A 72,089-nucleotide genomic window follows, 5' to 3' on the forward strand; every position below is an offset into this window, starting at 1 on the left:
CATTATTGTTAATTCTAAATTAGTTGAAGTTAACATTAGAGTTAATTGAAGTTAACATTATTGTTAGTTCTGAATTTGAAATATGAGATCAAGTAGATTACCAGTTGTGACCGTTACCTATTGATTTTTCTGTGAATTGTTCTGTTTATACTTATAGGTATTGTCTTCTTGTTCAATTAAGATTAATTCAAATCTCCTAATGGGTTTTCAAAGAGTTTCCCAGGCTTTCGATGTACAAAATACGGTCAACATGTTTCGAGTAACATGGATCAAAATATTATTATGAATATACATATTATTTAATGAGTAAACGAAGGCCTGAGGGATTTCTCTACTTTTCGGTTTCTTCATTTAATTAACAGCGTATAACGTATACATCGGCACCACTGAATATCACAATAAGGCTCTAGGAACAAGGTGTGGCAAGAAAAAAATACAACCAGGTTATAATTTGAAGAGTTTATTTTTATTTTTTATTAATTTCATAGACGATTGATGAGACTTTTTTTTGATTTTCATCAAAGTGAGAAAACACATCACATTGAAGTTTATTAATTTTTTTTAAACTATTTATACACTAAAAATCACAACATTGAACCGTTATTGAACGTGGAAAGACGAGGTTCATCATTGTGGTATCAATATATTAATCTGATAGTATTATTATGCCATCGTCTGGACGGTTTAGGCCCTCTGATTGGTCGAATTCAAATGGTATGTTACGGGTAAATCCCGATTGGGGGTCTGCAGGCAAAATTCGACCACTCTGCCCCTCTAGCGGTATAAGAACGAACCAAATGACTTGCGTGAATATTTAAATATGCAGCTAACAATACGCAAAATTACTTGACCATTAACAAGCGTTTAATAAGAAGATTTCTTCTGGAAGCTTATCACATTATGATGACATTATTTATTTTATTAAAACATGAATAACTTTGTTTACGTCACTTAATCACATACAACCTCTACATGTTACATGAACGAAGTTCACCTCATCAGGAGTAAGTATACATTGAAATCAAAAATTAAATATAGATTACAGTTGGAAAGAAGAAGGGAAAGTAGGGGGGAGGGGTAAGAGTGGGTGGAGTTTATCAGAATTAGGAATTACAATATCGTTAGACGGGAAAGACCAGTTGAGTGGGAAAATGTCCGATTTTTTAAAATACGTGACATATATACCTCATGAGATAATTTATACAGCAAAAGCCGAGAGCGATTCTGGCGGGTGGTAGCAAGACTTGCTCAAATCTGTTGAAAATGGTATAATATAATGGTGTTCCCGTCTCCAATGCCTTCGTAGAAAGAGTTTTTAGTGTAAAGAATAATGTATGGACTGACGAAAGAAATCGACTAGGTGTGAATACCGTAAAAGTGAATTATGTGATTTCTTCAATTTAAATGTCAATTGCACTCAATTAAAGATAGAATTTCAGGCAATAAACGATTATTTAAAGCAGTAGCATCTAGTGCCAAATATGAAAAATATGCAACTTATGTACAATAAATATAAGTTTAAATGTTTAGTAAGTGTTTCATCGTGTTTACCCTCACAAATTTTCGGTAATTTTCTCTGTTTGTTTTGGCCAAAATCAAAGGGGGTTATGATTATCAAAGGACCCTTTGATTTTCGACACACTGTACCAAAAAAAGTCTTTGATAAAAAATGATCGATTTTTTATCTAGACCATCTGGCAATCCTACTCCCACTGTGGTGCAAGGTAATGGGTCCAGTCCAGATAGTGGAGTCAAAAAGGGTCTCCTTCATGTGGTCTCTTCATATTGATTTGATTGAAAAACATTTAAATGATTTTTGTTGCCACCCAGTTGCAGTGAAATACGTACGTGTTGTGCCTTGCTCGTGAAAGCCTTTGTATCGGGTGTTTGTCCGTATTCATTACGCGGATGTATCCCGGGAAGTGGTGCCTTAATATGTTCTCAATTTCCCGGAGAAATTAATTTCAGGCCTCCAACAACAGGCAGTGAAGGTACAACTACAGTCTACGCAGAACAGGTTATACTGTACTGTATCTACTTTACGGTACAGTCAGCCGTCAGGACCGGTTGCCATGACTCTTGATGGGAGCCCTAATGAACGCACCCCCCCTACGTACAGGTTTATATATTATAATATATGTATTATGTTTAGAATTTAGAGTCTACCCTAAGGAACTGCTATGTACTTTTACCAGTGGCGTGCAATCCATAGTAACGGATTGTTATTGACTGTAAATACAAATTTATACGTACGTCAAAGCGTAATATATCCGTGGATTCAAACTACAAGTTTCAAGGTCGCAGCAGATAACATATAATTTATCTATGTTACTATTTCTTGTTTAAATAGTAATAATAATGTATGATAAATCCGTTGGCGATTTCTTCACTTTATTTTGGAATGATGGTTCATATATTTTTTAAACTTTAACACGTAAATCTTTTAATAACGGGGGGTCGCTCCAGCCTCACATTTTAATTAATCCCGAAAAATATATTTTAGAGCGATCCCTACGGATGTAAGGTATTTATATTAAAGGTTAATAAAAACATTACCTTACCTTTCAAATATTTAATGTAAAATTAGCTGTAAGAACAATATTTTATTTTTTAGACGATGAATTAGTGACTTCTTGAAGTATTTCTCTAGAAACATCTGAGATTTTAGTGAAACGTTCATCAGAAATAATTCAAATAAACCCCACAGAAAGGTCAATTTTCTAGACCTGTTAAGGAAAATTCGACCGTAGGTCCGTCCATTAGGCCGGGGCGCGCGCCTAATATTGTTTTACACGACTTCCATATATTTTATCACTTGTGTCGTTAAGATTCCCACTTTATTTTAAAGATTTCATAAATCAAATTCAATCGCAGGTATTTTAGGGTATTGTCTCGTCTTAGGTTGGAAAAAAAATGATCGTTTGAAAATGTATACGTAATATGGATAACTATGTCATAGCTCCGGGTTAAAAAAAAATTGTTCACGTATTCATTTGCACTATTCCTCACCTTAAGTAATGATACTTGAAACAATAACAACGCATTATTTTGGCGCTTACTGATTTTTAAATAGACTTTTTTCGTTTGGGAATCATCAATCCTTCTTTTATTTAAAATAAAGTATACCTTTTACCGCTTAAAATTTAAAAGTGTCCAGGAATTTTTATAAAATAAAATAATAAAAGCAAGCTAATATTTTTTTAAAGACAGACAAACATTCCTTACGAATAACATGGCTATATTTGAAAATATCATATTGTCACCACGGTGACGGGAGATGTGGCTTTTGTTGTGATGGAGGATTTAGCCAGTCGAGGAATTGAACACAACATGGTTGGGTGGGACTCAAACGCGATGCCATCTCAGCCACTGACCTATATGTTTCAAATATTTTCTTATTTCTTATCAAAACCAGGTGAACCATTTCTTATTAAAACAAAATGAAGTATCATAATATTGACTATTCCAATTTGATTGATTCATGCTCATGGGAACTCGTTCAAGATAAAAAGGTAATGTTTAACACGGCTACCATCTTGAACCGGAAATCGGAAAAATAATGTACAAACAAATTTACAGACAGATGAAATGACAAATGGTGCAGTTAAAAGAAAATTTCGCAACGCTCAGTCAATTTGTTTGAAGATAAAATTAACATGTTACTTTTCTTGTAACATAACCAATAATTAATATCACGACACGCCACTGTGGGCGTATTGTATTGGCCTACAATCTAGAGGTAGATCGCAGGTATCATAGTTACTTATTAATTAGTAATATTATAATTTTGAATATGTCTTCAAGTCACGCATATGAAATCAAACGCCAAATAGCTTAATATTCAAAATTCATCAAACATTTCCGAGAATCAGGAAACGAAGGAGAAGTGGGAAAAATGGTTAAAATATAAGAATTTTTACTATAAATTCAATATATTTGATTTGATGATGGTTTATTTAAAAAAAACCGGACCATAAGATAATTTTGATCTGAATAAAAACGAGATATCTTAAAATATAAAAAGCACGTGTAACTGTGTTCGTACACGTTAATCTCAGAAACCGCCAAATGAAATTTTGTGAATGTGTACGAGATACACGCTCGAATTAAAGCAAAACCTCCTAGATCACAAGGCCGGGACACTGAATCAAATCAGCCTCCAAAATATATATTTTGGAGGTTCCCATACAAGATAGGAGGCTGATTTGATTCAGAATTAACTAATCTTCTTCTTTCGTATGGTGGGGGGGTCAGAGGGGGACATCTAGGTCTGCGAGCTGTTCTAGGGCCTCAGGCGTCGCCATGTGAACCTCATCAATCCCGCCGGGGAATGAATGGAGCGGACATTCGTTGACCACATGTAAATTAACTAAAACATTTAAAGATGTTTTAATAAGTAAGAATAAATTGAAAAAAAAATTAAATCGATTTTTTTTTTGTAAAATTTCATACAAGTTAGGAGGCTGGTTTGAATGAGTGTCCCGGCCTTGTGATCTAGGAGGTTTTTATTACAGCCGATATAATGTAGATTTTCTAATGTAACATTGTGGTATTTAATAGTGAATGTTAGAAAGTCAGGGATGCCCGAGGAAGATTTAACTCTTATTTCTGCACTGAAATCAGATATAGAGTGGAATAATGGTCGATATAATGTAGATTTTCTAATGTAACATTGTGGTATTCAGTAGTGAATGTTAGAAAGTCAGGGATGCCTGAGGAAGATTTAACTCTTATTTCTGCACTGAAATCAGATATAGAGTGGAATAATGGTCGATATAATGTAGATTTTCTAATGTAACATTGTGGTATTCAGTAGTGAATGTTAGAAAGTCAGGGATGCCTGAGGAAGATTTAACTCTTATTTCTGCACTGAAATCAGATATAGAGTGGAATAATGGTCGATATAATGTAGATTTTCTAATGTAACATTGTGGTATTCAGTAGTGAATGTTAGAAAGTCAGGGATGCCCGAGGAAGATTTAACTCTTATTTCTGCACTGAAATCAGATATAGAGTGGAATAATGGTCGATATAATGTAGATTTTTTAATGTCATATTGTTTTTTTTTTTATATTTTTTTTATAGTGAATACCTCACAAGAGTCCCAACTGCTCCCGTCTGGAGCCAGTGAGACTATGGCATCCCCAATTGGGGGATGTTGTGAGGCTGAATGTAAGTGGGGAAGGGAAAGAGGAAGGTGGGGAAGTACCTGGCTATTCAGATCTAGTCACTAAACACGGCTAAAGCCATTTGGAGCAACGTTTCAATTCTGAATGGTGGTCTTACACCAGGGCGATACTGGTAGTATCTTACACTCTGGAACGTGCCGCAAATATACTATATATTATTTTAATTAATTAATTGTGAAATAACACAAATTAATCAAATAAAATTTATTTGCGCACGCCGGGTTCGAACCCGCGACCTTCGGAATGGCAGTCCAATGCGTTACCACTGGAATATGCCGGCCGAAAAATTTAGTAGTGAATGTTAGAAAGTCAGGGATGCCCGAGGAAGATTTAACTCTTATTTCTGCACTGAAATCAGATATAGAGTGGAATAATGGTCGATATAATGTAGATTTTCTAATGTAACATTGTGGTATTCAGTAGTGAATGTTAGAAAGTCAGGGATGCCTGAGGAAGATTTAACTCTTATTTCTGCACTGGAATCAGATATGGAGTCGAATAATAGTCGATGTAATGTAGTTTTTAATAGCAAAAACGCGGATTTCATGATATTGTGAAAGGCAGAAAAGACACGAATCAAATAATTATTTGTTGTAAAATGAGGCGTACGTGATGAACGAAGAAAGAGATGTGATGACAATGTTGGAAGTGAATAGTTGAAAAAGTTGAGGACGCCCGAAGAAGACATGGCACGATCAAGTGAAACAAATACTTATTATACTACAATAATTGTATTTCCACTTGTAAAATGCACCCAGTTGACAGGTACACTAGAATTCACAACCTCAAAACTTTACCCCAAACTATTCCTAAAGTCCACAAACAACGCCGGGTATAAGTCAGCTAATCTAATAAAGTGTTTTAAACAAACCAATTGGATTTACAAAAAGAGGAATACAAATCGTCAAGTGTAATCATAGATTTAGTTTTGCGAGTCACCCTCATATTTCAAATAGAACTTGAGAACAGCTGACCGATCGCGGATAAATAATAATTATAAATTTATTTTTATATGGACGCTTCGTAAATCGCACATAAATGTATATATATATATATATAAATCCGCCAAAGTTTGAGCTAAGAACACGGTGTATAAAATGAAGAACGACTGGGCGGCACTTTTCATACAAATCTTAAATTTTGATTTGAGGCCAAAATACCGAACCAAAATGAAAAAATATTTTTTCAATAAAAATGAGTAGTAAATATTTAGTACGGATATCATATAATTATAGGCCATTAAATAATTGAGTTTTTCCTGATTTTAGAGGCAATTTTGGCAATTATTCAAAAAACAATATTGCTTTATTAACAGTACAAATGTGATGAAATATAAAATAAAAATTACTTAAGCGTTTTAGTGAGTGTAAATTAAAATGACAAATGCCCGATTTATGTTGGAACACAAATTTGTTGTATGCAATTTAAAATTTATCCCCAAAAAGCACATTTTTTACGAATTTTAATTAATACAGTAGGTATAATCATATTATTTTTTTAATGATGACTAAATGCCTGTAAAATAATAAAAAGTTGAATTATTTATATTTATAATAATTTAAAACACAAATTAACAAATTAGCACATACCCAAACTATAATTATATTAAAAAATAAAAACTGAATAATATATATTAAAAATTATATATTATTCAGTTTGGTTGGGTATTTTGTCCTCAAATCCAAATTCAAGTTTTTTATGAAAAAGACCGCGCAGCCATTCTGCTTGAACGATTTAAATTAGCTAGAACCAAAAAGTACCAAGTCATGGCTACAAAAGTTTCCATTCTATACGGAAGGCATTTCTAGAACTAAATTATGTAAATAAGATGCCCTAGAATTCTGTGAGAAAACCAGCCTTAGAAGGTTATTTTGGGTTTAATTAAATCACTTCATCTTTCAAATCTAAAGACACTATAGAAGTAAAATAGACAAGGCAGTCCATTTGTCCAGTCGGTAACATTGTTACCAAAATCAATAGCAGCCGGTTTCCTCTCGCAGCCAGATTTAGTTATACAATTTGAATTTTCCGATTTCTCCGCATATTGTTTTAATAGGCTTTGTTTCTTATCGTCCTGGCAGGAGTCGTTAGCAGTTAGCAGACGGGGAGGCTTTAGGCTTTGTGCGCCGAGACAATGATGAGTCTCTCAGGACCTACGCATAATAAACATCCCTTATTACAACATACCTACACCTACACCTTCTGCGGGGAGAATTACCTACTTTATATTTACCCTAAATAGACTTGAATGAAACGTTTTGTAATATGGAACCAATTTAGAATATTAAAAGTAGGTTAACAAACTAATTAAAGAAATTGCTAAAGTTAAATTAAGTTTAGTATGTCTATAGAGATGTCGCAGATGCAGTTGCTTTGAAAATTAGGGTGGCTGAATTTGGATAATGGGGTATCTGTACAAAATAATAATCTGTAAAGAATTTCAATATACTAAATTGTTTGATCAATTCCATCAAAAGCAAGACAAAAAATACCTTAATCTGACATCAACATCACACTTTTTTCAGTTATCTCTTCAATGCGTGGAGGTTTAATGTGAGTAAAAGTTTGGCCATTTCCTTTGTTAAAACCTGTAGTCGCCTACGTAGGTCACTGTAATAAATAATTGTATTTTTGTGTAGAGCAGTTTTTATGAAAAAATAATTGCAAGGACGATGTGTTTGGACTGTTATTATTAAATATTATCAGCGCCTTGGCAATTCGGCGCCCGGAGCGGACTTCTCCAATTGTGTCCACAATGGGCCGGCACTGCATTCGAATACCGATAGCACCAAAATATTTGAAAAAAAAATATCCATACCTAAAAACTTGTTTTCAGAATCCAGTAACCCCAGCCATACTGTGAAAAAAAGCTCTGTACGAGTAGAGGTTGGGCGTTCAGAATCTAGTAATCCCAGCCATACTGTGAAAAACAGCCCCGTAGGCTGTACGAGTAGAAGTTGAGCGTGCAATAGACGGAGGCCGCTGAAGTAGCACAGGATAGGGACGCCAGGAGGCGATGCCAATGATTAGAAAAAAGGCAAAAAAATATTGAATTGTGAAGACGTATCAATGAAAACAATTATGATCCAAAAAACCAAAAACATTTCATAAAATTCAGTTATGGCGGTTTCAAAACCCATCCTCCTATGGAAACCCATATCAGGATCCACATGAAAACAAATGCTTATCATTATTTTCATACTTATAATATTTTGGTACTAAATTATTAAAAAATGACAACACCTCGAACATAACCATAGATCACACGAAAGCATCTGTTATTTGCCTTTGCTGTTGTAGCCAAGAAATCATCAAAATTGTACGCGAATTTCACAAAACCGAACAGAACATGTTTACTTTTCGTTTACGTTAATCTGTTGCCTGTAACATCAATATTGATGATGCCAAAAGCGATTCACTCGAAGTCAAACTTCACCAGGACTTAATATTTACAATAAACAATTTTGGGCTCGAAATTAATTTAAAAAAAAACATACGTTTGTTGAAACCGAAGTATGTACCTAATTATATTTTATTTCGTTACTAAAAAGGTGTTGCTTTTGCTGTGCATTTTCGTACAAGATTTAAGTAGGTATTTCATATTTTTATTTCGCAAAGAGTCGATAATATCAAATTTCAGTGCAACCCTTTGTGCCTTTGTTTGACTCTTTATTTGGTGCTTTAGCAAATCATGGACTCCTTCCCCGCAGCGTAAAAGAAAAGACTGTACTCAGATTATTTAAAAAATATAAAAGGTCGGCAATTAAAAAGTTGACGTGCGTTTTATTGTGGTCAAACGAAATCAACTCCTAAACTGGGGACAGCATTGATTTAGAAAGAAAAAAATTGACAAAACCGTTGAATTTCATTGTGTGAATTAATTATTTATTATTCTTGTGTGTAAAGTTGTATGAGGACTTGTTCAGTAAAACAAAAGAAGCTCGACAGGACGTCAGTTTATTGTATTGTTAAACAAATGAGGGTGAAATTCCATTGGAATTCAAATCAAAATGATTATTTCAGAGGGATATGCAGAGAGAATTCGCTGATTACTCAACCAGGAGCACATGAAAGTTAGGAGTCAAAAGATGTGTATATTTAGAACGTCTTTGTGGGATTAGGTTTAGCTAATGGAAAGCGATGTAGTTGACATTTGGCATTTCGAATAGATTGGCATTTGGGGTAGTTTGGAATAATTGTGATTCGCATTTCTGTCAGACATACCTTTCATCTTAGGTATATTTAGATGACGCCTTTCCAGTTCTTTGGATTAATTAATCGATGTGATATATTTCATTGAAAATCCACCATGAAAATACAGGATTCCTCGGTTTTTACTGTTTTATGTGTTGCCTCAAAAATGGCCATTAAATTATTAAATTAGAACGAAAGAGAACAGAGGTGGTCTAAAGATGAAATGTGAGTATTTCAATGACGAAAGAATATGCAACTTTGTTTATTTTGAATTATCAAACGGTTTGTTAAAGATTTAAACTCGGCTTTATCTAAAAATCACAGAAAATAAACAAACGTTCAGATGCTTGCAACAATTTAGAAGCAGTATTTTACGGCAAAGCAAAAGGCTCTCAGCGAGAAAGCTTCAGGAAATTTGTTGACTTTCAAACGCTCTCAAATATACCACAAAGCCAAAAAGAAAAAGTCGTATGTTTTCAAGTTGCTGAAAAATTGAAAGATTTTTTTTATTATAGCGACTATTTAAACATTGTACACACAAAATATCATATTAAATATACTCGTATGTATAGTAAATTGTATTTCTTAGTCCTCCTCACTAGGGTGACCTGTGCTTAGGCGAACTAAAGTTATTCATTTCTGTTTTATTAGTTTTCTCATTAATCTCTTTCAGCAAGATTTTTATTCCTGTTTTGTAATCATTCAAATTTTCTATTTGCTTTATATCAGGGGAAGGATGTTGTGGAGTTTAGTGGCAAAATAAATATAATTTTTTTGTCTGAATGTAGTATTATGATCTGTCATATTTTTTATGTCATTGTGAATTTATTGTTTGATGAATACGCGGTATTGTAGAGAATTCAGAATTGTTTAATAGTTTCAATAATATATTTTTAGCATATATTTATTGTATATTTGGTACATCAAAACTATTGAAAATTTCAATCGAAGGAATTCTTATAGGTACTTTCAGTACGTTCTTTATGATTCATTTTTGAATTGTGTTCAGGTTATGTATATACTTAGATACAGCAGATCCCCATCCTATAATTCCATATTCAATACGAGAATGACATAAAGCGTAATAGATATTTTTCATGTCCTTTTTATTTAACAAATTTCTTAGATTTTTAAATAAATATATAGGTTTTGTAAGTTTTTCCGTGATACCTTTGATATGTAAGTCCCTTCTAAGATTTTCACCAACCCCAAGATATTTCATGTTTTAAAGTAAAAAGAGAATATTTATTATACTTGAAAAATGTACAAATACCTATCTGTTCTCATTTTAACAAAATTGTTATTAATTTGTTTTAATTAGTAATTTCTCATAGTGTATTTATGTAGCGGCGAAAATGTAATATAACAGTAACAACATTGTAAAAATGCCATTAAGAGTAAAGGCGTTGTGAAATTTCCAAAATTACCCGAAAATACTCCACACTCTGAAAACATTACAATCTTAATTCATGTTACCAAATACAAACTACAAACCAAATACAAACAATTAATTTCTACAACTAATTGTAACTCCTTCTGGTTTTGGTAGTTATTTAGGTAAACTTGTCGAATTCCACTGCATGCAAAGGATATTTAAATAAACAACTTATTACAACTTATATATCTAATAGATACAACTATTTAAATCGGGGGTTTAAGTAAATATGCAGAAAACAGGTTTTTAGGGTGTTAGTTTGGGTTATTTTAATAATTTATGCATATTTCATAACCATCAAGCTTTTATTGAGAAAAAAATGAATTTTACTGCTGTACGGGACCAAGTTAGTGAAGCCCGCACAAATACTGCAAATTCAATAGGGCACCGGCACACATTGACACCTTGATCTGAGAGTTTTTGCAGGGGCAGTAGGAAAACATTAAATTAAACAAGTATTACTTTCCCGAGTACTCTCGGATGAGAAGTGACTGTTTGTACCAGTTACTTCTCTATTTATTGGACAAAATTATACATTAAATTTCACACATGTTCAATGAGAGTAATTAGCGATCACCCTTATCTCTTCACTGTGTTGAACAAAACAAAAACATTAGTTTTTAAATGTATGGTGGCGCCGAAAATCCATTAATATTAACTATAGCAGTCGCACATTAAGGATGTGGAATAATATTATAGTATCATATTTATTTTGAGGCAGATATCTAAATGGTTTTATCAAAAATATTAAGGACATCATAAAAACTTGAGATCTTGTTATCTCATAATGACTTTGGCTCTGCACGTCCGATATAACTGCATCTTTTATCATCTCCCACGACATAAATAGTTATTTCTTGTATTAATTGAGTTGAAACCATGTGCTATTTATATATTTTTTTGCGTATTAGGCGTTGAGCGGGATTCGACAAGCTTTCGTTATTTTTATTGATTTAATCATAGATTTATCCTTTGAACCTTTTCTTTTACTGATGTTCATAATGTTATAAGCAAGTTGGAATTATTACAATTATTGAATTATTATCACTGCGCTTGGTGCTATAACCCTTATAGAATACGCCTCCCGCTGCCCTGCCGGTCTAAATAATAGTCGGTTCCAACCATAGAATAAAGAATATAACACCATGAGTGCCTTCCATATAAATTTGAGTGGAAACAAATGTTTAATTTATCCCAATTACCCTTCTTCGCCCATCCGCCTGAAATCATAGATCTAGATTTGGATTGCCAAAATACAGTTTTATAAAGAAATACTGGCCAAATATTTGGACCACGAAACTCGCCCACAAGTCGCTTCTTGTGTTATTGTTTATTCTATGGTTCCAACCATATAATAAAGAAAAACTCAAGAAATTCCATGATGGCATGTCTCGTAATTCAAAAACCTAGATTATCTTACCTGAAATTTCAAATGCAGAATTGTGTTTCATCAACATTATGAAATTCAAATGGGGTGGCAAGTACAGGGTTTTCCAATAAGAGGTGTTATTTTGATATTCAATCGTAAAAGATCAATGATTTCGTTGCTTGTGTGGCACGTAGCGACGTTTTGTTGAAAGTAAACGTTGTCCAGATCAATACCATCCAATTCCGGCTATACAAAATCATTAATCATCTCTCGATAGCGATCCATTCATCGTAACTGTTGCTCCAGCCTCATTTTCGAAAAAGTAAAGTCCAATGACTCCGCCGGACCATAAACCGCACCAAACAGTCACACGTTGAGGATAGAGAGGCTTTTCAACAATAACTCTTGGGTTTTCCGAGCCTCAGATGCGACAATTTGCTTGTTGACGAAGCCACTGAAGTGGAAATGGGCCTCATCACTCAAGATGATTTGCATTTGATTCACTCAAGTGAATTTTAATAATTTCAATGCGTTGTTGAAGCGTATATCGTTCCATTTTTATTAATGACGTAGTTTTTACTTGTCAAATGTCAAAAAATGACAGCTTCAACAGTAACATCTACTGAAATAGCGGGCTATTCAAAATAACACCTCTTATTAGAAAACCCTGTAGTTGAGAGACAGAGCGAGTGCTAAATGGGCTAGAAAAGAAGTATTCGACATTGGTTTCCATTCAAATCTATTACATATAAGGCGATCATTACCAGTGTGTGTAATATATTCTATGGTTTCAACTAACACACAAACGATATTTTAAAACTCCCGTCTAGAATCAGATTACGTCGAACGTTTACATTTTTATCTACTTTTCCTTCACTTCGTAAGTGATATTATTGTCTTACAATATTTCTTAGTTAAATAATAATAATTGATAGTAAATACGAGCAGTTCCATAAATAATAGCAGAAGTAGCGTGCTCACTCTCGACAGTCTGACTGCATAATTTATCAACAAAGCGGTTTATACCCACTCAGGAGGAACATATTCCTGAATGAATCACGTTTTATGTGATGATGATGGAGATACCAGAAAAGGAAGGCGAAGGACAACACGCAACGCGATAATTCGAGACCTGTTCTAGCTGGTTAAAATATTAAATTTTTAATACAATGCATTATATAATGCGATATCCATATCGATACACATCTCAAAACAAGTCGATAGATTCTCTTCTCAACTTTCTTAAAAACAATTTTTTTTTGATTAACTACTAGTTAGTTATTAGTTATGTAGCTTTTAATTGAGCCCTTGCTTTCATAAAATATTAAAAAAATAGCACACTATTTCCATATCATCTTAGTTTTGAAACTATTAACATCTCTCAACCCAAGTGAACAATCAACCTTTCTGAAAACTAGAAGATAGAAAATTGAAGAAATTTACTTGAGTTAGGTACGGGCGTAGATATTTTTTTTATTATTTATTGAGTTAGTTTATGCAATTTTTGAATTTAAAAATATAAACAAGATAATATTTCATTTTGTAACTTAAAATATTTTTAAAATAAACATAAAATTTCTTTTAAAATACTTTCAGTTTTCAGACTTTCAGGCATTTCATCATACATCTTTAGTCCTTTGTACAATAGGCAGTTCTGTGATTTTGATTTCAATTTTGATTCTGTGCAATCTAATTCTATTTACATTTCTGATTTGGAAATTATGAATATCTCTATTAAAAACAATTTCATCCAAATATTTTGGCATTCGGTTGTTCATGACTTTTTGCACAAAAATTAACACATTAAATAACAGTCTCCTTTTTATTGGAATCCAATTTAGCTGCTCTCTCATTTGATTAATGCTTGCGTATTTGCCTTTTCCCAGTAAACATCTCATAGCTCTATTCTGTATAAGATCTAGTTGGTTCAAATTTCCTTCATTGGTCAAATATAACATAGTAGAGAAATAATCTGAATATGGAGCAACTATATTTTTATGGTTAGCTATTAAAAATTTTAACAATGAAACTTATTTTAATGAGTTTTCCTTGATGTTAAGAAAAATAAGTTTTTTATTTATGTTGTCCTGCATTAATACTGGAAAAAGGTTTAAGATAACGCTCTAAAAATAAATTGTTCTGTGGCATAATGAATAGTCCATCTCCACCCACAAGTTTATGAAAAAATGCTGTTCTTTGAATCTTAAATATTTAGCAGCTGAAGACGATATATACTTGTCAATATAATGTGACTCTTCTTAAAACGAAGCCTTGTTAAGTTTGAAGACTTTGAGAGGTCATGCATGTGATAGACATTTGCCTTAAAAGCGAGAATATCAAAGAAAACAAATACACATATTTTAGTCTGTTACGGCAGTTAGAAAGCCTCTCTACATAACATCCTGCGAAGTTTCTAATATCCTGAGAGGCAGGGACTTGAGAGTAAATTTATCAGCGAATTGGATTCTTTTGTGGTTTCACATAGATTGTGTGGTGAAGTCCTTTGTTCCCATACTATGTTCTCTTCCCGCCCTCTACCGACTCTCTCCACACTCCCGGCACTGAGATCCCACAAGCTCCCTCCTAAATTGGATTCTCTCAAAGCCAAGACTGATTAAAAGCAAATATCTATGCCTTCGATGTACGGCCATTGTAGTGCGGATAATAAATACAACTCACACAACCTCGCTGTGTACAACTTTAAACTACGGTTAGTTTAAAAGGTTGGATTTCACCTGCCAGCTTTGTGTAACCCAAAATTCAAAGACCACCCAATGCGTAATTTGATGAAAACCCTCAATCTAATTTGGGAGGCGGATGTGGGTATCGACGTCCCGGGAACCATTTATTGAATAACCAATTTCTCTGCCATAGGTCACCCCAAGTGGTTCGCTTGGTTTGGGGACTTAGCAGGGGTAGCTGGGTTCATCGGGTGAGGTGCGTCCAGGTCTTTACGCCTGCTCACCTGCACAGTGGCGGACCGTTTTGGGGAGACCCTTTGACCTCTCCAGCTGATTTCTATCGACCCATCGTTTTGCACCGCAGAGGGAAGGATGGATTCATACGACAGTCACTCCTGGACACACAGACCTCTAGATTTTAACCCAACCCTCATACCTTTTCCTTCCCAAAACATCACCTCCTTCAATTCCTTAAAAATACCCTCCACACAGCATCTCCAAAGATAGAAAATTATTTTCTTCAGGGCCTTCTGTGTGGGGTTAATTTAAAAAAAATATATCTATAATGACGACAGAAAATATTTTTATTTTTAACAGATTTTTTTTAACAAATATTCTCCGAATTCCTTCAATTTCCACCAATGCAAGCGAAATCATTTACGGGTCAGAAGGGATGTACACATTGTTACATATTTCTTCAAACTGATTTGTATATGGTCTGAAAACTTGCCTATAATGGAGAGCATTCACATTCCCGATAGTTATCTCCACCATCGACACCATTGACTGTTATATTATCTTATAGCCTGCAGGACTACTTGCCAATGGTTATGCCGGTGGGGAGAGCAATCTTACCGTTGAACATTGTCAATTCGGATATCGACATTTTAGCATCAGCGAATGAAGCTGGTTTTGAAAGACTAGCTATGTAACTAGTTGATAACACACTGTATTTAAAAAGATTTAATTTATGTATAAATGAACAATTTTCTTATGTTTTTAAAATAATGAATTGAATTAAAGCGAATTTAAAATTGAATTGAATTATTTCTGAGTCTTCTGGAGAGGAAAGAAAGGGATGATTTTTAGTAAAGCTGGTGAATCAATAACACAATAATAATTATTTTTATAAGCAATAATTGTTCGCCTGAAACACTCATCCACATTGAAAAAATCTCCTGATAAAAAATACATGACGCCAACGGGACTCGAACCCGTGTCCATTCGATTTCCGGTCGAAAATTTTTTTTGAAAATTTCAGGCGAACAATTATTGCTTATAAAAATAATTGTTATCCTTTGTGCTATGCATAAATAAAATCTTGTCTTTAAAACATTAATTTATCAAAAAAATAATAATTAACACAATAATAGTTTTTTGGTTTCTTTGCATTGTATTTTTTTAAGGTTAAAATTTTCACCTCACTAGGACGAGCCAATGTTGATGTTAATAATTTTACAAAATAATAAATATAACACAAAGATTATATGTTAAGAGAACAATATTGTTACATTAACGTTTCTACGAATTGGGTACCTTCATGGTACCAATTAATCTAATTCCAGTAAATTCATTACAGTATAAAGTAGTGATCATGATATACATTTATATATATAATTACAAAAGAACTATAATAAACTATTATTTTAAAAATGAGAGAAGAAAGAAATAAAAAATTACACTATAAAAGGAAAAGGATGAAAAAATATGCATGTACGAGATATCGTACAACATATTATGACATAATTTAAAAGGACAAAGATACTTTTGAAGAAACAACAAATTTGTTACAATGGTCGTCTAAAGGAGAATGGTTGAGGATTAACTCATTTTCATTATTACGAGAGTTATTAAAAATAATTTTACAATTTTCTTGAATAATGCCAATTTTGTTATTTTTTTAATTTATGGGAAGGCTATTAAAATATTTTATCCCTTTGTAGAAAATAGAGGAATTCGGATGTTATATTTATGTCTTAATGGTGAATAAGGTTTTAATTGATTCAATATTTTATCTTTCTAGAATGTAGGTTGTTTTTTTTTCATAAATGATATAAGAGACAATTACTTATATCATAATAGAGACAATTACTCACATAATAATATAGACAATTACTTATATCATAATACGAGTAATTGTCTCGAACCATCCCCAATAAAATTGATTCAATAAAACAAATATGGAAAGGATAAATATAAAGTAAGATTTTAGTATCACCAGTTTAATAGTGGAGTTTTTTCGTTTATTATAAACATTTTTAACCTGTTTTCGCTCTAAGAGCGTTTTTAATTTTCCACACAACGCAAAATGTGTTTCTTTCACATTCTGTGAGATTTATGTTCCTGGCATCAAACGTTCAGACAAAGAAAACTAAATACATGTAGGCTCCTGTATTATGTACGCTAAGTGTCAATATTATAAATACATCCATAATACATTTTGTTTGGAAGTGAAAGCCGAGACGATTAAATGGCAACCTTCCGTTTTAATAATATATTATCCAGAATCCAGGCTTCCATCAGTTTTCTTTGTTTGGGTTGTTTTGCTCAGAATCCCGGTTAATCCAAATGTTAATATTCTAACCGAATGTTTAGCCCCTAATCCCACCCGTATTTAGCTAACCAGAACACAAAATAACTCCTGTGTCATATGAGAAAACTCAGAATGTTGACAAATATTGGAGGAAAACTGTATAAGATGAAAAATTAGCACCAAGATATAATTTATTTATTAACGGACTCACGTCCAATTTACAAAACAACCTACCTACCTACTCTGGTACCAACTGGTACTTACCCTGATGTATGGAAGTGAGTCATGAAACTGGAAGAGAAAGGATTAAAGCAAAGAATGCATTGACATGAGATCCCTGAGGCGTATGTGTGGTAAAACCATGTGAGAAATGTGATCGTGTGATAAATGTATATATCCGCAAACAGTGCAAGGCTGATGAAAGCGCAATGAGTAAGATTACGAAAGTGACTCTAAGATAGTTTGGGCGTGTAGAGCGAATGGGTGAAGAAAGGAATGTAAGGAGAGTAGAGGTAGCAGAAAATGGCATCGTTGACGCCATGGCACAGAAGAAGAATATGGCACGATCGAGTGATTCAGACACTTAAGTCGGGCCATGTCAAGAGTCAGAATAGTAGAAGAGTATGCATAAGACGATGTATGAATGTGAATAAGGCAAGAAGTGTGCGCCAAGAACAAGTTGTTTGGCGGTCCGTCCTGTTTGTCTAATCCTGCGGGGAAACGGCGTGATTGTTAGTTAGTTCGTTAATAAACAATAACACGAAATTTTATAAAAGAAAGTAAATCAAAGAATAGAAAAAAGCAAAGACACAAGACAGGCATAAGAAAATTTGAAGTGACAAGTCATGTTAAGACTTTGCTGGAAATCAAAAAAAATATATATTTAATATTTCTTCACTTGTTAGTTAGTTGTTGTTAGTGACCGATAAAAATCTTTTAGAATTTTAAGGAAAAAATCAAGAGTTGACAAGTCTTAAGGACAGGTTGTTTGGGAGAATTTGAATTTTCATGTTCCGTGAAAGTTTTTTTTGAGTTCTGTTTTATTTCAGTTTTGTCAAGTAACTGTCCTATAGTGATATAATAACAGAACTTGAATAAGACCTTCACAGAACCCGAAAATGGACGTTGAAATTTGATGAATTGTTCAAATTCTCAGAAACAACCCGTCCTAAGCATTCTGGTCAATGATGAATTATAACCATAATTAGTTAAATGGTGATTGAGGACGAGCAGTTAATTATTTCTACTTTATTAGTCTATTAGAGGGGATATTGAAAGGGATGAGTTAATGTAATAATAGTATTATTTAAGAATATATAGAACTTTGTTTGTTTGGCTTTTGGACATCCATCATACCCCATAGAGACCGGCAAGAAACTGCACCAAAGAAAATGATTTGTTTTATTAAATCCAACACGTAGACAATACCATACTTGATTTACTTATTTTCGTCTTTAACTAACCCGGTAGAAGAAATATCCGAAGGCGACGTGAATGTATAAGGACGTCACTGCAACTTCAGTGTTTTGTACCGTGCTTGGGCACGATTCTTCAACACTGCAAATGCAGGGCTCCTGCCCCTAAAGTTAAAGGATAACGTCTTTTTCTCCTTCCCGAATTTTCGCTAAGGACAGCATCATTTTTAACAGTTAAATTAGAAAACAATATTGTTACAATCTTTGCTAACTACACTAATTAAATCTTTAAAATACGAACTTAAATAAAATAAAATTTACTATTTACTTAAATAGTAAAATAACACGTAGTAAAATTTCCACTTTTCGTTATGCAATAGATACTTATTTGTTTAAATATGTAAAATATATTTAAAAAGAAGTCCAAATTGTTCATATCTATGGTGATGTCGATATATTTAATATTAACTTTGCGAATTTTGTGGATTACGTAAAATACTTATTTCAACACTATTCTTAATTGTAAACCAGTCAAGTTGCTGTATTTTTTAATTTATGTTCTTGTTATTTTTAATTTTGTTTCTTGCATATATTATTTTTTAATGTAATTTTATTTTTATTATTACTTTCTCATGTTTCAAAACTGTCATTAAAATTGTACCAGCTACATGTAAAAGCCCTCTGGGCGTTAAATAAATAAATATATAAATAAAATAAATAAATATCTTAGTGATTTTAAATTTTACCATGCCAATTTTGTACTAACAAACATGACTTATATTAAGGATAACACAAAATAAATTGTCTTTTAAAATCTGCTTTAGATCTTTCATAAGTGTCTAAAAAGTGTTTTTGATCTTTTATAAGTGTACTAATTATTTTTTGATTTCATAGGTGTCCTAAAAAGTGCTTTTGATCATTCATAAGTGTCCTAAAAAGTGCATTCGATCTTTCATCAGCGTTCTAAACGTGCTTTTGATCTTTCTAAAGTTGTATTTTTAAGGAAATTATTATATAATGATCCATGATCTCAATATCACACAAATGTTTATACCATTTCCTGTAGTACGATGATGCAAATTAATTCACTGATGTCCTGGCTGAATGTTGACAAAATGTGACAAAGTTACATTATAATATCCTCTCAAGCTTTTGTCAGAAATGCTTAGGCATGAAGGAAACCCAACTTCTAGGACACTTATTATTTTCACGCATAAAGGTGGTACATAATAACGTTATGAATTAATGCGTAAAATGAGCGCTAATTCTGCATGTTTCCGTCCATATTATTAATGACATACCGTTGTTAAATTGTACAAGATGGGTGACACCTTATGACTAGCTTTACAACATATTTATCATCAGATGACACGGGTATTTACTTATGGGAAGCATCTTTATGTCGTATATGTACGTATTGACTGTAAAACTGTAAGTGTAGAGCGTAAACCCACAACAATAACAACTTGTATTTACAGCTGAAGACTCATCCAACTTTACTATATTATCACCATTGCAAGTAAAATATTTGTCATCTAAACAAACATTTTAAAGAGGTTCATAAAGTTTCTTATTATTATATTTCTACAATATGTATCCCTGGAATTCTTCAGAGTTGCTAAACAAGATTCCATTCAATGTACCTGCGCGTTCAACACGCTCTTGTGTCCTGTTCAGGGTTGATCAAAGCAAAACGAACTCCAAGCAGAATTCTTGCCTGAACAGACTATCCAAAATTACAATAGCGTATTATCCAAGGTTCATATTTTCAGTTGCGAACTTACCAAATACAAGAGGTCCATAATAGAATATTTCTCTGATGGTTTGTGAATAATGTTTATGTCTCTATTGTTTATATCTCTATTATGATTCAATTTATATCAACAACCTCTCTCAATGGCTATAAATGAAATTTTTTTGTAAATTTTTCGTTTTATATAATCTTTTGTTTTGTATAACTATTTATTTATCTATCTATTTATCATATTCATTTCTCTCAAATTTAATTTACTTATTCCATATTATGCTGTCTCAGTAGAGGTAAAGTGAGGAAATCCAAATTGGTTTTATTTTACTATATAATACTTATGTACAAACTCATTAAATGTAAACTGTCGGTTTCCCGAAAATGAATAAATAAATAAATGACAAGTGACATCGATTCACCTTAATTTAAAAAAAATATATTTTACATATACTTACCTCTTACTAATAACAATTTTTGAAATATTACGAAACTGTTAAGCAAGCATTAATGTGTCGTAAATGACTGTATATCAGTTGAATAAATTTTAAACAAGGCACTTTATGTGATTGTAATACTGGTCGCGTAATATATGCTCACATAAAATGACATATTTTATAAAATGTATCCTTTTTGGCGCCCATTCCCCATATCCCATGGCGGGATATGGGGAAAGTTGTTGTTTTCATTGAATAATATACTCCATAATATATAGGTATCTATAAACACCAGGTACACCATTTTCAACATATTGGATATTCAAAAATACTGAAGTAATGCGTACGGCCACAAATTAATCTATTAATAAAAAATTCATCGAGAGAATCTCCAATCCTTATCCTATATTCACTTTAGCTTTTATCAGCTTAAGGCAAGATAAAACTCGTACTCCAAATTAACATAATAATCTTTTTTTATATAACCTGATTAACCTCCCGTTTTTATAAAGGTATTATAATAGTCGTATTTGTCTTATAATAGAGAAATAAATGAACTTCAAAATAATCATATGATGAAAGAGAAGTCCATGGCTCATTTTTAATTACTTTTTACTTATTTTATAAGCAATAATTATTAGCCTGAAACACTCATCCACATTGAAAAATCTCCTGATAAAAGATACATGACGCCAACGGGACTTGAACTTTCGATTTCCGGTCGACAGCTCTGACCACTGAGCTTTGGCGGCTTATCTCTTATCCGCGAAATAATTCAATATATACTGGTGTTTCATTCAACAATTACTGCTTGTTACATTTTTTCACCTGAAACAACCAACTTTATTTTATATGAGAAAGGCATTGTAAGTGCTAACTCTCTCACTAGATGGCGTCAAGACAAATTGTCTACATTTTCTGGTGAAAATACTAGAACTTGACAAATATTAATTATTATTTTTTTGGTCAACTAATACTTTTTACTTGTTATTATTGACAAAAAATAACTGCTCAGCTGTACATTCCGTTCCCGAAAGCAGCTAGTTTTCAGCAATGCCTCTAATAAATAATATTATGCACTATAAAATAAACATTTAACTAAAATTCAAATTAAACTAAAAAAAAAATAACTATAATTATCATGAAATGACTAGAAAATAGGTATCCCTTGCGAATTCTCGTTTGCAAAAGTGAGGTTATTTCAGAAATATTATTGTTTAATTGACTGTTACCGCGTGAATTTAATGAGAATTCTTAAAAAGTTATATTTTTAATCATATAAATGATTAAAGTACGAGTAGAAAAATAAAAATCATACAAATCAACGTTTATATTGCGCTAATAATGAATTCAAATCTCATTTTTTGTCGTTGTTATTCTCTGGGAATTATTAAAATATATTTATTTATTGTATAAACGAGTTGAAAAATGAGGTGATCTATGGCGGTTTCTATATTAGTAATGTTTTCACATACATGTTATCAGTTATTAATTTCACCACGTTTTTTAGTGAGGCTCTCAGTCGATACACAGAGTTTTAGGAATTCAAAAGTGAAATAGTGTTGGGAAGTGTGTGCACTTATCACACAGGTAGAGTAGGAGCAAACCGTTTGCATACACTTGGCTTACATGTATTGCATATTTTATTAAATCCATTGGACGCATGAGGGGAGGGTGACAAAATCAATTCTGTCGTTGTGAAATCTTCTTAACTTAACACAGGGTGTGTGAGAAGTAGAGACGCAACCCCCCACACATGCAGGGTGGTGGAAATCAGGCCTCTGTAACCTGTGCGCTGTGAGATATCCCACTAGGTTTTCTACAGTGAACTGCTTCAGAGATGAAAAAATATCTGTGTGAATGTCGAGTTTTTTTACCTTGACACTCTTGTCACGACGAAAACCTCCTATGACGTAACCATTTCTCTATATTTTAAGTTTTATGTTTAACGAATCAATAAGTATGTATTATTAGTTAAGAACAAAATCGATTTATTTAAACTGAAAATGTAGACTAATTAAATTTGATAACATAAAAAAAATCTTAATAATAATTAATTACTGTATCTCTGTAACAAACTATTTTTTATAAAAAATTTATAAACATTTATAAAATTATTTCGGTTACGAAATACACCTAGAAAAAATACTTTTTGGCCTACTTGGTATTTAATAACTTTTTTTGAAAATATTTTGTTACCGTTGTACAATTTCTATATTATCAAGCTGTCGGGCATTTGAAATAAATACTACTTCCGTGTTTATTTATATCGCTGAAAGTTGCGTTATAACTGCTTCTTCTCTTATATGTAGTAAATATTCCGTTATAATAACAAGCTTTTGGGCATTTTAAATAAATACTACTTCCATGGTTGGTTATGTCGCTAAATAATGCGTTATACCTGCTACTTCTCTTAAATGTAGGAAACCTACTGTTATAATATCAAGCTTTCTAGCATTTGAAACAAATACAACTTCCGTGTTTGGTCATATCGCTGAAAGTTGCGTTATAACTGCTTCTTCTCTTATATGTAGTAAATATTTTGATATAATATCAAGCTTTCCGGCATTAGAAACAAATACTACTTACGTGTTTGGTTATGTCACTGAAATTTGCGTTATAACTGCTTCTTCTCTTATATGTAGTAAATCTTCTGTTATAATATCAAGCTTTCTTAATAATTATGTGCCGAATATTCAAAGTTTATTTTTCCGATTATGATCATAGTACTCAAAAAAATTTTATTTAATTTTTTTCATACATATTTATTGATTTTATAAACGATATTATGAAACGTTTTCAACAGGCTGCAACGTCATTATGACGTAGAAAAAGCTACTGGTCGGCAAGACGGCTGACACCGATGTTGACCGATGTGACGTCAACAACGCGGTATTCATAAAAAACACTAACACGACGTCTAGGCAGCAAATTAAAAATGGTAAATTTTCAATCTTTATAGTAATATTCGATAAAATATTTCAATATTCGAAATCACAAAAATTTATTTATGTATGTACAAATGTATCTTCGTTTGTGCCCTATAGACTCAAAACCACTAAACCGATTTTGCTGAAAACTTTAAAGTTTGTTGTTATTAGTGTCAGGAGTGTTTAAAGAGTGGTTTGAATAGTAGAAAAAGTCGGGGACGACCAAAAAAGACTGGAATGGGATACGAAGTCAAATTAAAGTCGGTAAAATGTAATTTTCCAACAGTAACAATGTGGATTACACAATACTATATGAAGTATTGATATAAACTATAAAAAAATACATTATAAAAAAAGTAAAGGACGCACGACGAAGACTTGGCATGACGAAATTAATCAAATACTTATGTGAAGAAAGGGGTATAAAGATAATGTGTGACGTGAATGGTAAAAAAGGGGAGGACGCCCGTAAACTTTTGAAGTGAAACTTCTTTACGCGCGTCATGCATTTTCGAGGACCGGAGTAAAACCGACTCATGACCGTCACGAAAAACCGTGATCATTTCGCTATAGGAGCTAATATTATATTAGATTTTTTTAATACGAGTAAAAGTGATAAAATGATCTCATAGTGCTGCGACTTTTAGATATTTTGACTATATGATATTTTGGTCGAAATATAGCTTACAAATCGAGCCGGTAGAGTCGCTCGGTATTTTGATTGATTATTTTTATTTTGAATCATTAAAATTACTAATCAAGGCCGATAACGCGACTAATTACCCTCGCAAACGTGCGTGGCAAGTTTTTTTAGTAAAAACACAGCCGTAAGTGAGTTTTTCAAAATTTAGAAATGTTTTTCAAATTCAGACTCCATACGGGTATGAGACTGTTAAAACACGATAGATCTTTTCCAAAACGGACAAATATACGGAAATATTTTGAAAAACGACAGATATGACTTCACACTGCCGATATATCTTCGATTCGACCCTATATAAAGCGTTAACGAGACGTTATGTGATATTATTCATTTGCCGTGTTTGAAAACGAAAATTGAGGAGTACACGTTGTATACGCGGTTCTCGTCGCGCGAGATACCTCTCCTCACGGTCTAGAGGCAGAGCGTTCGACACTCGTTATGCAGGACCCGGGTTCGAATCCCATATTTTTATAACTTTTAATTTTTTTTTATCACATGCTACTTATAAATATGTCAATATTAGGAATCTAGTTAAACGTTCATTTGTTAACAACACGCCTATAAATAAATTTATGCTTTTTAAAACTATAATGTACAGCATTCTGAATAATAATAATATGAAATGAAAAGAGAGAGAGAAGAATATTAAAAGTTTCACTTTCGTCGTGCGTAGGCTTGCCACACACTGTATTTTTTTTAAAATTCTTTACAATAATACCATTTCCACCTTAAAAAAGCCCTCAGTTTTTCGGTTCACTAGAATGCACTACCTCAAAACCTTGCTTCAAACCAGCAGGGTACAAGACAGCTAGTAAAACATAAAAATGCTTTTACTATCGAAGTTTTATTTCTAGAATAAAAAAAACTTTTGAAAATACTCTATTCCATAAAAAACTTTAGTTTGGCGTGTGTGAGAAATGGTTGCCGAACCCCGGTGTAAATAATCTAAGCATCCCGAGGAATACGTTCCTACTTCAGGTAATAAAAGATTCATAGTTTGCACAAAACAAAAACACGCGGTTCAAGTCCTTACGACCTTTTTGCTTATCCTTTTTGTGGGGGACCCCGCCAAACAAACAAAGGAAGAAAGTGCTATATTCGGGGCTTTCAGGCATATTACGAGATGGTCTTATATTGCTAAACTTTGCCCTTTCATGTGTGTTTAAGTAGGATTTAACCGTTTCCAGGACATTTGAAAGCCTACATCGTGAGCCTTCAAGCCTAGATCATAATTGGAATGAAAGTATCATTATAGATGCTACTTGAAAAATTATGGATTTGTGACTAAAATACTTAGTTCAAATACATATTTAATTTAGTAGTTTAGTACTTGTAGATAAACTTGCAGGTACTTCGTTCATTTTAATAGTTTCTACCAATGACCTTAAGAGGTTCCTACCTACAGCTACAGAGAAAAAACAATATTTGAGACTGTCCGTAAATGAGTTTAAAAATAAATTGCATTAAGTAAATACGAAATCATTTGCGTTCAAAGTTTAATTTAATATTTTAACTTTGACCAAACTGATGCAAGTTTATTTTGTGAGTTTTACCTTTTCATAGTGGCTGTCGCTAAATCATTTCCTATCGCGTTTTAGGTGAAATTTCACACAAAATATGTGCGATCATTGTATAGCTAAATATTTTTTATTATATTCATATTGTGATTATATAAATAAACGTTAATTATATGAAATTCTCTCGATAGAAAAAAATCGCAAAGTAAGCTACGAAAATTATTAAAAAACACTATTTTGTTCTGTTATTTAATATTTTATAGTCATGAAAATCACAGTGTATCTTTAAATGCAACAAAATCATTTGTCGAGAAATTTTTGTTCTATTTCAAACGAGTCGTGTTTTATTAATTTTTTTCTCAATTTTCGCTTAATTATTGTCGTTTTTTAATATTAGCGCGCTCTCTCTAACATTCGTATTTACATAACTCCCTTTCAAACCAGCTTTGAACGCTTAATACAGGGCCTTAATTAGCGAACACATGTTATGCATGAGTTTACCATACTTACGATTTAGGATCCACTCATTTCTACGTAAGTAACTAACTAACGATAACGATCAATAAGATTTACGACATTTTCTGTGGCTTTCGAATTGAAGGCAAAAACTTTAACCGATGTCTTTTTTTGAAAAGTCTACTAAGATTTCTCAAGCCGAGGCAAATTAATTTTGCAAGCTTGGTTATTTCTCAGTAGCTGTTGCTAATTCATCGCTATATTCATTAATATCTCGTATGTAGCTTATGTTGCACGTTAAGTTCTTGTTAACTTGGATATTTCAATACGTTCTCCCTTCCTTTGACGCCCCCCTCCCTCCACAGCATATTGGTTTCCAATAACCTGAACACATCAACGTCGACAAAGAACCTCTCCTAAATTACGTATTAAATATACGTCAATAATAAAGCAATCTTGAGGTAGCGAGTAGCGAGTCGGATATACGGTGAACGCAGAGCGCGGTGGAAGATGAGATGTTTGGGTGCTTTGCCGCGGCAAAGTGCCTTACAAGGCAAGCTTTGTAAGAGGGAATTGCCAAATACCGGGCTTAAAAGGATCTAATCAATATCTATAGAGGAATGGGCGGATCCTGCCGCAGGATGGAGGCTGTTGAAAACTCTCAAATAACTTGTAAAAGGTCACCGAATTTGTTCCCAGATGTACTTGTACAAATGTATGTTTTTCTGAACCACCAAAGAAACTAGCTTCCTATATTTTTCATTTTGCTGAAAATATGTTGTCTCTATTTGAAAAGTTTACAGGATGAAACGGGGAATGAAAAGGAGGTCGTAGAACTTGAAAAACTTGAAAGTTACTATTTAAATCTGTTCACTTAACAGAAAATTCTTTTAAAGGTAATAAATTTTTCATTCCTTTTACCAAAGCCTCTGATTTGATGATTATTTTAAAGACATCTATAACCAGGGTAAAATGCCAAGAGTATCTTCCACTCAACACCATTAACCAAACTATCCATTCCGTCTTGGAGGTGATAAGACATTTTAAAATACAATTTCTAATATCTATCATAGTGTATGGTGGACGGTGCGCTGTTACAAAATATGAATATTTTGGCCCTGGAGTTAGAGAGGTACTCTACAAAACAGAATATTGTTCGTATGAAATATTTCAAACAAATTATCTGCCCATAGGTGCGTACTGAATTCCGCTTCTACTAGTACAGACTTATGAGTAAAGAATTTAAAATGCTACTTGTGAGCTGGTTGAGATACGATTTCTATGTTTTTGAGAAAACTGGTACCTATCTATGTGGTTCATGTTGTCAAAACGTCGTCAAACAGCAAGTAAAGCATATATTCACAAAAGTATACAGGTGGAATATTCGCCAAAATCTAAATCAATACAATACGGCTGAGAGAATTCATCATCAAACGATTAGATTATGGTTTGTCTTGTATTAAAACCGGTATATTTTTAACATGGTTTCTTCTTCCAGAACAGATACCTGAAAATCTGATACTTGAAGTTCAATTTTAGATTTTAAAATAGGTTCAGCGTATTTTCATATTATTTCTTTGACGACACTGGTTACGGAAGTGGTGAAGCGAAGGTGGATGGTATTACCTTCGAGTGACGACCCCAGCGCGAAAGCCTTCAAAGTGAGTGTGGCCTCCCTTGCGCGCTGTGTTCTGCACCCCCTGTGCTCTCTCACCCTCGGGGGTGATAAATATTTATTGAACACGCATCGTCTTGGACGCCATCTCTTAAACCGGTTGCCAATGGATATGAGGTACGAAAGGGTGGCTTAAAGATGCCTTCGGTACAGTTTGCAGAAAATCGTTAATTTTATTTATTTATGATATTATATTTACTAACAAAACTGTAAGGAAAATTCTCAAAATATACTCATATACATAAGTATAGTTACATAGTGACTTTTAAAATGTTTTGCAGTATTGTGCCGTATAAGGAGATAAAAGAAGAAAAAAAAGTATAGTGTCGTTTTGACAAAGCTAAGCAGATATAATAAACCGAAATTGACGTGTTTGAGCTGAAATTCATCATTCAGAGATTCCCAACCTTATCTGGCTCACCGCCTACTTTTAACGAATATTTTTCTTTAACGCCCCACTTTCACAAATTTAATAAAAGTATGTCAGTATAGGTGGTAAAAGCGCCGTAGGCGCAATATTTATAAAGTGCATGACATTTGCAAGAAGCTCACCAAAACGCGTTTTGCAGTATAACGACCAACCGGATGGTAGCGTGTTAATAATGGGTTCCCACGTGGACGTTGCGTATTCAATCCTTTATTAATTTAGTCCTCCATCATTTCACAAGCCACTGTTTCCTCTTGTAATGATGGAAGTGGGTGAATTTTCTATATTCTCTGATTATTTGCAGCCCGAAAATGTTATCTTTGTAAATCAAAAGTTTTTTCAAAGAACAATTGTAAACAAAATTACAAAAATAGCAATAACCCATCAATAATCTAAGTGCCTAACGGCCGTTGTTCCCAACATTTCGAACGATCAATCTCAGGGTCCGATCAGCCAAGTGATTTATTCAGTAACGTTCGATTCGCCTGTTTCCAAACATCTTTAAGGTTGATTATCTTAAGTGGCCATGCCCACTTTCATAGACAATAAAATGACATCAAAGTTAAAACTTTCAATGCTAAATTAACATTGAATAATTAATTATTGTATTTATTATTAATGCATATATTTTTACTGTAATACGTAAACCGATATTTAATATTTAAGCGTATGAAATATGTTAAAAATAAAGTATTAGCTTGACTTTAATGTCACCGTGCCTAGGCCTCGCAAATATGTTTCACTCTGTTGACACTTTTTATAAGTAGTCATTTACTGAGGCAAGCTTAATCCAGTAGTTTGGCTTCCTTAAATTGGTTGATCACTCAGTTGTCACTTTTCCGCTGGAAAGAGCATAGTTGTGCGTTTGAGCAGTGTTGAGCCAAAATTTCGGCTCAGTAGTTGATCAGTAGGATTGGGAAGAACGGCCGTAAGTCTTATTTGAATGAAGGAAAACGGTTTCTTTTTAATCCCTGCGACCCATAATTCTACACTTCACCGCCCCCTGGATTCACCACTGCCTCACTAACGCCCCCTGGCGAACGATTTCATTGGGAATCACTGATCTAGATCATAAGTGATGTATTTAAAATCGGTATTATGCAGAAAGGTTCTTACGAAGGAATAATTGTTGTCCTAATCGAATTCTGCGTTTGTCTATGGGCTTTGCAACTGAAAAATATATATTTTTATGGTTCATAGAATTGTCGGTTCTTGTTTAGGAATATGATTTTTTTAGAGTTTTTTGTATTAATTTGTTTGTTAGTGTGTCAAATAAATCAAATTCAACAAACCGAAAAAATTATCACACTATCAAAAAGAGAATTTTTAGGAAGTGATGTTTTTTTACTAAACGGCGCTATAAAAATTATACAATTATATTAGTAGCCTTTTATTCGAATTTTTAGAAGTGGTCACAAATGTTTTTTTTTCTATTTGCACGCACGATATTTCAATTATTCTATAAAATATATTGTGTTATTTTACGAAATAAGACCAACAATTGGTTTTATTTTAATCGTTATTAGGAATTTCATTTCATCAACCAGGTTTTTATTAGTTTTCCAAGTAGATGAAATACTATCTCCTAAACGCGAACGTTTAGCTTTTCTTCTTAGGCTCCTACACCGCCCAACCCCCGCCCCCGCCCCCGCCCATGTGATACTCCTTCCCGCCCTCTAGCTTAACAAGGTTATTTAGACGATGGATAGAGCCTTCGGAGTAGTTTACCACATTTCGTGTTTAAGTTTTACCTGATACTCGACACAGAAAGGTTTAATACTCAAAGATAAGCAATAGTTAATGATTACTTAGCCTACCTCCCACAAGAATATCAATAAAGAAAATTACAATGTTTTCGGAAAACTGAACCAATTAAAAACAGTAATTTTACCTTCATGGACGACTTATATTATTATTTTTGTGCGTGCACAAATGAACTTTATGAAATCAACTTAACTAAATACAGACCGACGTAATATTAAATAATATAACAAAAATATTTAAGCCACCGAATACGTAATTTTCCGAATCAATCTCATTTTGCTACATATGCCGCCATTTTACATCTGTTTTCTGTTCAATCTTTAGCTAATTTAAAATAACGACAACAAAAACAATACACAATAAAGTTAGGGTCAAGTGCAGTCAAGTGAAAACGGTGGATTCGAGGAATTTGGTAAGTTTCTTATGCTAATACTTTGAATGTTATGTGTACTCAATGATGATGGCACATCGCCTGACGACACATCATATAATTACAAAATATATTCAGCTACTATAACAGAAGTATAATTGTTCCTGGTGTCCCCTACCTATGTTTTATTACTGCCATATTGAAAAGGCAGGATTGAATTCTAGCTAACTCATATAAAATAGATCATTATTTAAAAATTTAATTTTCTTTTCGACTTGTTAAAATAAACACTCCATTCAGGTGAACGCATATCCTCGGTTCATTCCATCGCCCGCCCACTCGTTACACATGACGGAGAATGGAATGATGGATTGGATCGAGACTTCTTTGTAACGACGACTCACATAATGCTCGTGCGTACAGGAGTCTTATCTGGAAATTGAGAAAAGGCGGACAATCAATCAAAATGGCGAACAGTATACCGTTGGTTATATCTTATAAGATAACCCGAGGTTTCGAAAAGCTACTGTATCTTGACTCAGCCGCCTTAGGGGGAGGTCTTTTACAAAGGAAAAAGCTTTTTCACGTTATATATATTTTTTTATCTACGCTAGAAACTGGTTCAGATAGAATTAGAATGAAACATAAAATAGCAACATCACAGGATATTTAATATGGAAGTATCAAAGATTACGATGAGTTTTTCATTTTGTGCAGATATTCACAAGAGTCCCAACTACTTCCAAATTTACAGAGCGAGTGGTAACTATGGCATATGGAAAAGAATAATGTGAAGAATATGAAGGTTGAGAAGTATATGGACATTATTTTTTTTATTATTTATTTATAAGGAATATAGATACATAAATATTTAACAATATTACATTTTAGATCATCATTGGTTATATGATTCAAGATTTTCACGGCCAAAATTATTTTTGTCATTTGTTTTTCGGGTGTTATGCCTTGTTGCGCTAACTCCTTCTTTAGCCAACGTTTCGGACAGCATTGCAGTGTATCTCTTGCTCTATCTGCTTATAAGCAGGTAGAGTATTACAAAGAGCGGAGGCTGCGCTATTAAAGGAGAGGATCCACAATGTGCGAGGCGAGCTGGATGGAGTATCTCGGGACCTTTTTGCTCTACATCTGCACCTCTCAGAGGGTTGGAGCTGGCAACACGGTATCACATCCTCATACATAAGCTCACATTTCACCACAACCTCAAATAACACATCTGCCCTGATCATGGACACTGCAATGCTGTCCGAAACGTTGGCTAAAGAAAGAGTTAGCGCAACACGGCATAACACCCCAAAAACAAATAACAAAAATCATTGGTTATGTATACCTTATCAGAAAAGATGAGTTCTTGTGCCTGATAAGGGAGCCACGATTCTTACATAAGTTTTATATTATAATAATATTTTTGTACCCCTAGTATATAGATTTTTCAATGTAATGTTTAATTTAAGTTTTTTTTAAATTTTATTTTATTTTACTTATTTGTTCTGATTGGTTGATATTACAGCGCAGTTCAGAAGAGAGATTATTGTAGTTTTTTATGGCTTGGTAAATATAATGGTTTTGCATTTGTGTTGTTTTAAAATTAGGTGTAATAAATTGATTTCCATTTCTCATTAGTTTGTAAAATTCTTGGTATTCTTTGTTATTTTTTTCTTTGCACATTATTATAATGGAAGCTTGCTTAAATATGTCATTGAAATTTATAATTTGCACAACTTCGGCCGGATTGGTTAGTTTATTAAAAAAATTAGTTTATTTTCTGTGTACTGGAATTTTTGTGTATTTTCAGATCTGCTTACCTGATACGGCTAAAGCTATTTCAAGCACCTTTTTGATTCAGAATGGTGTTCTCTCACCAGGGTGGTACTGATAGTATCTTCCACTTTCGAGTGTACCTCGAATTTACTACTTATAAACAAGAGGATGAGGAAATCAACAAACATGGAGATACATCATGATGAAACACCAACACAACTACCTACAGTCCGTCTCGGAACAAGAATCCTTAGTGCGAGGAAGACTGTGAGCTTATATACTTTGTGTTTAAATAGTCATCATTAAGGTGAAGCTTAGTGCTAAATCACTTTTTCGATTAATCTTTATAACGAATTGTTGAACATTATGAATACCAAAAAATATGCTTTATATAAATTGAAAGTTTTCCTACCGTTTCACTTGAGTAGAATACAAATAAAAAAGTAAATTGCTAATTAAAAAATATAAATGTAAACTACTAAAAAAACATTTTTTGAATAGAAATGTGTGAACGAGTAAAGGAAACAACTTTAAAAAAATACAGTATTATAGCTAAGATTATCTGTGACAGTTTCATTTGATTAACTTTTTTGCTTTCTTATAAAATTATTTACAAAATAAATAAAAAAAAAAACAGTTTTGTGCTTGAAATCGAACGTTTCTAGACTGCTTTTGTTAAGCGATTTTAATGCCTATTACGTACAATATAAGATATCTCTCTCTCTGGTTTCAATCCTGGGATTGGTTTGCAGCAATTTCATCTAATCTCCTCTTCCATTCTTCCCTGTCTTGTGCGGCTCTTTTGACTTCTGCATATGATGAGCAGCGCACGTCCACCAGCAGGTCCTCCAGGTACTCTCGGCGTGGGCGTCCCCTAGAGTTGGTCCCCTCGGTCATACCCTCCATTATGACAAGCAAGAGGCCTTCTTGTATAATATAAGGTATACCAAGAATATATACACATTTTTGGCTTGTGGCTTCCTCTTTAAAAAATATATTTATTATTTAACAGTGGAAGGGACATAGAGTGATTCGGAGGAAGAGATGAGCTGACAGCGTGGAAGAAGAGATTGGAGCATGATGGGATGGCACGATGACGAACAAATAATGGATAGATCAGTGATGATGATGAGATAGTTTCAATATGTAGAGTGAACGGAGAAAGGAGTACCGGGAGAATATTTGACGCGAAGTGAATGACATAAAAAGTCTAAGATGCCTGCGGAAGGCATGGCACGGTCGACTGAACCAAATACTTAGATCGTGTCCCGTCAGAATCACATGGACTATGAATGTAAATGAAGCAAGGGTGTATGCCACTCCTGAGTTATGTGACGTGGTGGTTTGTGATATTGGAAGATATTTCAAATAATTTAATGAGACTTCTAAGGAAATTCAATAATTATTTCAGTATCAAAAATTGAAAAATCTGTTGAAAAAAACCAAGCAGCAATTTTACTGTATGGTGGGGTTGCGTTTTTCTTATGGTTGTGAGTATTCTTATCGCCAGATAGAATAATCGATTTCTTCAGGACGTCATAAAATGTAATCTCTTTTGATAACGCCGTAAATGGATCAGTATTTATTTAAAAAAAAAATGCAAAATGCGAGAAATAATACGCAGATGTTTACGTTATTTCGATAAACTCAAAATGTTATGGTCTTAATTTCTCCTTGGATATTTCATGGTGCCGTTAAAGATGGAAGCAAATTATCTGTAGGAACTTGATTATTATATTAAACTGTGTGAATAAACATAAAATAATAAAGATCTTATTTCAATTAAGCGATTTGTATTTGTAGTTTTTTTTTTTAAGATTCTTTTTTAAAGATTTTTTCTCTACTGTTGTGGATACTTTCAATGATACTAGAACTGTCTTGTTGATTCATCATATATGTGTGCATTTAGCTGTTCTAAACGCCATACTAGATCCCATAATTTATTCAGTTTCTTAAGGCCCCGTAGTAAGCGTTCACATATGGTTTTAAAGGGAGATACGTAAATACAAATGTTAGAGGGAGCGCCCTAATATTAAAAAACGTTAATAATTAAGCGAAAATGGTGAAAATATTTAATAAAACACTACTCGTTTGAAAAAGAGAAAAAATTTCTCCATAAATGCTTTAATTGCATTTAAAGATACACTGTGAATTTTTTCATGCCTATAAAAAATTAAATGACAGAATAAAACGTGTTTTTAATAATTTTCGGAGATTACTTTGCCATTTTTTTCTATCGAGGAAATCTCATATAATTTCGTTTTGAATTAACAAATGTATAGATATTATCTTCACAAATAACATATTTTTTTTATGGAACTTAAAGAAAAACTTAAAGAGTTAACGAGAAATTTTAATAAAATGTTAAAAATGCGGGGGCTTAAATCTAAGTACGTGCAAAATTCATGAATGGGACGCGCCTTCGCAAGGTTCAACATCCTACGAGATGAAGACATTTTCAACTGTATCTGCCTTGAAAACATTAATTCAAATTGGCTGTTTCAGATACTTTACTCTTTTCACGGTTCTTATTGTATCACGTTTTTTATTTATTTCTTTTTGCTTATGTTGTAGTTCGTATATTGCTTACATACTCATGCATTTAATGGAACTTAAGTGATTAAATATAACAAAAATAAACATAAAACACAGCTTTCTATAACAATGCTCTAATTCTATGTGCATACAGCAAAAAAACAATTTAATTCCAAGCACCACTATAAAAATCTACCCCTTATATTGAAAAACATTTTTGAAATATTGATCTAAACGCTCAGGAATATTTGTGGTCCAAACTTCGAACACTTCTATGCAAATATCTCGATGCCGGGCATTGGCTAGGGCGGGGGAGGTTTTACAGTTTATCTCGGGGTGTTTTGCCCCGGGGTGGCTAAATTGCTTAGGGGTAACTGCTAGCTAGTAGCTAAACCTTCAGGAAATGGAATACAGCCCCTGCAGCCCTAAAGTGATTTAAATTAATGGTTTTCCGTAGGGGTTTCATATTCTGAATTGAGTGCATAAGAATGCTAGCCTGAATCTGATTGATTTATGATCCAAATGAGTTTTCCATTTCAAAAGAAAAGCACGGATAATTTGCTTTTTTATTATTTATATAGACATGTTTTGAATCGTGCGAGTAATGCTTGTATACTTCAAAATAGTGCTCAAATGGTATGGTTTTGTTTACGGTATTGAAAATTACTTTAAGAAAAATGAATTCTCTAAAACTGATATTGTTGATCACAGTAAAAATATCCTTTAATAAATCACATCTTATATTTTCAAAAATAATATTTCCCGTCGAAATTGTGATAAAGAGTTATTTTTAGAAAGTTCATATTTTAGAAATTTAAGATTTTCCGCAATATGGTGTAAGCCAAGTTAAAAATCTGACAACTTTTGATACTGTTCAAAATATATGTTATACAGTAAAAATCTGGTCAAATTATTGGTTTTCCTGATAAAAACGGGACTGCAGGCCTAACAAAGTACACTGATGCTGTAAAGGCGAGTATTTTTCGAGGACGGCGGATCACGTGTTAATACAAATGCTAATATTGATATTGACTTAAAGACATTGAAGCAATACGTCATGATGTTTATAAGGAAGAGAATACGTGTTCTCGATATATTCTAAATGAATAATATTTTATCAGGAAATTTTTAACAGGATCATTTCTCTCCGAGTAGAATTATTTTGAAACTATTTTTTAAATAAAAAATGTTTTAATAATAATTATTATGACTTGCTTTGTTTTCCATATGGCAGAACGGACATTCTGGCACAACGTATGGCATGACAAGAGGTATGGTACTGCTAAATGAAATCTCTAGGTCTCTTGATATTTTCAGGCTAGAACTCTAAAGTATACAATTGTTATATTTTTTCTTTTATATATTTAAATTTATGTAAATTATGTCATGTGTACTGTAACAGGATAACATAAATCTGTATTACGCATTATTGCACTGATTCAGTAGGATATAGATAATAATGGTTAAAACACAATAGCTGACCGTTCTTCAAGGGCGATTATCGGGCAAGTTTGTAAATATCAGCGTCAGATAACAGACAAAACGAATATACAACAAAATATTCTTGGTCGTTTTTTGTTTACAGCCATAAATATTATGAACATTATCAAAATATTATTCTAAAGAAGTAAGGCTACGTAAATATCTGCCTACTGAAAATAATTCAATATTAATTATGGTTACATGATTTTTTTAAAATAAATTATATTACTGAAGGATAATTCAATTACAATCCTCTTTTGACCAATGGTTGTGTAGAGAAGCGGAGAGTGGTGTGTTTCTGTGTCTGTATGTTATAACTCTAGAACTGGGATTTGTTTTGATTTTCAAAATTGAAAACAAAATTATTTCATAAATTAATAACTCTATACTTGATGAGTGCATTTACTTGTTTAATTTTTGACAAATGTCGTAATTTTTCAAGTTTACTAACGGTTTTAATTCAAAAGGCAAATTTGTGATCGTCTTTTGATAAGCAACGATCCTGAGTCAAATATTTATTTTATTAATTATTTCTGCTTGACAAATACAACAATTATAATATCCCAGAATATTACGATATCTGCACTAGTTTTTAATCGTAATTTTATATTTTAAAGCTTATTTTCAAATGTTTTTAATTGCATTTGAGAGTTCATTAATATGTCTTCGGCTTTATTGAAGAATTTTATTCCTTGGTGTGTGTAATGGTGTTGTGCAAATGATATTTAAGATGAAAACAATTAATTACCAATATGTATATACTATTACATATTATATTTCCTTGCCTCCGTATTATACGTGCGTATAGATTATAATATTATATTTATTAGAGACAAAGTAAAACACACGTTGGAGTATGGAGTTCACATCATATGCACACATGTACAAACAAAACGGAATCACACACACATCATCATACAGAAGTATGTGAGTCGGTCGTAGGTTCATACACATAAACAAACAGACCCAGATACATACATCACAAAACACACATATGAGTGTATGTATGAGAATTGGTCGTGGGTCTGAAGTGATATACGGTGCGGTCCTGGCCGGTTGCTAGGGCTGTTGCTAGGCGCCCCCCCGCCCTGGTTTAGCAGCACCACCCCTCACCCTCCGCCCTCGGCCGGGGTGGCACACCCGCCCATCCCCCCAGTGCTGCGAGCGTGTGGGTCGGCGGGCGGAGTTGACCCGCCCTGGAATTGTAGCGACCGTGCGGGCATAAGAAGACCAGGATTGGGGCTTTCAAAGTGTGGCTCGGGGTCTCAAGTTTCAATTATTTTTCTTTTATGATGTAAAGGTACAGCTTAACAGTTCCAATTTCCCGGTGCCAGTGGAACTATGGCATCACTATTTGGAGAAAGCTAGAGTCAGATAGAAGGGGTTATGCAGGGAAAAGATAACTAGAACAAGAAATCAGAGAAGACGTAGAGAAAGTTTGGGACTTTTATTTTTACGTTTGTTGACATCAATAATTGGGGTACGTTGTGAGGCTGAAGGTAGGTTAGGAGGGGAAGAACATAGGGAAAAAGGAAGGTAGAGTAGTACCTGGCTATTCAGATCTGGTCACCATACACAGTTTAAGCTACTCCAAGCAACTTTTCAATTCTGAAGGGTGGACATTCACCTGGGTATTGATTCTCCAATCTAGGCCGCTCGTAATCACCGTCAAAAGTACATACATTGTTCGACTTTCTCATTCTAAAAGTTGAAAAAAAGTAAAAATTCTCAAGTCTCGTCGAGAAAGTACATACTTACTTATGCCAAACGTCAAAAGTCATTCCACTCGAACCACTCATTGTTCGAGTGGAATGATTTCGTCGAGAATGGAGGCCCAGTGCTATCATGAGAGTAGAATCTTGCCTGGAACATTCCGAATTTTTAATTAATTAATGGTGAAACAAAATGGTGATTTGAACCCGCGACCTCCGGATTGCTGGTTGAGAACCTAATTCTTCGATCCAACTAAATATGAGTCTTTTATGTATGTTCTTCAATATATATTTTCCTCGTCTGTCCTTTTATTTTCTTCCATCAAAAGCATTTCTTAGTCATTAAGTTATTTTTTTCCTTTATTTTGATTGCAATATTTTATGATGTATGTAATTTTAATATAAATTTTAATTTAACCTTATCTTTGTGCTCCTATATATTTTGAATCTGTTTTCAATTATGTTTTTTCTTTTGATTCCACTACCAAAATAATGTTTTTATTCCGGCACTGAAACTGAAAAAAAGATTAAATATCTTCATTCATAAACTTTTGGCAAGCATATATTTAAGGGAATGTACATTGTACAACTTGGAGTATATACCTAAATATATGTAGGTACACGTATATCTGTGTATGTAGGGGTGTATATCTACAGCCACCCCTGGAACCTTTAGGGAAATGGAAATGGAAGGGTCGCTCCCGGAAATGGATTGGATAGTACGGACAGCTAACAGGATATGACGTCACGCTCCAACTCTTTCTGGGGGAGTTGGGAGGTGGAAGAATCGCTCAGCATGTCAGACCGGATAACACTCTGTTCGTTAGAGGGAGCTTTCAATAAAACAAAAACTAAATAGGTACAATGCAAAACATAAAAGCTAACGTTTTCATCGGATTAAATTGATGATTTCTAATGCTACACTTAGGACGGGTTGTTTCAGAGAATTTGAACGATTCTTCAAATTTTACAGTTAATTTTCAAGTTGTTATGGTAATTTTTTTTTAATTTGACCCGTATTGAAGTATAATTAAGGTTAACGTGACGTTTGTTAGATTCTTATTTTGTCCGTAAAAAGACAAGAAAGGCATACAAATATAATATTGGATTGAATTGTCAGTACGCCTTTCTCGAAAGAATTGAGTTTTTAAACGTACATAACTCTTTATTCACATTTATATGTTGTTTTCAAACAAATAATTTGTCTTGATATTGTAAAGCAATTGCAAAAAGCGTATTTAATAAAATAATTAACATCATCTAAGTACACGTATAATAAAACGAGCGTCGTGTTTAACCTTAAAAACTTTAGCATTTTATGCTGTAACGAGGTCACTACAAAACTGGTTTTTGTTTTTGTTTCTTCCTCATTTGTTTCCTGTGAAAATGTTTACATACATTATATGTATTTATTTAGTGTATATGTATACTAAGTATACATGAATAACTTTGTACTAATGTAAATTCTTATTTTTTTTGCTCTGTTTTCTTATGTAATCTTATGATTTTTATGAAAGAATTTTTCGTTTCTTTTTTTCTATATTGTACTATGACTGTAAATAACTATCGTGTAGGTATATAAATGGAATTCGTGCCGTTAATTCTAAATAAAAAAGTACACATTTTCAATTTTTTCAAACTTGTTTGGCAGTTTTTTTTTGAACTGCAAATTTATTCATCTCAGACATTTCAAGGCGATGCACTACGTAGTAATGCAAAATCGTGTGTTTTTGGTTTGAAAATTTGGTCGCCTAGAAATGTTTCAAATGCTTTAATTAAATACTGCGAGTAGAATACATCTTGGCCTTTGAAATAATCGAGTATTTTTTAGATAAGTCCAGAAAAAATAACGTATAAGGCCTGTAAAAACTGCTTTTAAGTTAAAAAATCTCCTATTTACGAACCCATTTTCGGTTATGATTTTATTGTATAATGTGGCAAATTAAGTTATTTATAAAATGATTTGAAAACATTTAAATATTTGTGCCTGAACATCCACAAAATAAAATAAAAGGTACTTTTTGACCATATTTTTTTCTTGCATAAATCAAAACAGGCGGATGGCGTTAAGCGGGAATTTAAACCTTATCGCCATCTACGTAGGGGGTGTTCTTGATAGCGGCTCGATTTAAAATATTACACGACGTAGTGCATCGCCTTAAGACAAAATAAACTGAATAATCTGAAACGTATGTTACAATTGTTACATGTGACGTCATACAATAATGGCTCCTCGTTAAATTGAAGATCTCGCGCATCTTTTTCCGTTTCCGTTTCTCCGCGACTACTCCCCATGAAGAATGTATTTTTCTTCTGAATAATCTCATAGTTTTCCAAGTAGACGCCATATAAAGAAATTTAAACCAAAAAACGACCTTTTAGCTGTGATTAGAAGGTTTGTCTTTATCTCTAAATAGTATAAAAGAAAGTCGCTATTAGCATCTGTCTGTTTGTGCGCTTTGTTTTTCTAAAATACACACCGAATTTTAATAGGGTTTTCACTATCCCTTAGAAAATTTCTTCCGAAATGCTTACATATATAATACGTGCATGTTCCATTTATAGAAAGTAGAGAGAGGTCGACGTTTTATAATCAAGTCGTAAAAACATATTTTCGGGCACTACATTGCTAACGCCGGCTAAACCTTATGCGTTACATCATAATAATGTACAGGGTTTTCCAATAAGAGGTGTTATTTTAAATATCCCGCTATTTCAGTAAATGTTACTTTTAAAGCTGTTATTTTTTAACATTTGACAAGTAGAAACTACGTCATTATTAAAAATGGAACGATACAAGCTTTAACAATGCATTGAAATTATTAAAATTCACTTGAGTGAATCAAATGCAAATCATCTTGAGTGATGAGGCCCATTTCCAACTCGGTGACTTCGTCAACAAGCAAAATTGTCGCATCTGGGGTCGGAAAACCCAAGAGTTATTCTTAAAAAGCCTCTATATTCTTAACGTGTGACTGTTTGGTGCGGTTTATGGTCCAGCGGAGTCCTTGGACCATAATTTTTCGAAAATGAGGCTGGAGCAACAGTTACGGTGAATGGATTGCGCTATGGAGAGATGATTTGCATTTTGGCCAGAATTGGATGGTATTGATCTGGAAAACGTTTACTTTCAACAAGACGGCGCTACGTGCCACTCAAGCAACGAAACCATTGATCTTTTACGATTGAATATAAAAATAACACCTCTTATTGGAAAACCCTGTACTACCAAATGTATATCCTATATAAAAAGACCTACAGAAAAATCTTGGATGGTTTATGTCCATCTCTTAATGATAACCTCCCAGCAACGCCGGGTTTACATCAGGTAGTAAAAAAATATATAAGGTACCGATTTTTGTTGTTTTTTTTTATTTTTATTTTTTATTATTTAATAAATGTTTACAAGTTACATGTTTAGACATTTTTTTTAACTACCATACTAGGCTAATGCCCGTGTTGTGGTAGTAATACATGAAATAATAATAACAATGACATAAAAGAACTAAAAAATACTTATAGTAACATAAATATGTAAGTATAAATCATAATGAAGTAATAATAATAAAAATAACTTAGAAGAACTAAAAAATACTATTTTATAGAAACATAAGAAAGAATTAGAGACGAAAAAAAAAGAAAAACAAATTTGATGATAAATAAAACTAAAAACAAGTATATTAAAATTAATAGTAAACTGAAAAATAAAGAAAAAGTATATGTATATTAAAAAGATACAAATAAAAATTAAAAATATTAAACATTAAGATTAAAATTTAAACATAATTAATGTAGATTGTTTAATGCATATAATTGTTTGTGTGCAAGTTTATATATCTTAGGTATTATCTATAAGACAACATGTTTATGTTCAACACTTAATTTTAATTTTCGTGATATGAGACAAGTTGGAAAAGAAGTTTTTAATTTTTTTTTTGTGTTAGGAACTCATATAATCTTTGAAGAAAGGTCGTCCCCTATCAAATATCCATTGATGTACACGAGCAGTAAATATGGATATAGAATTACTTGACTTTAAGTCGGTACTCAATGCATTGTATATTTTAGGCGCGATGAACCAGAATTGCCGTTGAGCGAAAGAGGTTTTCGTTTGAGGAACCACGCAACCCAGGTTTGATGAAAAGCGGGTGTGAGCTTGGTGTTGTGGAGCCAACAGTAGGTTATTTTTTTCGTATGTAACAAATGCTTACCTTAGTAAATAACTGTCGTATATCTAAGACCCTGATTTTAGCAAAGAGTTCATTAGAGGGATGGGTAGGTTGGCATTTAAATATAATTCTCAAAATTAGTTTTTGAACTGTAATAATAGGATTAATAATGGATTCAGCACAACCACCCCATCCCACTATACCATACGTTGCTATAGATTGGAAAAGGGCAAAGTATATGCTTCTTAAAGTCTGTAAATCAAGGATGGACCTAAGGGAGCAGAATACATGGCAGAGTTTACGAAGTTTTTTTACTGTGTCACTGATATGGGCTTCCCACCGTAGTTGGTTGTTTTATTAGGGATGAGTTTAAAATAGTCTGAAAACTTGATATTTATTTAATATACTTGCGGTAAAATAACAAAAATATCCGCAGTAACAACGAGTATGTATCAAAAACAATCACCACCATTGACTAATTGTCATTTCTCGATGGCACTGACTTAGTCACGTGACTCTTCAAAACGTCGCGCGCGAAGGCTTCTACCCTAGTGGGCCATGTAATTTGCACCTTTGACGTATGAGTTGGTTTTTTAAGTAAGTACCTACCCAATTACATATATCCTACAATTTATTATTATTATTTCGGGAAAAAAAATGGTCAAAAGATATGCATATAATCATCCTTCTTAGTAATTAATTTAAGTATATTAATTTGCAATGAAACAAAAATATTACATTTACACCAGCAAACTTGTACAAGGATACATCAGGGACGGTTAATGTTCTCACTGGTTTCTTTGCTGCTTAATATGCTCTTTGCTTATGTATTTGATTAAATACCGTATTTTTGGTTAAATAAATTATACGTACATCATTTTGAACCCTTGCGTTACAAGGCACACTTTTAGTACTAATTCACAGTGACTTATTGGAAATTTCTTGTAGTGTCAAGAGTAAACCTCTTTCGCGGTTGGCGCTCTAAAGTGAAAACGGTACTAACTCCAACAAGAGTCAAAATAGAAAAACTACAAAATGATAATGTGAGAAGTAAGTATATGAATTGTGCAGAGATAAGATTGAATGCGAAGGAAATGGATGGTCTAAGCATAGACGAAACATGGAACCACATAAAAATGTGTCTTTGTGAATCTGCTAGGGAGGTTTGTGGAATAAGTACGCAAGGTAGGAAGAAAGGTGATGCATGGTGGGATGATGAGATTAAAGCACTGGTCTCAGAGAAGAAGAAAGCATGGTTATGTCTGATTGCGGCTGGCAGTGCTTCCAGCGAAGAGAAGTATCGAGCGAAAGAAGTATATAAGGAATGTAAGAAAAAAGTAAGAGTTGGAGTGAAAGAACGAAAGAAACGCCTGGAAGAGGAAGAAGGAATGAAAATGACAAACCATTTCCAAGAAAACATTAAGTTGTTTTGGAAAGAAGTCAAAAGGTCCCGGAGTGGCCCAGAAAACGGAAGCATGAAAGTGATAAAATCAAAAGATGGAAAAATGTTGACGAATGAGGAAAAAATAAAAGAGAGATGGATGAATTATTTCGAGGAAGTCTTCGAAAGCGAAGTGAGTGACAGTGACTCCAGCGGTGAATCAGATATGAATGACGATGGAGTGAATGTTACCGAAATTAGCATGGATGAGATAGAAAGTTCGATTAAATGTATGAAGAATGGTAAGGCTGTCGGGTTTGACAATATTGCTGCTGAATATTTTAAAGGAGGTAGCCGTATAATTCTCACATGGTTGTGCAATCTTTTTAACCAATGTTTAAAGGAAGGTTATACGCCTTTAGACTGGAGAAGGGCTGTGATAATGCCATTATACAAAGGTAAAGGGTCACGTATGGAATGTGGGAATCATAGGGCTATTAGCCTGCTAAGTTCAGTTGGCAAGCTGTATGGTAGAATTTTGATTGAAAGAGTAAGAAAGGAAACAAAAGATAAAATATGGGATGTGCAAGGTGCTTTTATGAGTGGAAGGGGGTGCATGGACCAGATCTTCTCATTGCGTATGCTCACTGAGAAGTTTCTGGCAAAAAACCAGAAACTTTTCTGTGCCTTTGTAGATCTACAAAAAGCATACGACCGAGTCGACAGGAAAAAGCTATGGAAGGTGTTGTCCAAGTATGGAGTGAATACATGTCTGACTCAGGCAATCGCGTCTCTGTATGAGGGAAGCGTTGCATGTGTTAGGGTAAACGGTGGTTTTACGGGGTGGTTTGATATCACAAAAGGTGTTAAACAAGGCTGCGTAATGTCACCGTGGTTATTCAATCTATACATGGATAATTGTATGCAAGAATTGAAAGAGGTGGGATTGGGCGCGAATTTGATTAATTTGAAAGTATGTTGCCTGTTGTATGCTGATGATGCGGTGCTGATTGCTAATAGTATAGAAGATCTACAGTCTCTCGTGTCTAGGATGAACGAAGTATGCATGAAGAATGAGTTAATGATGAATGTAAGTAAGTCTAAAGTAATGGTGTTTGAAAGAGAGAGTACGAAAACAGTGTGCAATATAATTGTGAATGAGGAATACTTGGAGCAGGTGGATGAGTTTGTGTATTTAGGAAGTATGTTTACGAGAGATGGGAAGGCTGACAGAGATATTGAAAGAAGGGTAAATGCAGGTAATTCCGTTAATGGAGGACTGAACGCCGTTGGCGCTAACAAAAAACTGTCCAAAGAAGCGAAGTTAGCAGTCCACAACGGAGTGCTGGTACCTACCTTGATGTATGGAAGTGAGGCATGGAACTGGCAAAGAAAGGATGAAAGTAGATTGAATGCTGTTGAAATGAGATCTCTGAGGCGTATGTGTGGTAAAACCATGTTTGATCGTGTGAGAAATGTGGAGATCCGCAAAGAGTGCAAGGCTGATGTAAGCGTAATGAGTAAGATTAAGAAAGGGACGCTTAGATGGTTTGGGCATGTAGAGCGAATGAGCGAAGATAGGAGTGTAAGGAGGATATATGATGCAAATGCGAATGGTAGCAGAAGTCGGGGACGCCCGAGGAAGACATGGCACGATCAAGTGAATCAGATACTAGAGTCGGGCCATGTCAAGAGTCAGAATAATAGAAGAGTATGTATGAGACGATGTATGAATGTGAATGAGGCAAGAAGTGTGTGCCAAGACCGAGTTGTTTGGCGGTCCGTCCTCTCTGCCTTCCCCTGCGGGGAAACGGCGTGATGGTTAGTTAGTTAGTTAGTACACATTTTTTACTAAATCCTCGTTTCAAATGCACATAATGACATAAATCGACGCATACTAAGCGGAACCCAAGTAAACGTAGTCTGATGACATTTATTTTTATTTATTTATTTATTCAAAAAAACAGTTTTTAACATAAAAAACGTACTCTACACATCTCACTAGGGCATTCCTGTATCAAGTTGTGCAGCTTTACAATTATTATATCATTTAAAAAATACATATATGTAAACTTAATATAATAATAACTTTAAATTTAAACCTAAAAAGGAAAAGTTTATGACATGGTCGTTTCGCCGGTAGACAAAAATAAACAAAATTTTAGTAACAAATGTACGAAAAATAAAAACAAAAATGTCAACAAAAGAAGCATTGGTAAGTAAGTTGGCAACAATAATATTCTTCTGTTAACTAAAGTACAAGGTACCTGTGCTGGCTTATCAGACACAAGCATAGGGTACCCATGCTAACAATTACAACACGGATAGTATGAATAGTAAATTATAAGAAAAATAAAATAACTGAATAAAAATAGGTAAATAATAACCGATAGGTAAGTAAATAATATTAATAATAATATAATAAAAAGTCAGTAATTAAATAAATTAGCTAGATAATAATTAAAGTAAATAATAATACGAGAATTAAGTAGATGGTAATAAGTACATAGTAATAATAATAAGTATATAATAATGATAATAAGTAAACAATAACAAAAGATAGATAGATAACAAAAAGTTATTTTAGAAGTAAATAAGTACATGCGCAGTAAGTAAATAAGGATTGTATCGAAACAGAGCTTCCACACGGAATTATGATATAAGCGACAACATGGGTGATCCAAAATCATCACTTTCAGCTAGTACACAGATTTTGACCATTTTCTTGAATGAATTTAACGTACCTATAGTTTTTATATTTTCTCCAAGCATATTATATAGCAACGGAGCTTTATATGAGAAACTCCTTCGTCCGAAGGATGTTCTGGTATACACCGGCTGATACATTAAAGAAGAACCCATTCTATTGCTGCGCACTTGTTGAGATCTTTTGGCAGTAATACTGTTGTTGAAAAATTTACAGAGAGCCTGTATTATGTACAACTGCCTTACTGTCATAATTTTGCTTTCACCATATAATAACTTTGATGGATACATAAAATTTCTCTTATTCATTATTTTTAACATTAATTTTTGCGCAATATTCAAAGGCTCTAGGGTAGTCTTGTCTTGGTAGTCGCAACATTCATTATACAGCGTGTCCGGGGGTAAAGTGAGCTAACTTCGGGGGGTGATTCTACACGATTTTAGAAATTTCAATGTTTAAAGGTAGTTTTTAGGTTAAAAATTTGTATTATTGTTCTATGGAAAAATATTTTTGAATTGGAAAAAAAAATTGGAATTTCAAAAAGAGTTATTTATTTATCTTCTTTGCTTCTACTATCATGTAGAATCTTCTTTCGAAGTTAGCACACTTTATCCACGGACACTGTATTATCCGATACAATACATTTCGTCCTCAGACTTTCTCAGCGTTGTTAAGTGAGTGTATATAATACTCATTTAAAACAAAACCGAATAATGCGAATACGTACATGAATGTTTTCGCAGGGTCTGCTAGTATACAGTATAATATATACTATGGGCTGTATTCGTCAGGCCTTTCCGCCCTCTCCTTCGGGGAGGCAGGAGAGGGGTGGAAATAATTAAGCAGAGGTTCCCTCCGTAACACAATATGTCTTAGCCGCAATGAAATTCCAATTTATAAGGAGGAGGTATACGGCAGAGACGAAATCCCTTTCTGCTAACAAAGCAGCAAGGACGTAGAACGTGTAGCTTGATACTTAACTACGGGTTTTAGAAGGGGATCGACAACCTTTGAGCTAAATTACAAACTTCGTAATTTTCATTTTAATTTTAATTCATTCATTTTCGGGAAATCGACAGTTAACATTTAATCAGTTTGTACATAAGTATTATATAGTCAAATAAAACCAACTATGGATTTCCTCCTTGTGACTTTAACTGAGACAGCATAATATGGAATTTATTTAGATTTGTGAGAAAGGAGAATATGAATTAAAAAGTTTATACAAAACAAAATATATGAAACGAAAAATTTACAAAACAATACATTTGTAGCCATGGAGAGATGTTGTAGATATAAATCAAATCATAATAGAGATATAAACAATAGAGACATAAAAAATATTCACAAACCATCAGAGAAATATTATTTTCTATATAGATATTCTGGACCTCTTGTATTTGGTAATTTCGCAACTGAAAATATCAACTTTAGATAATACGCTATTGTAATTATTGCATAGTCTGTTCAGGCAAGAAATACTTCATAATGCTTTATTTATATAAATAAAAGGCAATGTTTGTATGAGTAATCATGTGCCCTGTAGACTCAAAAGCTACTAAACCGGTAAAATTTGAAATTTCAAAACTTGTTTTTATTTGTGCCAGGAGTGTTTGAATGAAAGTCGATGTTATGTTTTTTTGTAATAGTAACGATGTGGTATGCAGTAGTGAATGTTAGATAAATGCGGGGACGCCCTAGGAAGACTTGAAAGTCTAAATAATGTATTTTTTTAACATCAATAGTAGCAATGTGGTGTATGGTAGTGAATGGTACAAGAAGTCGGGGACGCCCGAGGAAGAATCAAATATTAATTGTAGTAAAATTTGGCGTATGTGATGAACGAAGAGATTGGTATAAAGAGAATGTGTGACATTAAGTGAATGGTAGATGATATCAGGGACTCCTGATGAAGACATGGCAGGATCAAGTTAAGCAAGTAAGGAAGAAAGGAAGTGAAGTTGTATTGAGAATGTGTGAGGTGGAAGTGAATGGTCGAAGAAATCGATGACGCCCGAAGAAGACATTGCACGATCAAGTGAAATAAATACTTTAAACAATATAATTTTTCAATTTACTATAGTATTATTTTTAAAACTTAAAAATGTGTCCAGTTTTCAATTACAAGAAAATTTACAACCTCAAAACATTACTCCAAACCATTCATAACCCCGAACAATGCGGTACACGTTAGTAAGCAATGTTAAAAAAGTTTTAAATGAAAAGGAATATTGCAATTATAACCTACCTGAATCATAATGATTTGCATCTATACGATTTTAACTCAAACATAAAATTAAAATAAAATACGCTGCCATTCCTTATCTGCATTTGTTTTCATTATCTATGGTAAAGGCAGAACCCAATAAACCAATGACATAAAAGTGACTGTGTATGTGATAAATTTTAATTTGTTTTTTTTTTTGTTTTGTCCGTGGTTTCTCACAAACTCCCTTTTTAAATAAAACTCCGACTTCAACAAACTTGGGTTTTTAATGTGATAGATTTAAAATATCTCTTTCAGTAGAATAATATTCCCACCATTATATTATCCCATCGGTATTTAAAATTTTCGACGGCTAACGCCATTTATGAGTAACCCAATAGACTGATCTGTGCCATCTACAGGATCTAGGATATTACAGTTTTGAAGTCAGGTTAAAACATTTATGAATATGAATACGAAAATTAAATATGAATATGATTTATGAATATTATATTCTTAAATCATTATTTAATGGTTGTCAATCTCTTTTCAAGACCACGCAAAGGCTGTTTCAGTAGAGGAGAGGATGATGTAGAAAGGTTGAGTATTAGAGCAGCCCTGTGGGGGAGGTGGGAGGCGTGAGAGGAAGCGACGTGTTTAGGAGTGGGTGGTTAGGGGGTAGGAGCCGTACTACCCTTAGTACCTACCCTTTCCAGAAAGGATTTAAATTGTATCGATGAGGTTCAAAAGTGACTATATAATATACATACATAGGTGGCTACTTGCTATGTATCATATTGAATAATCTGAGAGGGATTTATGTTTTTGGGTTGATTTCTACTTTATAAACGTTAATGATAAAAAAATTAATGTAAGTTTAAAGAGAATTTTAATGTATTTGGCGTTAGTCACTCCGTATAAGAGTGCAAAAAATATATACTATACAATCTTTATAAGAGTACAGTACACGCGTATGTATAAAATAATACTCTTAAACATTACATTATTTTGTTTTAATTATCTCAAAAAACGCTTTGAAAAAAATTGAAATTTTTTAAAAATATTTTAGTTAAAACAGAAAAAATATGGTTCACACTGTGTTCTGTACAAGCGCTGAGGCCAGATTTTACGATTTTGCATGGTAAAGTTAATGAGGTTATGTTATGTTGTTTTTTTGCTTAGAATGTGTGTGTTGTAATAACTGAGTATACATAACGAAGGTGCATTGGTTTTTATTTGATTTATGTATACTTGTAGGAAATGTTATGTATACTTGTGCGTTGATCTGAAGGAAAATGTTGCAACTTTTATTTTATTTTTCAGAAGTTAAGACTAACTGTAAAAAGTTTTGTACAATACTAGCTGACGCGTACCCGGCGTTGCTGCGTTGCTTTACTTTAAATAGATATAATATCCATGTATTATAAAATTATAAACCTTCCGGAAAAAAATCTCCAAATGATAATGAAAACCCTATAAAACTGCGTTGCAAAGCTTAGACGAACTAAGCGCACAAACAGACAGACGCATATAGTAACTTTGTTTTATACTATTTAGAGATAACTATGTACTATCACAATTATTCCAGACTATTCCCGAATATTCTACAACATTCCAGAATGTTCCGGGATGTTTTGGAATGTTGTGGTATGCTCTTGAATACTCTTGAATGTTCTGGACTGTTCTAGAAATGTCTAGAACGTGAAACTTCCAGCCCTTATATCTTCAAAAGGGAATGCCTTTAGGTAAAAACGGGAACCTTCTTCATGGATGGGGGATAAAGAGCTACCACACCATATAACTCCGTTGATCGTACCCGGACACGTTACTGAGTGTTAGCGGCACGCACGTTGTATACTTACCTATATAATATATATTGATTACTTATATAATTTATGTGCAAGAAATTTCAAACTATGAAAACAATTCTGGTAGAGAAGAGATTTTTCATAGTCACTAACCATGAACTAACTAATTTCACGTTTTAAGCCCACATTTAATTCGAGTAGTTACACTTAGGGGTTTGCCTAATGTTCGCGTAAGAAAATGTTTAATTCGTTTCAAGGTTTCGTCGGCAAAAAGTACTTACCTACATTCTTCTCGGTTAAGGTACAAATTTTCAGGAGAACGTAGAAGTTTACACTTTACATTTTATCAAACATGTCTTTATAGTGGTTGGGACATAAATAGTTAAGATAAAAATAGTTGTAATTAAGAGGAAGGTAGAAGCCAAAAAAATGTATTTTCTTGGTATGTTTTATATTGTCACGAATGTAGGTAATAGATATGGTAATAGTATGTAGTCAATCAAGTGAAACTGTCACAGATAATTTTGCCTATAATACTGTATTTTTTTTAAGTTGTTTCCTTTACGCGTTCATGCATTTATTAAAAAAAATTGTGGCTCACATTTATATTTTGTATTGAGTAATTTTTTATTTTATTTGTATTCTACATCGAAAACTATTTTTTTAGATTTAAAATATACACCAATTCGTTATGTAGATTAATCAAAATAGTGATTTAGCACTAAGCTTCGCCTTAAGAACGTTTTTTCACGGAGAAATTAAAGAACTACTATGAAAGATTCTTCTGCCGGTCTCCCGCCAGTTGTCCATTCCCAGCCCATTTCTGCTAATACTCCTTCATCATGCAGAATAATTCATAAAAAGCTAGGTAATAGGCTGCCTTCCACAAAAAGACTCTTGTATGCAATTTTTAAATTTTGTTTCTACTGAGATTTCGATAGTGTTTCTAAAAATAATTAGAAATGTGTAGTTTTTTTAAACAACAATATAAACATATCCGTTTCTTAGCTCGTGACGTCAATATATGATAATTTAAGAGAAAATGTCCACGACTTTCTTTGTTTATTTTTTTGGATAATTCCAAATCGATTTTTATTAAATATGGCAACATTGAAAGTTAAGTTGACTTTAAACGTTTTGCATTTGAAACAACTCCATTTCTCGGTACGACGAAAAATGTTTTTTTTCATGAAATACAGAGTTGAAACAATATACATGAATAAGATGCTTCATGTTGTGTACCTATGATATGTTTTCTTGTAATGTCTGCTAAGTGGTATGTTTATTCCTTAATTACTAGGTGATTTGTGTAGTTTATAGGTGTGTGTATGACGTGTGTAATCTATGTGTGCGTGTTTGTGTGTGTGTGTGTGTATGTATGTATGCGCATTGAATAGTTTAAATTATTGACATGATGCCACGTTTGAATTTGGGCAGTGAATGGAAAAAATATCAATGTTAGAGTTAAGACAAATATTATTTAGAGTATGAAGAGCTCGGTTAATTGTCGAATTAGATGCTGCATTTGTTTTATAATTAATCGTGTGGAATAGTACTGTATGTCGTGTTCGTCTCAAAGGTATGTTAAAGTTAATACGGGACAGAAGTTCAGTACAGTCTTTATACCAGTTTTTATTTTATATAAGTAATTTGGCATGAACAAAATAATATACAATATCTTAAGTTATTTTTATGATTGCTGACACTGCGGTAGCTAATAAATCCATATTTGAACAATAAAACACATACAGATATTATGACGTGAAGTTCCTATTTTTTTTAACATTATCTTTAACTTTTTGCCTTTATCGCCGCCCCGGGAACTATTTATTGGATAACTAACACCTCTGTCATAGGTCACCCCAAGCGGTTCGCTACGTTTGATGACTTAGCAGGGGTGCCCGGGTTTGTGGTGAGAGACTGGTTAAGGGAGGCCTTTTGAACTCTCCGGCCGGAATCTCTCGACCCACCTTACAGTTGGAGGGTTGGATTTATACATCTGTCAGTCCTCGACGCACTGATCTCCAGACTCCTAACCACCCAAATAGCTTTTTCCTTCTGGGAACTTCTTCTCCTTCCTTTCCTTTAAGAGACATTCTTCTATACAGCATCCTTTAAGTTGACATTGCCCCCGAGGAAAGTTATTTTCCTCATTTATAATTACTTCATATTGTTCATACTACGAAATTTTAGTAATCTGTAAATAAAATTCTCAGCACGGGAGATCCCAGAGACGATGTCATTATCACCATTTATTACCAAAAGGAAGAATATAAAACGTTTATTAGTATCATTATATTATTATTATCTCATTCCTTTCTCCACTACTTACAGCCACACAACATACCCCGGTTGGGGATGCCTTAGTCTCAATGTCCCTAGACTTCTGGGAGTAGTTGGGACTCTTGTTGGATTAAAAAATGTCTCACATTAAAAAAAACATCTTAATTTTTTGTTAAATATTCAATTGTACAATTGCAAAAAAAAATCTTCTAACTTTTCAAATCTTGTGTTAAGGCAGATTATGAAACCAGTTCATAAATAAAATATGACCGATTTTAGAGAAGTCAGTTATAATTTGACAGCTGTTGATTTTGTTATCCATTTCCAAGTAGAATATAGCCTCACCTCTAAGACGAGTAAAAGCCTTCTCGTGCCACAGTGTTTCATCCCTGACTGACTGTGTTTATCCAACTCCCTGTTTGCCTCGGCTACAATCTGCCCTGGTATCTTGATAGGGTTGCCCGAAGTCCTGGGCATTCCTGCCCAGCTACTGGCTCCTCGTATGTAAGTTACAATGTTAATAATATATACCCACACACGTAATATAATGCTATACATAGTCTGACTGTTCATACTTGTTCGGTATGGCATAAAGCCGTCTCACTCGAATTGGATTGTAACGCCGGCATTAGGTCCGATCCACGCGTTTCGTCTTTTAAAGCCTTAAAGCGCCACTAAGTAAAAAAAATTATCACAACTAGGTGATATCATTCGTTTTTGTGGTAATGATTTATCCCTTTTCGCGTGGTTGCGATTATCCTGCTAGGTTCGTTTTTGTACGTGGGATGGTTTCGTAGGTGTTCCCGTTAGACAAAGTGTCAGATATAACGGCGGTGGCAAATCTACCCCTTATCTCCTGGTACAGGCTTTAAAGTGGGGTTGTGGAGGGGGTTGGAGGATCTTAGGGGCTGGGGTTGGGGAAGTGAAGCTAGTGTCGGGAGGAAGGGGAGGGGGTGGACACTGCTTGGAGATGCTTCGATTGTTCTACGCTAGGGTTGGAGAACAAATAATAATAACGAATCGGTAGATGGTGGATGAAATAATATCAGAATTTACTCTTTGTAAATAAGAGTTAGATAAGAGGTAATTCGGTATGAGATATTAAATGGAATAAGATACGAAATTTTCTAGAAATCTCGGTAGCTTTTCGAACACACGTGTAATTTATATTGAAAATAGCTGCATGAATTCGTCTTATATATTATCTTTAAAAATAACACCGTTTTTTATTTGAGGCCTTTGTGGTTGGATAGCAAATGAAAATATATAATTTGAAATAGTAGAATTATTGTAAGAAAGGTTTTAGGTGGTACGCCTGCTTTTTGAATGTGATGACAGATCGAGGTATAAAAGATGACGGATATAATATCACAAGTTTTACCAAACGACTGCTGCCAGGGGCGGCACCTCGATCTGCTTTGCATACCACATGATAAAATAGTCTGTTAGCTCAGCACAGCTTTTAAAGTAAAAACGTACCTTACGACTAATATAGATATATTAAGATCACATCTTAAAATTTAAGTTTTTGGTGTGTGTAGGAGAAAGAGGAGAGTCGAAGTAAATCAACAAAACCATTGGCGTTTCAAAAAATATATTTTAATCCATAATAAAGTCTTTTAATTATCATAAAATGTATTTCCTAACAATCAAGCGATCCTTTTATTTTCAATTTTTTTAAATACACAACTTTGCCACGATAAGCAATACGTCAAAACAATGCGATTTTTCACAATTTTCAATAATTTTAGTCATTATTGCACAGCTATTTGGAAGAAATTTAATTCCCGAAAACTTTTCACTTTCGCTTGGTCGTCTTTTTATCATCTTATTTCCACGCTCCACCGAACCACCCTAAAACGCCAACCCTCCCTGATATCCCCGCCACCCCTAGAAAACTGTTCGGACAATGTGACGTCTCTCCCACCCTCTCTCCCCACCAGCCTTCCCCTTTCTCTGAGCTCAACCGAATATTTTTATATTGCTTTGTTGAGTTTTCTTACATTTCAGAAGAAAGAAACGTTTTTAGTAGACGTTTCTTATACTCGAGATGAGCGAAGGAAAATAATAACGTATTTTGGTGGAAGTTTCTACTCTTAAGAATGAAATGTATCTTTAGTTTTTGTAGATGCATTTATTTTAACGATATCTGAAGACATTTGATATCAAGTAATTAAAATGTTTTGAATCTTAGCGATTAATAATAATGTCTCCCGCGATGTTCCATTGACATCGATAAGAAATTGTCGATCTCGATCCGGAAGTTACAGGTACAAAGCTAGGCTAATGTGATAATTTGCTCTATGTACATTTTTTAACGCGACCTATCATTCATTATACGTAAAGGCTAATAGAAATGAATATGCCCGCCTACGTATTGTATTTCCATGTATTATGGAATATAAATAATTAAATAAAATACTTATCATCACATTTTCAAACAAATTTTGATTTGTTATGCTGGACTCTTGGGGCCTTAGTAATAAATGTGTTTTAAATTTTACTGATAAACAACCAATAATGTGTTCTAAATGGTTGTTATCAGTTGTGTAAAATTTAAAACATGTTTACAGTTATAATATGCTTTTTGCAGGAGTGGAAGAAATTTGTATCATTACGTTAGTTGATTACTTTCACAAAAGTACCATTAACTTTTCTTTCCTTTCATAGTGCCCAGAGACAAAGGGTATTTTTCTAGTATTCAAATGAAAGGGATGAAAAATAATCCAAACACCTACATGCTGAAGTAAAATATATCATATTGGATATATTTATACAAGCTTTTAGATTGCTACAAAATCTATAGACATAAATATAATTAAAGTAAGTACATATAATTTTATTCAAGTACCTAATATCAAACATCCCTTTCCCATTTTCCTTGTTATTCGAAGTTTGGCTGCTGATTTCAAATTGAGTAGAGTTTCCATTCAAGGTGATCGACTTCACCCCCTTAAACCGCCCCTCCGCGCTCCTCTCTTGCTCCATCCCTCTTCCACCCCCTCCCTGTGTGTGTCACGCAGCTAGCAGCTTTCTCCAGACGCGGGGTACCCTGACGCGGACTTTCAAAAAACGAACATGGACATTTTAAAACCGCCAAAATTAAGCACTTTCTACAGGAATCACACTTTACTATTGTGAAGTATGTCACATCATTACTACTACTGTAGGTAGTGTAGAGCGAAGATCTTATTCTTGTATGGTGATCGGTCTAAGGAACAAGTCTAATTGTTGTCTGGATTAATAAAGCCAATTGTAACAGTTAACAGTGTTTCAATCATTCTTAAAGACTAAACAAAAAAAGAAACATTTGAAGTTAATGCCACAATCAAATCAATATAACCAATATTACAATCACATGAACAATTTGATTTTGCATACATATATTGCATGCTAGCTGTACTCCGCCACGCGTTGCTATTTTTCAGTCTGTCTGTGCAGATAGAGAAACAATAGCGCGTGTTGCTTTTACTTCCAACAGATGGCGCTGTTTTTCAAATAGGCACGTTTGTCCTATAGAAGGCTGTGTTTTTTTTTAAGTCACAGGTGACATCTATATTTAAGATATGTTCATAAAACACACGCGTGTCAAAATCTTGAATTGATGAATGAAGAACTTTCGGAGATTTAAGATTTAGAACAAATTAAATTACATTACATTTCCCACGGAAGTAAAATAGTCTTTGACTCAAACATATCTGATTATAGGAAGGTACTTGCTTACATTCTTGAATTTTTTTACATATTATAACATTATTTTTATATAGCAGTGTTACCAATTCCGAAATATTGAGTTATTTACAGTCGTGTTAACTTTTTTATATTATAAAAATATAAACTAAATAATTTAACTCGCAAAAAATCGACGACTTACGATTTCTCTAATACGATTTTTTATCCTACAGAGGAAATTTAGATCTTCTTTGTAATTTTTATCCTACCCATGGAAATTTAGATCTTATTTGTAATGTTTTATCCTACCCATGGAAATTTAGATCTTATTTGTAATGTTTTATCCTACCCATGGAAATTTAGATCTTATTTGTAATGTTTTATCCTACCCATGGAAATTTAGATCTTATTTGTAATGTTTTATCCTACCCATGGAAATTTAGATCTTATTTGTAATGTTTTATCCTACCCATGGAAATTTAGATCTTATTTGTAATGTTTTATCCTACCCATGGAAATTTAGATCTTATTTGTAATTTTTTATCCCACCCACGGAAATTTAGATCTTCTTTGTAATTTGTATTAAATCCCAATTATTTGTTTCCCAAAGCTGTACATTTTTATATAAGATTAATAAATTATTTAGAATTTTTATGTGCTTTTACAGTGGTAGATCTGGTTGTCAATCAAGATTGCCCCATAACTTAACTGATACTGTTTTTTTTTTTAAGTTACAGGCGACATCTATATAATATATGTACATAAAAACACACGCGTATTAAAATGCAACTTTGTGTCAACATTTCAAAACAATCGGTACAGGACTTTCGGAGATGTGAGATTTTGAACAAACGAACATTTACATTTTTATTAATGTAGATTACAATTAATTTGAGTTCTCTCGACCATACAGGCTACATAATGATAGGAACACAGGACAAAATGTAACATTCTTCTGCAATACATACACAACCAACCATCAGACACACTCACTAATCAATAGAATGCAGATCTGGGCAACAAGTTTCGAGGTAATATTAAAATATGTACTGATTTCATTTATAGAATTACGCGTAATGTATACCAGCACTTTGTTAAATCATACAAATTATAGTAGCGTTGGTAATGAAGTTTTAGTGATCTGTCTTATATGTAGTATTGTTCTGATTTCTATATTATTTTATGTTACTGTTACATGTTGCACTAATACTATTTCATATTCAGTTTATTAGTTTAACCTTGTTTAAAGCTTTACAAACATCTGTATAGTATTCCTTAGCTCACTAGGTATATTCTGTTCCTAAAATCCATGTAAAAGCCCGGCTTGGCCTTAAACCAAAAAATGATAATAATTACCGTTTACAATTCCGTGGACGATCCACTATTGTCTGTTTTAACGATGTCTTTACAATGAAATCTAACCAATTCTAATTCCACATAAAATACGTACAGAAATATTCAATAAAATTATCTAAATACACGTTTGTTCTTCGCTGCTCCATGTATTATTTTCTGAGAATTTGGAATAATACATTGTACCCATCTCCACGCGTCCAAGAATGATTGATTTCATATACCATCATTGAATAGGCTGTGCTTCGGAGGAAGGCTTTCAGGGTGGCCAAGGGGGGTGAAGGTGGTGTGTGGGTGGGGTGGTCCTGGGTAGGGTTGGAAGGGTCGGTCCCTCGGGAAATTCAATATTCGGCCCCCCTACGTCGGCCTCTAAGATGCCTGTATGGCAGTAACGTACTTGGAGATGGCGGGGTAGCTGCTAGCGGCTACGAAGGGAGGATGGAGGATTGCTAGGCAGGGGGCAGATCCGCATGGGAAAGAATGGACCGAGAGTTTTACGATTGGGATTTCGATCAGGATGTACATTTGGCGCTCGTGCATGGGATGGTCCGTTACCCTTCCCTCTTCAACACTTCATAGTAAATTAACTATGAGTAAAATATCAATTATTACACTTTTTACATTTGGTGACTTAGGTGGGGTGCCCGGGTTCATGGAGTTATGTTTGTCTGAGTCTTAACCAACCGCGTGGTGGGTAGTCGGTTGAGGCAGACCCTTTGACACCTCCAGCCACACTCTCTCGACTTATCAGTTTGCAATGGAGTGAAAGGGATGGATTCAAACATCCGTCTCTCGAACCCCCAAATCCTATCCACCCATCATAAATTTTTCTTTTGCAGAACTTCCTCGCCTTTCTTTTCTTAAATATTATTCTCCACACTCTATTCCCAAACATGACATAGGTCTTGAGATATATTATCTACCGTTTCATTGAAACAAATATAACACGTAAATATATTTGTACTCTCCCGATCGCCGTGTACCTACAGGAATTAGGTAATATGTACTTAATAAAAATCTAGCTAAAAGAGATTAATGTAAAAACTCTGAAAAAACACTAAAAACGACATAGAAAACTAATAAAACAGAAATGAATAACTTTAGTCCGCCTCAGCCCAGGTCACCCTAGTGAGGAGGACTAAGAAATTCAATTTACTATACATATTTTGTATCTACAATGTTTAAATAGTCGCTATAGTAAAAACTTATTGTGATAATTTTTTTTTCTAAATCTATGATATTATTATCATAAACTATTATTTTTTATTTATTATGTTTTTATTTGGAATCAAATTTGTTTTGCTGCATTATATTCAACTATCATATATTTAAATTTTACTGGTGCAAATTTTATAGGCTTAAAGATAATTTTGAGGGTAAATAAACAAATAATAATATTTTCTTTAACTATTTTTAAATTACGTTATAGCGTCATTTCTTTAAAATTATGTAAAATGAAAATGCTTTGTATACACCATCATTTATTGAAAAAAAGGCAAGCGTGTTTTTAAAATACTACTAAGTATTTTATTTTCACATAAATAATAATATCTTAATAAATACAGCTTTACAAATCAAAGTAATATTAAATAGATTCGAGGACAACTACTGTAATAACTACTCGAATGATAATCATGTAAAGATGTAGCTTACATAGAAACAAATATAAAAATTAAAATAAACGACATATTTGTTTCTATCTTTGATTACGGAAATAATATTAGTAACGGGATTTATCGCTACTTGTATCGGACAGACGAAAAGGGCTTTCCCAACTATATTCAAAGAACATATACTATGTTATAATAATAAATGCACTTTTTAAAACTTTACAGAACATCTCTTAGTGAATAATCACGTTCCGCTTAAGGCTATACCATACGTAGTAATGCAAAATCATGTGTTTTTGGTTTGAAAATTTGGTCGCCTAGAATTGTTTCAGATGCTTTAATTAAATACTGCAAGTAGAATACATCTTGGCCTTTGAAATAATCGAGTATTTTTTAGATAAGTCTTTTTATAAGCCCAGAAAAAAATAATGTATAAGGCCTATGAAAACTGCTTTAATGATCAAAATCTCCTACTTACGAACCCATTATCAGTTATGATTTTATTGTAAAATGTGGCAAATAAGGTTATTTATAAAATGATTGAAAAAAAAAAAAATTTATTCCTGAACATCCACAAAATAAAATAAAAGGCACTTTTTGGCCATGTTTTTTTCTTGCATAAATCAAAACAGGCGGATGGTGTTAAGCGGGAATTTAAACCTTATCGCCATCTACGTAAGGGTTGTTATTGATAGCGGCTTAATTTAAAATATTACACGACGTAGTGAATCGCCTTAACAACAATGAATTTAAACCCCAACGTATAGAAATAAAGGGTCTTTGATTAAATTTACTTAAATTGGAAACCAATAAACGAATGAATGATCCTAAAATAACATTAAATAATAAAATAGGGAAAAGTATGTATCTCCGATTTCCCAGTATGTCCTCAAGACTTAAACAATATAACGCATTCAAATTAGCTATAAGCAGTCACGTTATTAAAGGAATTTAGGAAAAAATATATTTAATGTTGGGAAAACAGATTTCTCAGTAAATCGGTTTAGCCGGTAATAAAACATTTTAACATCATAAAAATTGAAATTGGGCGGGGGTTAAGGGAATCATATAAATAATTCGTCTCAACGTGGCTTAGCCACAGTTTGACAATGGTCTTGAACGCCGAAACAGATGTCGTAATAGTAAAAATAAAAAAAAATATTTGCGGAATTAATGATAATATTATTGAATTTGAAATACATTAAATAAATTTAACAAAATGTCTTTTACGAATTAAACACAAAAATAAATAATGATAGTATTTGGATGATTTTTATATCGCCGTTTTTATGCAAAATCACCTGGCGCTGTACAAATATATAATACGAGTACATTTCTACGAAAATCTATTTTATTACTACCATATTTACCTGGTAGGTCTCTTAAGATTAACACTTAATAGGCATTAAACAATTATTTTTTAGCGAAGTTTAGATACAGGATTTATGACATAATTGGAAAATAGAATATAATTGGGCTTTCTCTCAGCAATGGTATATTTAATTTAAGGGTATGATAGCTTAAAAAAAAGTTTTTAGTGTAGACCTGAATTCTGTTGGACTTGTTATGGATCTTAGTTCCGGAAGGAGTTTATTCCAAGCCTTCGGCCCAGATGCTCCGAAAGCGCGATCACCAAACTTACTATTTGGCTTACGCTTAGCAATTAGAAGACTGAACATATTATAACACGTTTTAGCTGAAAAATCCGCAATAACATTTTAGAAAGAAGCCAATATAAATCGTATAGGTAAATCGGTTTTTCGGATGAAGAAGAGGGTTAAGGGAATTTAAGGTTTTTGAAAGGAGTTACAAGGGAAGATTTTAAAACATTGTTTTCAGTATTGTTGCGTTGTTTTATGTTAGTGCCGGTCCTGTTCGATTGGGCTGCGCACATATATTCAAGGCATTGTAGAATGTAGATGGTGGCACCACCTTCCCCAGCATCCACCACAAGCAAAGGACGGGATTAAGGTGGGGACACATCGTACGGAGTTTACGCTTGATTTATTGTGGAAAGTGCCTTATGTATACAAAATCTCCATTTTCTGCCATAACTGTATTAATGTACAAAGCCTTATTGAAGTGTGTCAAATAAATAAGTTTTCATATCCGGCTTAATGTTAATGTGTTTGTTATCTTTTGTAAATAATGATATTGTGTTTTTGGAAAATTGAGTTTATCAGATAATGGAAAGTTCCTACATGTACATGTGAAATTGGAATATAATAGAAGTTAAAAGATTTATGATATAAATTATGATGAACGTATTTGTATCAAACAATATACAAGGTTTAATCAGACCGAATTTCTAAAATATAACTCAACTAGCTGACGTGTACCCGGGGTTGCTGGGGGTTATTCTTAGGAGATAGACATATGCCATTGAAGATTTTTCTGTAAACCTTTTTAAGATATACAATTCCGTAGTACATTATGTTGATGTAACTTATAAGGTTTAGCCAGCGTTAGCAATGTAAGCGCTTGAAAATATTTTTTTTAAGACTTGATTACAAAAAATCGACTTTTGTCTACTTTCCATAAATTTAATATGCATGTATTATATAAATAAACCTTTTAGAAGAATTTTTCTAAATGATAATGAAAATCCTATCAAAATTCATTGCGTGGTTTAGAAGAAGTAAGCGCACAAACAAACAGACACCTGTAATGTGATATTTCCTGCTTAATAAACTCAAATTTTAAGTAAAATTTACAAAATTAGAACGGATGGCTGCCTAAATCCAGGCAAGTGATAAAGTAAAAACCTACATTAGAAAAATAATTTTTTTAATAATTCTATAAGTATTTGAAACTTGTATTACTTTTCTTTAAAATTTTGACAGGTGTTTTTCAAGTTTACTAATGGTGTTCAATCGAATGGTAAATTTCTGGCGTCTCTTTAATTTGTCAATAAAAAAAATTGACAATTAATTTTGAATAGCAATGATTTAGGGGAAAATATTTTATAAACAGTTTCAGCTGTACAAATCCCCCAATTAAAATATTCCCTGAATTTTCACGGGCAATACAATAAAAATCCTAATTTAAATAATGACAAACATTAAAAAAATATTTTGGTAGTTTGAAATTTTACTTATTTCACGTTAGATTTAATGTATACAGTGAACTCATCAAATGTAGTCCCATTAGTTCATGTGCCGAAAATTCGTCTGTGAGACGTAAATCGTGATACATGCCCCCGCCCTACCAGCCCCTTGCCGCCCTGGCCCAGCTCCCGCCCATCCACCCGCAGGGCCGCCCGGCCGCCCAAGCCGCCCGTGTGACAAACACAACCGGCAGGAATACATTTATCAACTTCCCAGCGTGAGGGAACCGACCAACATCCCCCTTCCCTCCCCCGCCCTCGCCCTAGAACTCCCTTAGGACCTGCGAAACCCAACCAACATTTCACAAGGTGAATACAAAGTATTTTATGCTCTGAAGACCATTACAATATAAACATAAAATTTTTTGACTGATCGTACCGAAGACCTGTTTTAATCCGAACGTTTGGCATTTTATCTGTCTATAAATTTGTTTGTGTATTCCGTTTTCAGTTCAAGATGGTGGCCGTGTTGAATATTATATTTTTATATCTCCAGAGTGTGGATCCTACAACGAGTTGTCAAATCAAAATAATCAATATTATGATACCTGCTTGGAGAAAGTCTGAAAAAATAATTGCCATTACGGGGAAAAAATTACTATCGGTATTTCGTTAAGAATCTCTTCAAATTATTGGTAAATCCGATGTAAAGTGGGATTGCAGGCCTTACGAATAAATTAACAGGTTTCTTGTTAAACTTTTAGTAAATTACGAATATACTATCATGGTATACGAATTTTAAATTTCGTCATAATAATAATATATATTATCGTAACGATTCAAAGACTTTTCATGGTAATGCAAAAAATATTCCGATTTTCATGAATACGTGTTCCGTCATCATGACAATATATTTGTAATTTAATAAAAGTTATCAGGAGACCTGTTAATTCATTCGTTACACCTGTAATTCCGTTTTTAACCGGTATTTCCAAAAATTTGAAGAAATTCTTAATACATTATTTATCTCCGTGGAAGATACTGACGTTTGTTTGGAAAAATTATATAATTCCTCATTTGAAATAGAAAACAATTATAATTAAGTAGGTATATATTTAACTATCTACTTCCAAATCTCATGATTTCAGAGGAAATTTTGGTTTTGATTTATTATCTAATAGAAAATTAGAAATATACTTTTTACTTTCTACTTTTCACAGAACTATTAGTTTACCTTTACCAAAAGAAAGATCAGGTAACATTACCGGTTGAAAATGTTGTTTGTGCATTGATGGAGAACTTGGCTTGCAGAGGATTGAACCCTGCGACACTTTGAAGCAGTCAAATACATAACGTTTAACAATTTAAAAAAAATTGCGAGATGTAAAAAGTGTATTAAATAAATATATTTATTTCGGTTCTCACTCCGTATTCATCTCTGCCAATTCAGGTTCAATGAACTTTACAACTCAGGTATGCTTAGATTTAAGTGTCATTTCCAAAAATTGGAAGAGTTTGTTTGGAGAAATGAGAACCCTCAGGAGACGGTAGGACCATGGCATCCCCAATCGGGGTAGTCAGGAGGGAAAGGATATGGATAAGAAGAAGGTTGGGAAGAACCTGGCTATTAAGATGTAATATTTCAATTCTAAATGGTGGTCATTCATCAGGGTGGTACTAAAAGTATCTTTCATTCTGGAACGTGCCGCAAATAAACTGTTTATTAATTTTTAACGAATTTAGTTTAGTTACCTCTTATCAAAACACTAAATCGCGTTGTGTAGCCTTTACTTCAATAAAATGCCACATCCATTTATTTGTAGGTTTATCTATTTTCATCTAAGGGTTAAAATTGCATACTCAGTTCAAACGAAAATCTTTTACTCATCTCTTTTACACAAATAAATATTGTACTATAATAAACTTATTGCAACATAGAAAGCACTGCATTAAAGATTTTTCACTAGAATGATATTTATTTTACAACGTCTCAAGACATAGCGTCTCCGAGATAAAATATCCAATATCTTGTTGAACTTTGCGGTCACTTTGTATCAGCAAAACTCGGGGTGTGGGGTTGGCGAATCCAAGATGGCCGGAGAGTCAGTCCGGAGTGGCCAATGCGGGGGAGGAAGGGGTGGGAAGTTAGGGGATGGAGAAAAGGTGGGGGAGGGCAATTTACTTCAACCCTCGTCCCATAGATGGCACCCTTTTAGGAGGCACTGGCTATCTGATGTATATATACCCTCTATACACCTTAGAAGGGACAAAGGAGAGAGAGGAGAGGAGACATAGTACTTAAATGGGTATTGGATCTCTAACACAGTGGATTCGGATCAACCATGTAGAAACTACATTGAATTTATTGGCTTTTGAAATAATATATTAATCAATACGATATTCACACGTATGATATATTAATTCATATGATATACACACTTTTCAAATATTAATCTTTACAATTTTTACACTTATAATATATTAAGCAATACGATGTTCATACGTTCAATATATTAATCAATACGATGTTCACAATTTTCATATATTAATCCATACGATTTTCACACTTATAATATATTAAGCAATACGATGTTCATACGTTTAATATATTAATCAATACGATATTTACAAATTTAGTATTTTAAGTTATCCATATGATGTTAAACACGTTTCATATATTAATCAATACGATGTTCAAACGTTTTATATATTAATCAATACGATGTTCAAACGTTTAATATATTAATCCATATGATGTTGACACGTTTAATATATTAATCATACGATGTTCACAAGTGTAATTTATTAATCAATACGATTTTCGTACGTTTAATATATTTCATAATTTTCATGACTTGGCAAACAACGATTTATAAATTACTTTTCAAAAATATCTTCCAAATCTTATATAGATGTTTTCAATGGTTTAACATACGAGAACCTTCTGAAGGCTTAGTTATACACTATATATAGCTGTTTTAAATGGCTCAATGCTGCTAGTGAAGTCGCAATAACCGGGATTTGAATGACAAGACCCTCCTCTACTGCTTTAAACCACTAAGCTATCGAGGTAACCATAGGACCCGCTAAGCGATAAATTCTATACAAAGTGTGCATAGAGTATCTTGGGTATGCTTTATTGATAAATAAAATAAATGTTTTTCATCCTGTAAACGAATGGTTGGATTTAATGAAAAGAAAAAAACTTAAATAAATATAAAAAACCACAAACACTAACTTAAATTTAAACAAACACAAATATAATCATAAACATAAACTTCAGCCTAATCTAAAATACAAATATTAAAAAAAAACTAAATCCAGAGAGAAAAATAAACATAAACACATACAAAAACCTAAACAGAAACGCAAAACAAACATAAACACTAACATCGACCGAATCACAAACATAACCTTTTATCTGAACATGAATTCAAAACAGCCATACTCACAAATATTAAAAATAACACACAAAACATAAACAGAAATAAAAAATATTCACACAAATATCAAAACAATCATTAACTTCTCAGGTTAATTTGTTCGGTTTCGGGAACAGCTCATATGGTCTCATGAAAATCATTGTGTCTCCTTTAATGATAATATTAACATAGCATTTATATAGGGCAGTTCAAATAAATGTTTTTCATCCTGTAAACAAACGAATGGTTGGACTTAATAAAAGTAAAAAATAACGTTACCGCCATGGTAAGAAATATGAACTCCGATCGAAATTTGAGAAAAACTTGTGAATTATTTTTATATGACACGATAAAAGTGATGTAGCAGGAATGTTTATAATACATTTTTCTAAGGAAATGGTGTTTTATAATAATTACTAGTAATTTTAGTTCAGTGTTCAGTGTGAGCAATTCGGATACGTTCAGATATTCCCATTTTTTTGGATATTATTGAGAGGCGTAAATACACACAAATTCTCCGAATTTCTGACAGCATCTTTAAGAAATATATCTGTCAATTTGACAGAGGCCTGAACGGTTAAACACTAGACATGTACATACCTATCTTAACATAAACACAACATTAAAATCAAACATTGACCACAAAAGATAAACATACCTAAACCTAAACAAATCTTCAAGGTGGGTATATGGTTACTTCGGTGGTTTGAAGCTGTCTTTCAGTTAGTAGAAGGTATCAAAATCAATATAAACCATAGAAATACACTTTAATCTAGTGATTCTAAGATTAATACATAACGATAATCATTATTTCGATGTTTTACTTATATATTACCATCGCGCCATGCATTATTAAAATATTTTTCATCACCAGTATATAAGGAACACAAAATTTTATATATTCAAAGCAATGGAAATGAGGTGAAATACCATTTTTCAAATATTTAAATTTTACTTCATTACACATAAATCATATTCATGCACTACCAACGTATTCTTTATATAAATAAAAACCTATGTCAATCATTACGATATAGTTACAGACAAATCATTTTTAAGAGGACACGTTGGAAAATATTTGTCCACGCTGATAAAAAGTTTCTTAAAGGTTTTTAGAACTAGTTTAAAACAGTCCCTCCCGCAGTTCCACATTACTCTACAAAAAAATCAAAATATGTTTTTAAAAAAAAACTTACCTTTCATTAATCTTAACTTCTTTTCAATGTTTTATAATAAGCCATATTCTCAAACTTCCGGTAATTGTTTGGTTTCGGTTGCCTCCTTATTGTACCTTTTTTTAAATGTATGCTCAGAAGATTCTCATTTTTGAGTACAAACATTATGTTTTAGTTTTAATGTTCTTGTTTTCTCCTGTCCTGCTGTTATTGTTATTCTAAGTTTGATCATCACTTTGTGTGAATAGTATATTAAATTTAGTGTTATAGTATTAGATCTGTATTGGGTAAGGCACACTTTTTGAAGTGAAACTTCTTTAGGCGCGTAATGTATTTTCGGGGACGGAGTAAAACCGAGTCAGGATCGACACGAAAATGCGGGTACCCCCACCACCGCTCACCGTTCACTGTCCCTCTCTCACCATATGCGCTTGTTGAGGTGGGGGAGCCGCTCACGAACGTTCTCTCTCTTCTCTTCTTTCCTCTCTCTCAGACACCAGCGAACTGCGCCACGCCAAGCATCAGCTGCTTGGTTAGTATACTGCGTCGTGAGTGTAATACGAGTGAAATACGTAATTGATTGTGGTTCATACGGTTTGGTACAGAATTTCAGTGTTAAAAATGAGTAGTGACGAGATAGAGGTGATGAACACATCAGTGGCACAAGAGGAAATATCCCCTGAGAATCACCAAAGAAGAGGAGAGTCTGATTCACACAGTGATGACATTAACATAAGGTAAATATAACCTATAAGAGTTGATAAATATTTCACAATATAGTAGTATTGTTGGAATAGGATTGTTTAATATATTGGCGAGATTATATTAACAGTCAGTAATCCCTCAGAATCTGTTGTTTTTTATCATCCTAGAAATTACCTACATTCATAAGTATAACATCTAAACATTTTAATTTCCAGTGTTACAAAGTAAAAATTAATAAAAAATGTATGAGTGTGTACTTCAAATTCAACTTATTGTTTAACTACAACTGAATCAGATCCGTTCTTGACACACATAAAATACTTATCACGGGCATTTGTAAGAAATTTTCAAAACTCTTGTGATCTTTGCAAATCATCAATATTTCTGTTGACACTTGGCAGCCCAAGTATAATAATAATTCGTTTATTATGCTTGCTAACGAGTGGAATATTTCGCAACTTTCTACGTATCTAGATTCCAGGGAATATTGTGAAACTTCGCAAAGTAAACATTAGACATTTGTACCTAATACATATTATGCATTTACGAAATCTTTTACCTTGAAACGAAAGGTGCAGCGAATGCATCTGGCCGAATTCCGCAATGCATCGTGAATCTGGCACAGATGGCATAGAATGCACATAATTATAACACTGCACTTGAAAACCTAGCAAAACCGTGTTATTTATGTATATCTACTTAATATCTAACTAACTTATTAAATTTCTTAGCATGACATAATTCAAAAATATTTTCACATCATTTTTCAAAACTCCTATGTATTAACAGTCAATTACAATTCGTGAGCTTATTATAATTCTTTTTTTCAATTCATTTATTATTATCTATCTACACACTTCCTTCATTTTATAACAATCTCAGGCGAAATTACGTAATGATATTTTATGGACATACGTAATAGGTACTACAACTATGTAATAACTAAAAATATCTAACTGTATCTTATTGTACTGTGTATGTCTTAACAAATAAATAAATAAATAAATAAATAATCTAGATTGATTTTCAACATGAACTTTTGAGAAAATGTGAAATCTGTGCACGCATCTCGGATGACATATTTTTTTAATGTGGCATCTCACATGAAGGTAATGTTCTTAGTAAAATTTAGGTACTTAGTACCTATCTTAGTACATTTGCGGCACATTTCATAGCACTCCTTATCGCTTGAAACGTCTTAGACATGTTTGGTTTGATTCCAGTGGGGTCGTTGATCATTTTGAAATATCGCAGATTTTTTACTCTACTATATGAAAAGTTTGTTAATAAAAGCAAATCCATGCTTCGTCGTTGAATTATTTAACCTCTAATTTTCAAACTAACCTAAGAGAGAAAATAGAGATGATTAAATGAAAATAGAGAGAGAGGAATACTAGAAGTTTCACTTCTGTCTTGCGTAGGCTTGACACACCCACTTTTTTTATTTATTAAAAGTATACAATACAGAATATAGTATATTATATAAAGCATTGTACTCCCAGGAGTTAATAAACTCACTCACACTGTAAGAATAATTTTAAGAACGTGACCACTAGTACTAAATTACCGTTTTTAAGTTTGTTATAGTAAAGCGCACTTGATGTCAAATTACACTAAACTGCGCTATATAAATGCGATGTTATTATTATAAAAGTAATGGGTGCGTAGAGACGTTTACCAATTATTCAGTTTGAATTTAGACTTCAATTCGATTCTAGATTGTTTTGAAAATAATTTTTCTTTCATTCTTTAGCTTACTAACAAAAAAAATATTATTAAATAAGTAAGAGTCATTTTAAAATGCTTTCCCTGTACTTGCTTAACAAAGACCCTTTAAATACAGAGAATGTTAAATCGACCCCTTCAGTAATACGAGTATTAGAATGGTATCCACGTAGTTAACACGCATGCCCAGTCGGACCAAAGCGCGAAGTCTCGTAGCTAGACGTAGGCTCCTACGGTCAGCCGTAGCGGTGGCGTAGCTATGTATAATTAAGAGTTTTATTTCCTTTTGCTTTAACGTAGCGGCGTAGAATTTACGTAGCAATACCAGATAATTTGATAAAATAAATGACGTATTTTCGTTAATTTGATAAATTGATATTTTCAATTATCGAAATTTGAATTTAAGTGTACGTTGTGGAAACCAATTCATTTTATTTACTCTTTCAAAACGCTTATAAAAACCTATCTTAAAATCAAAAAATACTCTTAAATTGTCAGTTCTGGCGTCCTAAAATAATCACATATGTTTTTTCTAACACAGATTTTAAAAGATTAATAAGGCAACATCTCAAATTGGTTTTTTCAAATTTCGCAAAAAATTATAAAAATTTTATAAGAATTAATTAAGTAGCTGTTTCGAGATTTCACTGCTAAAAACTTGTATTTACCTTGATGATGGACACTATAACGTTGTCAGAAACGTTGGCCAATGAAGGGAGAAATGCAACACGGCATTATAACCCAAATGTACTAATCAAGAAAGTGATTTAAAAAACAATTGTTTTTGAGTGAATCGATTTCATGGTATGGAAGTTTTCCTGCAGACAAACAAATAGAGTAACTTGATCGTTTTTAAACTTTTAATGTGAATGTTCCACGATTATCAACGAGTTATCTAGGTAAATACTTTTTAAGATACGTACTAAGTTATGTTATCATTTTGGTATAATAGAAGAGAATAAACAATAAAGAAAGACCATTATGACCATTAAATGTTCCAGCATGGTCACCAGTCCTTAGTCTGTGTTAGAAAGGGGAGGCAGGTCTGGGGGGGTGCGGGACAAGCGGTCACTGCGCCGCCCGCGTATTGATTTGTTGTATTGCACCCCCGTTCCCCTAAAGTACATACTGTCTTGTGTGCTGCTCTGGGTGGGGAGGGGGGAAGTTGTGGGATGATAAGGGGGGGATGAGGGTGGGGGTTGGTCACAGTCCCCCCTCTCCCCAACCTCAACTCTGCGGATAGTTATTTCGAGCATGAACTTGGTGCGTGCACGGAACATTGAATATGTATCTTCGAGAATTCAAAAATATATAATTATTTTTCTTAGTGCATTATGGTTTTTGGTACAAAGCTCATGTTTGTAAACTGTTGAAATTTTTCTAGCAAACTCCGCTTCTCTCCACAAGCATTACTTAGGGGTTGAAATAAACTGCAAGTGAATGGATAGTTATTAAGACTTGTTTTGCGTTCGGATATGGAATTACTTGTAGGATTGTATTTTTACCCTTTTTCTTGATCCAGGCGTAGTATTTTCAAACACGGCCAAAGCCATTTCATGCAACTTTTCAATTCTGAATGTTGGTCTTAGTGCGGGTTGTTTCACGGAATTCGATAGATTCATCAAATTTCAAAGTTTTTTTTAAGTTCTGTGAATGTTCTATTATTTTATCATCACTGACCAGGGGCTTCACAAAACTGAAATAATAACAAAACTTAATTAGAGACTTAAAAATCTACTTAGAAATTTGATGAATTGTTCAAATTCTGTCAAACAATCCGTCCTTAGAGTTTATTCCGTTTCGAGTGTTCCGCAAATATTCCATTTATAATTTTAAATGAGAAGTTTGTGAAATAACACCAATTAATTAAATAAAATTAAGTTGCGCACACCGGGATTTGAACCAGCGGTCTCCAGGTTGCTAGTCAAGAGCCTTACCACTCGATCACGGAGGCCGTCATCTTATAGTTAAGATGTAATAAAATACCTCGTGTTTTCGTAAAGTTAAGAAATTTAAATAATTTTACTGTTGTTATCTTGTTGAAAAAACCAAAAATGGAGATAAACTCACAAATAAGGAAAAGCAGCAATAAAAAATGAACATTGTTATCACACCACATGCGAGGATAAAATCTTCCTCAGCAGAATAAAAATCTTGTTAAAGGACCTTCGCAAAAACAACCCACCAAAAAATCTCAACTGAAAAAATTGACATTTTTCAAATGTGTCTCCTTCTTAAATGTGAGATAAGTCGCATTTTTGCGTGCCAGGAATTTCCCTTTAAAATTTTTTGTTTCGAGTCCATACTTAGGGCTTAGAGTCGCTTATTCTCTGCACGTCTTCAGTGGATTGCCGACTAGAGTCTTTAAAATTCATTAGGAATAACATCGGTGGAAATGAGTGCTCCAGCAAAAGTTCTTATCATAGGCTGATAAGTGCAAGGGAATCAGAATCTTACAGACTGGCGTATCCAGATCTTCT

The sequence above is a fragment of the Hesperophylax consimilis genome, chromosome 18 (genome assembly GCF_061612785.1).
Source record: "Hesperophylax consimilis isolate HC1 chromosome 18, BYU_Hcon_1.0, whole genome shotgun sequence".
In the NCBI taxonomy this organism is placed as follows: domain Eukaryota; kingdom Metazoa; phylum Arthropoda; class Insecta; order Trichoptera; family Limnephilidae; genus Hesperophylax; species Hesperophylax consimilis.